General features: G+C 39.1%; 2 protein-coding genes across 3 annotated transcripts; both read right to left on the bottom strand.

Annotated features, from left to right (window-relative positions):
• Window positions 1-2,293: 2,293 nt before the first annotated feature.
• On the bottom strand, window positions 2,294-10,022 carry si:dkey-10c21.1. Its single transcript, XM_041806590.1, has 6 exons — window positions 9,884-10,022; window positions 6,431-6,467; window positions 4,448-4,570; window positions 4,191-4,325; window positions 4,069-4,103; window positions 2,294-2,728 (listed from the first exon to the last, which is right to left on the bottom strand). The coding sequence occupies exons 2-6, from the start codon at window positions 6,462-6,464 to the stop codon at window positions 2,447-2,449; spliced, it is 609 nt and encodes a 202-aa protein (XP_041662524.1). The 5' UTR covers window positions 6,465-6,467; window positions 9,884-10,022; the 3' UTR covers window positions 2,294-2,446.
• A 4,794-nt stretch (window positions 10,023-14,816) lies between these two features.
• LOC121522360 (protein FAM171B-like) lies at window positions 14,817-36,599 on the bottom strand. 2 transcript variants are annotated; one of them, XM_041806604.1, is made up of 8 exons: window positions 36,296-36,599; window positions 24,267-24,500; window positions 23,263-23,355; window positions 22,953-23,111; window positions 20,981-21,151; window positions 20,030-20,146; window positions 18,097-18,220; window positions 14,817-16,686 (listed from the first exon to the last, which is right to left on the bottom strand). In XM_041806604.1, the coding sequence occupies exons 1-8, from the start codon at window positions 36,474-36,476 to the stop codon at window positions 15,786-15,788; spliced, it is 1,980 nt and encodes a 659-aa protein (XP_041662538.1). In that variant the 5' UTR covers window positions 36,477-36,599; the 3' UTR covers window positions 14,817-15,785. The 2 variants fall into 2 exon arrangements, with proteins under 2 accessions (XP_041662538.1, XP_041662539.1); XM_041806605.1 differs by lacking the exon at window positions 23,263-23,355.
• Between the last annotated feature and the right edge of the window lie 24,349 nt (window positions 36,600-60,948).

Below are 60,948 nucleotides of genomic sequence, written 5' to 3'. Positions count from 1 at the left end.
AACAAGAGCAGAAGCAGCTGTGGTCAAGTGTTCATACATTAACACTGTGTGGTCTGGTTAGACTATTCCTGGATTGATTAAACCCACACTGACCTGGTGTCAGCTAAAGGTTAAGCCAGATTATTTCAGATTAAATCAAAGTTATGGTAATAATAATGCAACATAGTTTGATTACCATAGTGTTACAGCAACTATACTAATCAGTAGCATCTCTCTGCTCTCAAAGTGATGGAAAATAAACACACTACTCTGTTTTACAAGTATCATTTCACTCTAAAAGCCTGGCATAAAGAAAAATTAAAAGTAATACACACCCTCTGATATCATTATCATTATCAGATATACTTTTTGGGCTTCTTAGCAAGTCCTTTCTAAAGCAAGAAGCTTCTTTTTTTTGTTTTAAGATAAATTTGGGTTTCTATCAGAATAGGAAGTACGTACCCAGTACAAAGAGGAAGTAAAGGAATAAAGCAATGAACAGTTTCTGAATTGGTAGTCTTACATAAACAGAGAAAGCAATTAAATGTGAACTCTTGAAAAGTGCAGATGTCGTTGCATTAACCGGGGATCATTGGACTTCAGTGAGTCATTTTGTACATGCACTCCATCATAATTCATCTAACAGTATTTGGCATTGCATTTGACAGAATAAGCACTCTGAATCTGCCTCCTACCTCTGAGTTATTGGTTCCCAGCCTGAGTACAGGGTTTCCCTAGGGTGGGCTCCAACGATTTCCAGGAGGTGTGAGGTTATGTCTGCTCTAAGGTTGTCAAAAATAGATTTGCATATGACCTAAAACAATGAAGCACATCTGGATGATTTTGGATCATGTGGGTTGGAGCCTTCTGGCTGTCATTGGGAGAGAGGCAGAGTAAACTCTGGACTGGCTGCCAGTCCATGACAGGGCTGACATGTAGAGGCGATCACTCTGGCATGTTAACACTCACAACGATAGGTAATTTAGAGTAACCAATTAACCTAACAGGTATGTTATTGATCTGTTGTAAGCAGCCAAAGCACCCAGATGGAACTTGCAAACTCATCTGACCAAGATTTGAACCCTCTTGGGAGAGGCAGCGGGGCTAAGCCTGTACCACTGGCAGCCAAGGTGTGTACAGGCTTATTCAATAGGGATTTAATCACTGACAGCAATTAAAGTTTATGTTAAGTATTGTTGGAAATCCATCTTATTTCTCTGTATTCATCCCGGTTAGGCTCACCGTTTTTACAGATAAGGTAAGGAGGGCTCTAAAGAATAAGGTTGAGAACCACTGCACAAAGTCATGATTTCAGACCACATTGGTGTAGCAGTGCAGCTCTTATTTATGTTATAAATCTAAAAGTTAATATCATATAGTAAGATACACTACATTTTGATTAAGAGTAAGATTTACTTCCTACTGTTTAGACTGAATTTAATTTAGAAGTAATCATTTGAAAGCCCTTGTAATGATATTTGATATTTCATAGCATACCTAAAAAGCTGGTTTAATCAGACTATGTACAAATAATGAGACAAAAAAATCCCTAAAGCTTGGTTGGTAGGTATCATTGCTGTTGTTTTATAAATTTAACTCAAAGGGACTTTGGATTGTGTTTGTATGGACTTATAAAGCCTGTAAAAAATGTATAAACTTAACTTGTGCAATCGTGACCCCTGGTGGCTGAGATGTTAACAACTCACATTCCTGCACTTATTTATGTGGCTGGTCAAAAAAAGTTTAAATGGACAATTGTATTGCTCTTTTCTGTTTGACAATGGTTTCTGAAATTATTTGAAAATTACAAAAGTATTAAAGTTTTCAGGCTATTTTCATAATTTTTTTTTTATTGATTCTGTTGAACCACAGTTCAAAAGCAATGTCTGACTATCAACAGGTAATTTTCTAAAATTTGTTATTTATTGTTACTTTTGACAGTTTGAATTTATTCCTGTAACTACTGTGGGTTTTTCTATTTTTAATGGAAGGGTTCCAACAATTTTGTTCACGTGTAGCTTGTTTAGCAGTGGAAATCAGCCTCATGGGTCATTACTGATCAAATATTATAAAGATTTCTCTCATAAACTCAGGAGCCACATAGCTCAAATGAGTCATTTAAGGCCATGAATGCATTAAAACCAACTGAGAAATGTTGGCTATGAGTCTCGTCTCATTTTTAAATCGATTACTCTCCTTTTATAATAATAGGATCGGATTGGTTAGATACCCCCCACCCCCCCCAAAAAAAGGAAAACCATGTACGGTGTGGTGCTTTTAAGTGGATCTTAAAAAGAGAAAGGATAACAACAAATGATTTGAAATTTTTATTTATAAAATTTGGCTGTTACAAAAACATGAACACAGACAGGTTTTAATGTTTAAATTTGGCATAATGTTTAAATTTCATAAACTTGCACCATAGTTCAAATATAAAGCTGTCTACTGAAATTTGATTGAATTATTGCTAATCATACTTTATTTCTCTGAGTCGTGGATATGTGCTAAAAACATCAGGCTCTTTGAGAACCTGAAGAAAAAGAGAGCAAGATTCTTCACCTTTACCGATCACTGTATCAATGAGCTCAGTAACAGCTTTCTCTGGCTGGTAGATATGCTTAATGTTCTGGTATTGTCTGTCTGTGATGATGTGTTTGGCATGCACATGCTGCAGAATGAAGGAGTGGTCAGCCCTCAGGCAGTCGATGAGCTCCAACTTGTGTTCAAGGATGAATGCCACAGCAGTGCCCTGCAAGAGACAGCAGCTATTTTAATAAAGTATATTAGAAGCACATGGACCATGTTTCTCCTTGCTACTTATGACAAAGCCATGGTAACTGCAGATGTTTATACTTTAAAAACTGTTCTCTGGTTTTGGCCCATCAGAACGCCTCATCAGATAGAATTTAGTGTTCAAAGATATTTCTAAAAATGTTAGTTGAGCCATAAAAGATGCAGTAATTTAAAGGTTACTTTTATCAGCAGAGATTTAATGTCTTTCTGAAACGGACATATGCAGGGGCGAATTTGGCCCGAAAATCATTTGCATCGACAGAAATTTGGCACGGTGTCAGGAGTGATATACTAATCCTAATAATTTAAAAATAATTAAATGCATAGTTTATAGTTTTGGATGCTAACATGTGCAATTGGTGAAGAAAATAAGATTTTCATTGAGGGAGGCTTTATTTTATGTCACAAACTTACTTGTGCTTGATAATTTTGCTTAAATCTTTGAAAATTCTTACTTAAAGGTACAACATAGAGAATTTTTGACAGTTTTCATGGCCTGAGCAATCCTTAATTTCCATAGTTATAGTGAGGGCGGCCAATAAAGGGAAAATAGGTAAAGCTTTCTTGGGCCAAAGTGTTAAGAGGGGCCAGTAAAAACCTTACAAACCCTAAATATAGACAATGTGAAAGTGAAATTAATAAACTGGGTGTTATTTCAGGTCCTGTTTACACAACGTTTTCAAGTGGAAATGCAAAACTTTTTCAACACAGAGACTGAGACTGCCCCACCTCTGTCTGTGTGCAAAACGACACTTTCTGAAAACACACATGCGCACCACAGTTGCAGTCAATTGCAATAATAATTATTATTATTATCATTATTATTTTCTTAGCTTTACTCTGTCCTAAAGGTTTAGAGTTTTTTTTGTTTGTTTGTTTTTATTAAACAGATTATTTTCCTATGCCCCTGTGGATATGGAAAGACATCCAGAGCACTGCTGGGGTTGGGTCAGCCTTCATTCCTGGTCATTGGTGCCCTCAGGCAGCTTACCCCCCATGTCTACTCCTTACTTCAGACTCCATTTCTGGCCCAAACATGCCGTACAGTTCTGCACAGTGTTGTACATCAAGATATTTTTAATTAAATGTTCTATTTTAAGGTTTTGCAAAGTACTTCCTTAAACCCTCCAACTTTCAGCTAATAACAGTGTGCCCTGCGTCACATTAATGTACAGGCATTCATACTGTGTAATGTCACTAGATGGATCTGACATCCCAAACAGATCAGGTCCTTACACAACCCCTGGGCTCTTTTAACTGTGCATGTGTGCATATGTACATGTGTGCTTACTTTACCTGAGAAGAAGGAACCTTTGTCTCATCTACTTTTGCTGTGACATGAGGAGAATAAGAGTTAGCTTACATCTCTCTCATTTTTAGCACATAATTCTGTCTTACAAATGTCTAACTAGTATTACCTGGACTTACTTTTGGCTTTTTCACAGACACTGACAGATCAACTTCATCAATGGTCCCGGTTATTTTATCAGTGCAGATCACACTGCCGCCTTTAGCAGTGTAATCTGTTTGGTTGGTTGGTGCAGCTGTATTCCCTGAACAAGGAAAGAAGACAAGTTCAGATCATTACCATTAAAAATGCTCAAACGACTGAATCAAATAATGTTTTTGAAGTGAAAGCATCTATATTCCTCCAAAGCAAAGCACGACCTCTTACCAGGTTTTCGTACATCATCACTCTCTGTTTCAATCTTCATCTTGAGGCACTTGGAATTTATGTTAATGTCTCTGTTAGTGACAACACTGCCATCATCAGTGTCCACCGTTGGCTCAGATGATGCTGAAAATAAGGTTGAAAATCATTAAAAATAGCAGAAACCTCTTTTTTTCATCAATAGATAAACACAATATTCAACCTAACTAGTCTGATGCTGAAATGTTAATACATGCTTTTATTAACAACTGTCTGCATTGTTGAAACTCTTCATAAACCGTTCCTGAAAGTTGCTCAAAAAATTGCGGTTGACTCAGAATGCAACAGTCACAATTTTAACCAATACAAAGAAGAGATCAAATTACCCAACTGCACTGGCTGCCTGTTACCTTTAGAAGGGATTTTAAATATTTTCACCCATCTATAAAACCCAAATTCTTCATTTCCTTTATAGCTTGTTTGCAGTCACATGATCCAAATGTCTTTTTGGGTTCCAGAAGTGGGGGACAACCATAATGAACAGGAACAGAGGAAAGTGGTACTTTATAGCTCTAAATGGATTTCTACCCTGCGGATATCATCAGAAAATTTCTGCAGACATTGAATACGATCCCTACACTTTCCAAAAGTGATTTTTACCACCTTTCAACAAATTTGCCTGACTTGGTGGTGATCAATATCACAAATACTTAGTTCTGCAGACCTCCTCGGGTCTTGCTTGGTCTAGTCTGATGAGGAGAAACAAAAGCCTAGAAGACTCTTGAACTAAGCTTAGAGGATAGCTGAGCCCCTTTAATATCTAAAAAATCCTCAAATTGTCATCAAAATGCTTTTAATTGAAACAATGATGTACTTTCAACCAAACAAACTTTGTGGGACAAGTGACTGAGGGGTGCTGAGCCATTCACGAACAAGCTTGTGCTATGACACAACTCTTTGCTAGCACCTGTTAAAAAAGCAAAGCTGGTGTCACATGAAGAGTCATTGCACTAGAGCCCAGAAACTAGCTCTACTGAGCTGGGCCAAATGACCTGTATCTCTTACAAGGGCTGGCTTTCCTGTCACAACAAGTAAGGTTGAAACGGTCATCAGCTAGAGAAACACGGGTAAAATCAGAGTTTAATGTGCTAAACTGTGGCAAAACTGCACTGAACCAAACTGGATCGCTTTGTGGAAACAAGCAAAACACAAGCATGTGACCCAGCTTGTTCAGGCTTTAGACTGAGGCCTTTTTTAATTCCTGCCTGCTGCCATTTCTCTCTGAGTTTTTTCCACCCTTTTGCCTGACTATCTCACAACTTTTGGGACACAAAAGTAGCTTAAGGATTAAGAATGATTATATTTTTACACTTTGAACACTTAGCATAGTTATAAACAGATCAAAACATGGCCTTTATGAAGGGCCCCCAAGTTTGCAAAGAAACTATTCATTACCGCCTTATGTGCTATATACAAAACTGAATGCTCAGGGCTTACAAGTCCCACAGGGTCACAAGAATTCAGGTAAGAAAACTTTTAACTTTTATGGAAAAGCCCACCTTTTCGGCAGCAAAATCATTTGGACATTTTAAAAAACAAACAGACATTATATTTTAAAGTTGGCTTTTGGTAGAGCTTTTATTCTACTTTTATCTAAATATTATCCAGTACCTTGTGTCTATGAAACTCACTCTATTTGTCTTAATTAATCTATTCTTAGTTTCTTTTGATTGACTTTTTAGTCAGAACATTATTATTAATATTCTAAAGAACATTAACTCCTAAAACAAACTTTGGAATCTAAAAAGAATAGAAAGTGGACATCCTAGTGAAATTCAAAAGTATTCAGTCAAATTTTACTGAGCTAAACTTCCATGTCAAGGTTGAAACAATCTGGTTTGATGTAAAACATTCAAAGTCCTGAATTACTTCCCTGTCTCCAAAGCTTTACAATCTTTCATTAAAAAATCTCTCTGAATGTATTCATATCAAGTAAAAGCAACATACCAAGGTTTTTCACCAATGACATCACTTTATCCATGATCTGCAATGAGACAGTAATAGCACAATGTAAAACATAAAGATAAGTACAGTAGATAGAAAAGAAAGCTCTGTGTGGATCTGCTGGAGTTGTTACAAAAAATGCACCCCCTCCCACTGATTTGTTAACATTCACCACCACTGGTATGTCAACAGTTGTTCCCCCTCGGTTTCTGTTATTTTTTTCTTTTTTTTCTTTTGTTTTTTTTTTGGGGGGGGGGCACCACAGACACAAACGCTTCAAGTATGCATGCATGTATGTATGGCAGGGTTGGAAATGAACTTTTTTGCCTACCTGCCACATCAGGAGTAACTTAAGGAATGTATCTCATACCAATATTAAGTGTCAAGTTTACCTATGCTGTCAAAAACGCCTCCCCACATGCAAATGAGTCTGACATCTGAAAGATATGTAGTTAATGTATAAACTTAAGTTTGGGAGCAGGGCCACACCAAAAAAACCACACCGTCAATCACCTGACAAGCCTACTTAAACATCACCAACCCACATCCTGCCATCTGTCTGAGAGTCCACAGCCCACCGTCCCTCCCTTCTCTAACTCATTAATCTCCTCCTTCAACTATTTGCCTCACCCAAGTCTCAGCTAGATCAAGGATCAAGGATCAAGGATATCTTTATTATCCCCAAGGGGCAATTTGCTTCACAGCCAGCAGTACCATACAAGCAATTTCACTCACAACAGGAATAAAATAAAAGTTCATACACATAGGAAACATTCAAAGACACAGAAAACACTGGCAATGGCATCAAAATAAATGTCATGGGCAAATTTCACCTTGAACTATTTAAAAGACTAATGGCAGTCGGGATAAAAGAATTCTTCAGTCTGTTTGTCTTGCATGATGGAAGTACATATCTGCGTCTGGAAGGGAGCAGTGCGAACTCCTTAAAGAGTGGATGGTCTGGTTCACCAAGGATGGACTGGGCTTTTTTAAGAGTTCTGAGTTTGAATACGTCAGTCAGCCCACTCAGAGTAGTGCCTGCAATTTTAGAGCAGGTTTTAACTAAGCCTAGCAGCCGGTTTTTGTTTTTTAAATTAAGTGAACCATAAAAACAGATAAAAGAGAATGTAAGAACAGATTCAATAAAACAAGAATAAAACATTTCCAGAAAAACACTGTCCATGTTAAAATTCCTAAGCGTGCGATAAAAATACAATCTTTGCTTAATTTTCTTGTAGACAGCGTCTACCTGAGGCTCAGAGCTCAATCTGTCATCCACAACAGTCCCCAGGTATTTATACTGTCCATTAATCAACAAAGGAGAAATGGCAGTGGGATTCTTCCTAAAATCCATCCTGAGTCTCCCTCTGCCACCTTCATGCATCTGCCAGACTAGACTAAGACTACGTACCCACGTCCCTCATCTTTCATCACAACAGACAACAGTCTCACAGCAAAAACGTATAAATCTTCATTTAACCCTTTAAACGCATTCTGTTGTAGTGTGGTCCTTGTCAATGAATTAACAAATAAATAACCAAATACTTCTTTAGTAAACTGTTTATTGTAATTCATATAATAAGTAAGATTATGAATTTTGGTAAAGTGCTTTCTGATAAAACTTGTTTGTCCCAAACTGACTTTATCTACTCATTTTCTCTCTCTTCACTATTATCCACACACATTTCCGTCTCTTCCTGTTGTCTCTATGCCTGTGTTCTTTGGTCAATATCCTACCTTTATAAAGGTTGAAGAGGTTCTGTCGTAATCTGCACATGGATGAGGTTTATTTAAAAGTGTAAATAATGACCTTAAGTCGCCAATAGCATCAGGCCCTTTGAGAAACATGCACGCAAGGAATAAAAAGACAAAAGGGATGGTCCAGAAGTTTATTGATCCCGGATGAATGGATTTTAAAATGATAAAACAATCATCAGGTGACCTGCAAATGGGCCGCTGTTGTTGCGGACATGAGTCCAGCTGTCGCTAATTTTAACCATGTTTCCCACTGGTTTGTCAGTTTGCAGCGTTATATACGGGGGATTGCAGGATTTTCATGCATTCATGTAACCAACGTTAATAACATAAGGCTATTTAGTTTCTTTAATAATGGGACAAGGTGGAGACCTGCTCTATAGGAAAGGTATCCTTAAATGACTTCTATTGTGATCTGGCGCTATATAGAACATATAATTTAATAAAATTAACTCAGCGTTCAAGGGGGGAAGGGGAGCCGTAATGTAATGGTAGGGGCAACAGTACACCTTACACCATCACTGGTTGTTAACCTCGCAAAGACTGGTTCATTTATGTGCACTTACACTGGTTCAAGAGCATGCATTTACACTGGTTTGTTACCTGCACCATCACAGGCTGGTTAGCATGCACCACTACTTGTTTGTCAACATGCTCCATCACTTGATTGTTAACATGCCATATCACTGGTTTGTTGACATTCACCATCTTTGGTTTGTTAACATTCACTAAAAATGTTTTTTTTTTCACATGCACTTTACACTGGTTTGTTAAATGCACCACCGCTGTTTTTTTTACCATACATTGAAACTGTTTTATATCCTTCCACCAAACAGAACAAAAATATTCCAAAGGACAGTGAAGTCTGAAGAATGAATTATGGGGACCAACTATCCAGCATCAGGAAACAGGTGTGTAACATGGCTGCAGACCCCATACCCTACTTTGACAAAGAGACAGTTCTCTCCCCCCAGGTTGTCTCTCTGGTGAACTCTTAATTGCCAAAGCGTGTCATAAAGATATAACCCTTTTGACTGACCTTTAACTTATTTTCGATTAAAATACTGCCATAACGTCTTACCTTACATTGAGAGCAAAGCTTAAAATTCCTGTAGTGGTAAGACAGATGGACTGAAAAGCAGTGAAAGAAGTGCTAAATGGGACATAGGCTGTGATGACATATGTAAGTTATAGTTTAAACAGGATCCACCCAGTAAAGAAATACCTGTAATTATCCAGAAACGAAAGTGAAAGTGTTTTCAGCCGAGTCTGTGGAAATACTAACCTGACAGGCCACATGGATTTGTGAAAAACTAGGAAATGAGCGTATCCATCTGCTTTGCAAGATTATGGAAGTACTGGAAGTTTGCCACACAGGTTACCACAGGTTTAAATGTGGCCCTACTCATATAGTTATAATTAGATATTCATCTTTATCTGTATTATTTTTCTGTTTATAATTGGGATTCCCTTTTTATCTGTAGGCCTACCTCATTCTCCCAAAACAAAATGATCAAATTGTTTCTCTAAAAGACTAAAAATCTAGACACAAAACTGCACACTTCAGCCGACATATTTAATAGGCCTACATCCGCAAAAAAAACTTTAAGTAGGCGAATTAAAACTACAAGAAAAGTACTATTACTAGACCCATCTGAAGTGTTTATAAAAAAGTACATCAACCTCCACATAAAGACTTACCTTTTTAGCTGTGGGTTTTCGCTCGGCTGAAAAAAGTACAGATTCAAAGATGACGTGTTGAAAGGATACAAACTTTCTCCCCGCCAACTCTCAAGGCGCCGCGCGTGAAGACTAACGTGATTCTGCTCTTCCTGATCCAGTTTTTATCCACGGAGTGAGAAGGAGGCGGAGAGAGGTGGAGACAAAAGCATATGTTAGCTGATGTAAGCCTGCATTAAAACATAGCAAGAGTACGCAGACACGTCAGTCTGATTTTGTTTCAGTGTGACCTGTTCCTTGTTAAGTTTGCCTTCACCTCCTCAGAACTTTTTTTTTATGCATTTTTAGTTTCTCCAGCTTTTGCAGCCACTTAAACAGGACCTGATAAGTTCTACAGCTCAGCATTGTCTTTGAACAGGTTTAAGTTTTTACCAAAGTGATCTCTTTTAGACCCTCTTTTCTGTACTGGACAGTGGACAGGTTTTTGAGCCTAATTACTTGTGTGGCAGCTAGTTGGTGTGTTGTCAGGGGTCAGTCAGTAAGACAGAGAGAGAGACAGAGATGTATAGTGGAATGACTTTTCTTGTTATATTGATGATGGACAACAAGGACTTTCAAGTCTTGAATTTCCACTTGACTAACATGCTCCACTTGAAAAGGATGAGAAACATCCTAGTGGAAAACCTTCCATAACTCAGACCTGGAATCCTCTAATATCAGCTTGCTCCCAAGCAGCCATAATAATTCTGAAAACCACAATGACTGTGACACTGTGAAATAACTAAGAGTGAAAAGTGGTCCAGGGGTTGTGTTGAAGGGTAACTGGGAGGTTGGACAAATAAGGGGTTTATTTATTTGTTAATTATCACTGTAATAATAGTATGGTTCTATACAGTTCACAGTTCTGTATTTCAGTGCACAAGCCTATGTGAAAAAAAACATATGCATAAAAAAAGGTATTTAATATTTGATTGCTCTGCTGACTGGTGAGCAGCTTGAGTCCTAAATCAGACAAGAATGGAACAACATTCCTCTCCCAAAACTTGAACAACAGGTCTCCTCACTTCCCAGACATCTACAGACTGTCGTTAAAGACAGGGGGATGCTACACAATACTAAACATGGCATCTGATTTGTAGTTTATGTTTTATTGTGAGTAAAAATGGGTTTGCAAATTAATTCTGCTTTTATCAACATTTTAGTGCTCCAACTGTTTTGGAAGTGGGGTTGTAATTTAACATAGTGTAGGCAAAGGTTAATAATGACTAAAAATGCAACCAGGTCAGTTCTCTTTTATTAGAACAAAATGTCACTTCATGACAATGCACACAAAAAAAGGAACGCAAAGAAATCAAATGACATCATTAGAAGAACAAATATACAGTCATGTTAGGATCGCTAAAGCAGTCCTTCCTTTACACTTAGCTGAGCAGAGTAGCTAAACCCCAGACTTTCAGCTGAGCTGTGTCACCCCTCAAATTTAAAAACAGCTTTCAGAACATCATGGACAGAAATGGGGGGGGGGATAAACACACCCAGTCATGATACCATCTATGCTGCCTTTGTGGATTTGATAATTGGCTTGAATGTTAAACCATCCAGGTTCCAGAGACACTGAAGAGCAACGGGAGAAATGCTGTGGTCATAAAAGACATAATAATGACATGTACAAAAAGACACACTTGCCAGGATAAAGCATTATTTAAACAGGCTTCAACCAGTAAAAAAAAAAGTGAAAACATCTTCTACAGCTGTGAGTTTGAAAAAAACTGAATACCAGAGATTTCTCCCACAAATGTGTCATTAAAATGTGTTTAACCACAGAGGATTTCAATGAAGGTTCTTACACTGGAAACCACAGTTGCAGAAAAAGAGGCCAGTCACTGTTGAACTCTAGTGATGAAAGCTGTCCTGGGTTTTAGGAATAAAGGCAATAATGTGGTATGGTACTGGTTTCATTTCAGCAGTGTATGTGAGAGTGTTTGGGGGCGTTGGGTTTCCTGTTGTGCTTCTAACGCCCAGTTTCCTGTTTTCCGGTATATCTGCACAACCTTTCTCTGCAAATGCAGCAAAACCTTTGAGTTAACCATTTCCCCATGGCTGGAGTCATTTTGTCTGTAAATGTTCTCAGATAAAATAAATCTAGTGAGACTTAGACTACAGTCTGTATTTTTACAAGAAGGTAGTGTGTTCCAACTTAAAAGAGAAGTAGACTTCATGGACTGCTCCAGCTAACAGTCTGTTCACGGGTTAGCGCCATGTTGGAATTAGCTGAGCTGCTTGGGAGAGTTAACAAGAAGAAAAAAGAACTTGTAATTAAAATGTAGGCAGTGCACAGAGTGCCCGAGTGACATGTGGAGCATAACATCAATGAGCAGGCTCACAGCTTACATGAGCAGATCAGTGTTCATCAAAAATACAGTTGCATCTCTAAAATAAGGTTATCGTAAAAAAAAAAAAAAAATGTTCCCCATATTGTAATCCAGAGAGTTAAACTTCAATATATTATGGATTCATCACACATGGAGAGAAATATCTTCTTTTAACCTTGATGATTATACCTTACAACTCACTAATAAAAGAACAGTATCTCAAAATATCAGAACACCGTGGGGAGTCAAATTTCTTCAGTTATTTCAGTCCTGAAAATAGCTCTAATCAACATATAAACTCCAGACAATCACTGACATCCCCCACAAGTAGGATAAGCCACAGAAGGTCACTGCTGAAAGTTCAGGCTGTTCTCAGAGTGCTATATCAAAGCATACAGGTGCATGTAAATAAATCAGAATATCATCAGAAGTTGATTTCAGTAATTCAATTCAAAAAGTTAAACTCATATATGGATTCATTACAAATAGACTGGTACATTTCAAGTGTTTATTTCTTTTAACTTGGATGATTATGGCTTACAGCTAATAAAATCCCAAATTCCCTATCTCAGAAAATTACAATGTTTTGAAGAAGTTCACTCTTGAAGTCACACTCTAATCAATTATTTAACTCAAACACCTGCAAAGGTTTCCTGAGCCTTTAAATGGTCTGTCAGTGTGGATCAATAGCCTACACAATCATGGGGAAGACTGCTGACTCGACAGATGTCCAGAAGGTGATCATTGCATCCTACACAAGGCGGGTAAGAGACAAAACATCATTGCTAAAGAAGCTGGTTGTTCACAGAGTGCTGTATCCAAGCACATTAATGGAGAAACTTAGAAAAAAGGTGGGCGAGTGCTACATGGGGTCAAAGGTATCCAAAACTATGCTGTCACAATCAGGTGTTCTTCTATAGGAGAACAAGGATATCTACGCGTTTTGAGTCTTCAACAGGACATAATGAGCAGATAAAAAACACATGTTTAAGTACAAAAGGAGCATCATTTGACACAAATACATGACCAAGGTCACCACAACATTAAAAATACAACAAATCATTGACAACACATGTCATGAAGCACGGAACTCACATACCAGTAGTACTATAACTAGCTCATGATAAACACCGCATTAAAGGACTAGTGAGAAAGGTCAGAGGTCACCACAAAAACATTAAGATATATCAAATATGGCCTAAAAACATGACAAGGTCACTAAGGTCACATGATTGCATCACATGATGCTCCTTTTGCACTTAAACGTGTTTTTTATCTGCTCATTATGTGTAGATATCCCTGTTTAATAAAGGATTTTTATTACATCAGAGTGCCTCGGATTCTCAGTTCTGACTCTCCGTAGAGAATCTATAGGTGTGTGAAGAGTAAGATGAGATACACCAGACTCAGCAATACTCAATAATATCAGAGAAACCCGGGCTTCATAACACCCCGGCAGTGCCACAGACTGATGAGCTCAATGCCACGTCACATAGATGCAGTAATTTGTGCAAAAGAAGATCCAACCAACTACTGACTGCATAAATGAGCATGATTTTCCAAAATGTCTGCCTTTTTGGGTTCAAAATAGTTTTATTGGTATTTTGTAATATACAAATATATGTATGTGTATGTGTGTATATATATATATACTGTATATTCTCATAGGTTCTTGTAGGTGTTCTGTGGTATGGGTCATCTGCGGCGACCCAGATGATGTCTTGAAGCCCCTTGTCGTCACGATGTCTATGGTCTGCAGTCTCTGGCGACACATTAGCTTAGATGTTGTCATTTGGGGGACAAATCCAGGTCTGTTGGACTGTGCCGGTGTAGCTTGACTTTATGGCTTGACCCTGTGTTGTTGTTAGCGTCTTTGCTAACATTAGCAACATTAGCTATCATGGCTTGATCCTGTGTTGTTGTTAGCATCTTTGCTCACGTTAGCAAAGATGCATTTTGCCCGGAGGTCGTACTTCAGACTCGTTGTGCTCCAATTTAAAGAGAGTTCATGATCGCAGTATGTACACACTTTTGTTTTATCCAGACTTCCATAAGGCAGCTTTTTAAATCGAAATTCATCGTGAAGCAGACCTGGGTCCGTCTCCTCACTCACCACTGCTGGCTGCATTTGAACCGCCTTTAACCTTTTCACCCCAGGGACATAAACATCTGCGCAGGAGGACTACGGGAGGAAGTTGTGGTCAATATTATACTTAGTCATGTGATTAAATTGTGTGTCAATATGTTTATATTAACAGGCCTCATATATATATATATATATATATATGCATGTAGATAGAAAGCTAGATAGATTTTATTTCAGATTCAGGGTCCACACAAACATGATCATATTTTTGGGGATTCTAACCTTTTAAAGGCCAGTATGTTTACATAACCACTGTTTTTTATCAAGAAAAAAGTGAAAATAATTTCAATAAAATACATTTCAAGGATTATTTGATTATCATTTCCTATCAGGCCCTGAGATGGGTCAATGATTGGTAGCAACAACGATTTTAATGCATTTTTATTTATTTATTTATTTTTTGCAGTGCCATATTTAAAAAACCTCACACTTGTGGTCCTAACAGCAAAATTGCCAGCCTCCTAAAATCAGCTCTAAAAATATAAATATATATATGTTTTTTGTGCCGTGAACGAGTCAGTCTTTTAAAACGACTTTAGCCTGAAATATACAGATCAAGTATCAATTATATTTTTGGGATTTTAACCCTTTAAAGGCCAGTATGTTTACACAACTCCTCTGTTTTTTAATAGAACAAAATTGCAAAAACTCAAATAAAACACAAACACACATTATTAACCAAAGTCAAAAGCAACACATACTTATTTTAGGCACCCCTGCAGAAAACAGTAAAAAGTGTGAAATTTTGTAGCATGCTTTGAGTGTGGAAAAGTAGTGCCATCTGATGGACAGAAATAACATTAAAAATTGAAAGGTAGTAATCCAAAAAAAAATCTTAACATACAGGAATGCATGAGTGTATGTTCAGATGTGGAATTTTTTCTTTAAAAAATGACATTTTCAATGGTTTTCAATGGGACATTTTTTTGTCAGAAGAATAAATGTGTCGATAATTGTGTATCTAAGCCATTTTAGGCTAATTTAAGGAACTGAGATGACAATTCTATATTTTTTTAATCAAAAAATGAATGTCCTCGGGCAAATTTGAGCTTCATTCAACTCAGCCAGAATGGCTTAAAAATGAAAAGACTGAACGGCATATAATGTCTGTATCTCTTAAGGGTTAATAGAACAAAGAATCAGTACATTTATCCTTTCGGAGTACAACAAAAAAGGGTAATAGAAACAACAGACATTAAAACCAAAACTGACCTACTTTTGATTAGAACTGAATTTTTAGGAAAGACTACTAAAATGTAGAAAGGTTCTGAGAATTATATAAGGATGTTAGTCCATTAACTGTTGACATTCTGGTAAAAGTCCAATAGTGACATCCCGACACATACAGAATAATCTGATGCATGGTAGAGAAGGGACTGTCCTAATAAAGGGTGAAAGTTTATTTTTATTGTGATGGTGTGTTTTTACTGCTGCTTGTGCTTTTGACAAAAGTATTATTCCGCTCCAGAGTGACAGCCCTCCTTCCAGACGTCTGGTTCAGTTCACTCATGTCCACTCCTGAGTCCAAGCTGGTTTCTCTGCTCTCCGCTGGCCTTCGCCTCCTCTGCTGCTCTGACACCGCGTAATGGATCTCAGCTGCAGGTTTTCCTTCCAGAGAGACAAACCAGGCCCTTGGAGGCTGAAGAGAGGGGATTTTAGAGAGCTCTGCAAAGGCATGCACTGAGTGTCTACTGCCAACCATTTTAGTTAATGTTCCAGGGACTGATGCTGACTCAGGGAGGCTGACATGACTCCTGGACGGGCTGCTGGAGGTTTCAGGCTGAGAGTTCTCTGAAGCCCCGAGCTGGTCGTCATTTTCTGCAGTTTGGCTCTGAGTGTTAGAGGGGCCTTTAGGCTGAGTCTGTGTGAAGCTGTCTTTCCTGGGTGGCTCAGCTGCAGCACCGTTGGATGCCCCTGCGCGGGGAAGAGTGGCCGACTTGCACCACTGGGGCCGCTCTGGCTGCTCCTCCAAGTGGAAAAATGCCGGAGCGTGAAGAATGGCGACAGGCTGGTTGTAGAAAAACAAATTCTCTGTGAGGGATGCTGTGTTCAGATCCAGTTCATTGCACTCCACAGCAATGGACACAGCACCAGGGTTGGCTATTATGCTGCCATTGTGCATAGAAATAACAGAGGCATTGTGCAGATTATCTCCCTTCTCTGTAAAGGATTGGTTTAGTCCACTCTGTGGATGAGAGGGATCACCTGAAGATACTTCAAAGACGTCATCCTCACAGGTGGAGGTGGTTTGGTCTTTCACTGACACTGGGAGGATCTTCTTTGCCATATTTTCCCTGGATGAACTTCTGTGGATGACACAAAACATTTGTTTAAACAATGACAGTCTAATAACACTGTCTTACTGTTAGTTAGTCTATCTTAAACTTAAACTAAATATTTTTACAATAATATATAAAATGCATGATTTTAAATCATTTTAAACTTCTATTTGTTTTTTGGAAGCATCTCTGTCTTACAACCCCCCTGGGAACCACTGCTTTATGCTATAAAGGAGGAGGCTGGGTGGAGGAGGTCAAGCTTTCCCAGCAGAAGTAACAGCAGCATGGTGCATCAGCATTGACGCAAACAGGGATAAGTAAGAAGTACATCATATTTAGATACACCGCTGTGTTGAGTGGGAGAGAAGAGAAGGTGCTGGGCTTAGCTGTGGGAGCTGAGAGGTGATAACTAGGATCAGCTGGCCGTCAGCTCATCACGACTGAGCATATGACTACCATGTCCTTCAAAAACTAACGCTGAGCTTCATTTTGTATTCACACGTTATCTTAGACTAATATTAAACATAGTGCTGTCAAAATAACGCATTGATCTCCTACGTCACTCTTTTCAACAACAATCCACCATAGCATTTTAAACTTTAAACTGGATCTTTTGATTTTTTTCATTTTATTCATCCAAAAGATACACACCAGCAATGATTAATAGGACAGCCTGTCTATCTCTCCTTCCTGTGTGTTAGCGTGTGAGTCTCCAGAGCACACACGCCCTTTTTCCACCAAGCCAGTGCTGGTTCAAGTTCACCAACACACAGAGACATGCTGCAGTACTACATCCATAAACGCTAGACTCATACTTATGGGCAGACTTTCCTGTTTCAAAGTTTACTCTTGTCATCTCTACTCAAAAGCACGCTCTTTCCTTATGAGCCTTCATGACATCACAAACATGAGGCTTCCTACGCGTGCTGATGTGTCATAAAATCTTGTTAATGAGGAATAACAAAAAAATGTTAGAGTTACAAAACCCCAACAAAGACAGAGAGCCTGTGCAGACTGAGAGCAGAGGTAGGCCTACAGCCAGTGTATACTGGAGGATGTCCAGTGTTAACAGATTAACAGATCAGATACAGTAAACTGTGAATTAACTCTTGATAATGTGAAAAGCAGAGTCAAATATGGAAAACAGTGTCTCAAATAAACATACATTTATACATATAACCAATTACAATCAGGCTTATACAGTAATGCTACCTGTTATACAGCCCGACTCATATTATCTGTATATGCAATTAATCACAAAACCTGCATTTAATTAGATTATTTTTTATTGCTTGACAGCACTGGTTAAAGTGTTAAAAACTCAGACCATAAAGTGTGACAAATATGCAAAAATTAAGGAACCAGGAAGGGGTATTTTTCACAGCACTGTATAAAATCTTCTGAATGTAAGTCTAATCCAATGAAAGCCTCTGTTACCTGCGACAAAACAGCAACCCAACCAGAAGGCAGATTACAAAGAGAAGAACTCCTCCAAGAATAAGCATCAGGACATATGAGTGACGCACAATAAAGTCAAGAGGAACGGCGAATCCAAAGAAACCTAAAACAAAAAAGAGAAACAGGAAGAAAAAAAAACATGCCATTGAATTTACTGTTGATACTAGGGATGTACTGATGCATCAGTTAACCCTCTGAGCCCTAAGCTGTGTTTTATTCACTGTGTCTGGTCTGGACTTTTTGTATTAAAAAGCTTCTGAAACATCAACTCTGTGGTACACAGTCAAGCTCTAAATATCATTTTCCTCAGGAAAACCTGGGCTTTAAGAGGATGTGTGTTGCAATAATTTCACTGGAATAAACATTAATAACAAAGGGGTTTCTTTGTACAAACTTTTCCTCCCATCTCTTTCGGGCCAAATAATTAAATAATCATCATTCTGTGACAAAAAATCAAAATATTCACACTTGCACTAAAAAGTTCTTGCACTTTTGGGAATTGGAGTTGTTATGTAAAGTGCAGTCACTCTGATGGGCAAATCACAGCCTCTCTGTGTCATTTTCTCTCTATTATGAGTCAGTCAGGCCGTCTTCTGCAGTTTCTAAGTCTGTGCATATGCACTGTTCAGCAAAGCATGATGTTATAATGGAACAGCCTGCCATTGGTTGTCACAGCCAAGTCCCAATGCATTCTCGGATACAAACAGACAAAACTGCAGCGGGCTAGCTGCAGGAACGATGGAAAAATTGATTATCAATGGATAAAATGATGTCCAGTATCGGATTCACTGGGGTGGATTTAATCTTTAAGACCCAGAAAGTCAGCTAAGTGCCAGGCTTGCTAGAAAACATTCCATAAAAGCTATGAAGACCGCATAAGAATGGCACAACGGAGGGCTTTCAGTGGAAAAAACAAGTGCCTACAATTTATGGTTCAAAAGTGGGGGTGTTGTGCCTTTTTTCATAGCTTTACACCATCTCGCTGATACCCACATAGTAGCTTCACATGGTTTACAGCTCAAAAAACTCCTCATGTTTCTCACGCTGGCATCCAGAAAAACCCTTATTTTAACCTCCGTCTGAAACGCTTTGTTTTCGCTGCTGTCTCTTTCAACCCCCCCACCAACCTGTTTTCCTCCGATTGGCCGATTTTCCGGAGGCTGACTGGCTGCAGGACTCAATGTTTTGTGCCCGCCCCCTTCAATGTGGCTATATTGCTATACTAGTACTTGTAAACTTTGAATGAACCGGTCCGACTGAGTAAAATATGGCGAATTTTGATAGCCGTCTGTACGTGTTAGACCCGGAGTCTGACCCTGATAGTTTGGAGAGAGAGGGGGAAGAAAACCAGCAGCAGCGAAGGATGGAGCAGGACGTATCTGTTTGGTAAGTGTTTAATTACTGTGTTACTCCATGGCTAAATGGCTGAAAGGCCTTGTGGGGGCGGTCTGTTCCGCTTTGCCGGCAGCACGAAAATCGTCCATCAGCAATAATGTGGGCATGAAAAGGTGTCAGTCGCAGATGCTAATGCGATTTGTCAGATCAATTTAATGCTGGCATTTAACACACCAAATACATGATTCAGAGAAGAGATTTATTTTGGGGTAGAGGACGTGACCTATTGGACAAAGTCTGATCTGTTTATGGCCAAACATGAAAGAAAATGATGGTCAGAGTGTTAGACCAAAAGAAGTAAAGCAAAAATCATCCTCACCAGTATCGGTCAGTGGCCAGTTTGATATTTTGGACGTCTGTATCAGCCTCATCAATCCCTGCATCTCTAGTTGATACTAAATAATCAGGGTTCATTTTGCCATTCAAGTAATCTTTCTGTTCTTTTTCCTTGGGCCTAATCCTCTCCAAAATCTGTCATATCATTAAAGTAAAAAGCCAAAGATGGCTGACCACTTGCCTCGGCTGGGTGACAAAGGTGCTGCTATCCAATATCCAAGGTGAGGAGCAGTGAAGTTCCACATGAGTTTTCCTTCCACTGACACCACTGTCCCCAGGCCTTTTCTCATCCATCCTCCTGTATGTCACAAACAAAACACATCACTGATGATCATGTGTTTCTCCCCAACTACGTCATACCTGTCAGATTTGTCAATAAATGCTGATAACTCATGAGCCTCTGTATTATTTAAAAACCACTGAGGCACAGGAACTATTATGTTTAAGCCCTAAAAGTACAAAGAGGCCTGGTTTAAGCAAGCTAGTCAGCTAATTTTAAAGATACTATGCAACATTTTAAACATTAATATAACAGACACTAAAATTGTCTGTGAGAAAGGACTACCAAAACAAGAGTGAAATCTATCTGCTTGTTGGTTTGTTGTTCTCGGCTCTGTGTTTACACTTGTGAGACAATGCTTCCTTAACTTATGTTTAACTCGGAGGCCATAATGTGTTTCATACATGTTTTTCCTCATGAATACTTCCCTCTTTAACACTTTGCTCTGCCAACAAATGGGGGAAAGAAGGACAGCCCTGGCTTTCCAAACGAAAGACTTTTGGCTTTATTTATGGTTCTTCGGGAGACATTTGTTGTTGAATCCCATTTGCATTGTTTTTAAGTAAGTAGATAATGGCATTCATCAGCTGGGATTTATTATATTTCTAGGACCAAAATCTTAGTCTACTCAAGATCCTGCATGCATGTTTGGGGGCTGAAATGGTGAAAAACACAAGATTCAACGACTGCAGTGAGACTTTTGTTACTTTACCAGCTAAATAAACTGTTGAAAAGTTTCAACATGTACAGCACAGCCCCCTTGACCAAGCTATATTTAAAAATGAGGCCTTAAAATAATCCTTACAGTCTCTTAAAGATAAAATCTCGGTCCTTGGTGTGACTTTCACTCACCAGTGGTGCTGTTAAAGAACCATGCAGGAACAGTGTTTGAACTCTGGAGCCCACAGCTGTCAGGGAGGCTGAGTCTGATCTGTATGGGCCCGCTCAGATGTAACTCTGTGTCTCCTGAGAAAAGCTGCACACTGACGGCCGCCACCGGACTCAGGTCCACACTGATGTAACCTGAAAAAATATGGGAGGAAATGCTTCAGAGAGTAACAACTGGACAAATCCAACCGTTTGTTTGACTGTTGAATTAAATTGTCACAAATACATTTTTGTAAACTAACATGTAAAAACTGTATGCTTTGGTATTTTTAAAGATCAATATTGGGGCTGGTTTGAAAAAGAGTTATCAACCTTCACTTTCTAAATTTACTACATAATTTTTTGACCAAATGTGCTGAGTTTACCCACAGACTATTAAAAAAGAAGTATCCAAACCTCCTACATGGTAAAATCAACTGCTGTCAACCTGATCAACAGCATACTGCCTCCCTTACTGTAAAAAAATCACTGAATAATGAACCAAAATACCCTAAGTGCTTTTATTTTGAAATTCTGCATGACATACATTTAGTTACACTACACTTAAGACATGTAATATATATATATATAAAGTTTTAAATTTAAAGCAAATAACTGTTAAGCTGCCTTAAATGCAGCATGTATAGCATTGCTACAGTTTGAATCAGTTTATTGCAGACTTCACTGAGATTATTCAACATAGAAGAGAAATTAAACATTCCCAGAAATAATTGCTCAAGTTATTGCACATATAAATTCAATTTCCACCAGTTTCCTGTACTTCTTTTTTTTGTAAAAATCAGATCACAGTATATTGGCATCAAACACAGCGCTGGACGAGACAGCCCCAGATACATACAGCCAAAACATCCCAATCACCCCATGTGACATTTGAGGTATAGGCAATCAGGACTGGTCTCACTGCTACATGCTAAAAATCATTCACATTCTAGACCAAGTACTGAGTCTGTGTGGATAGGTCTCAATCAGGTTTGCACATCAGACACTGCAATTTTACTTCATTCTTCTTTGTAAAACTGCTCAAGCTCTGTCAGGTTGCACAGGAATCCGGCGTGAAACAGCCTTTTTCAAGTCCAGCCACAAATTCCCTAGATGTCTGAACTTTAACTTGGCCACTCCAGATCATTCACCTTGTTGACTCTAAACCATTTCTGTGAAGCTTTTGCTGTATACTTTGGGTCGTTGTCTTGCTGGAAGATAAATCTCTCCCCAAGCGGTAGTTCTCTTACCAACTGAATAAGACTGTCCTCCAGGATTTTCTTATATTTTGCAGCATTCATTTAACCCTCTACCTTTACAAGCCTTCCAGGGCCGGCTCCTGAGAAGCATCCCCACAACATGATGCTGCCACCACTGTGCTTCACAGTGGGGATGGTGTGTTTGTGGTGATGTATTGTTTGGTATCTGCCAAACAGACAAATTCTGTCTGATGACCAAAAAGCCCCGCTTTGGTCTCATCAGACCAAAGAACTTTTCTTCCACTTGACCATCTCCCACATACCTTTTGGCAAACTCAATGGTGTAATGGTAGCCAGGAATACTGATTAATCAGTGACCAGGCCTTCCAGACACATGTCTTTATACTACAATCACTTAAGACACATTCACTGCACTCAGGTGATTCCCATTTCACTAATCGTGAGACTACTAGCACCAATTAGCTGGACCTCTGTTAAATTTGGTCAGCCACTTTAAAGGGGGCAAATGTTTATGCAGTGACGTATTTTACCATGCACATTTTTGTTTAATTGGCATAACCTTTTAGAAATCTGTTATCACTTTGACATTAGAGAGGTTTTTGTGTCAAAAAAGCCAAACTATATTCGCCATGATTGATTTATAAAATCAATAAAAGAGTAAAAAAAAAATGAGAGGGGGTGAATACATTTTATAGGCACTACAAGTGTCTGAAAATGTCTGATAGCGATTACTTTACCTGTTTTACTGCTCATGATGCCAGGAGTAATCAGCACTGTGTCATCTTGTGACGGCAGCTTGGGGACAGTCAGGTAGGCTCTAACAGCTGTGATGTTTCTGCTGTCTGTCAGATTCAGGAGGCTCTTGGGAAACTGGACAACAGGCTGTGATGAAGCATCTACAAAAACAGTCATTAGAATAAAAAATGAATTTATAAAACAACTGTATTTCTTCTTTAGTTCAGATCTTTTTGGCTAATACATTGTAATTCCTGGCATCAGTGTTTTGGTGATTAAATGAGAGCTGGACAAAAAGAGCAAAGAAGGTACCAGAAGTTTCTCCAGTGATGAGGACTGAATCATCGAAGAGCCAGATGTTTCCCTGGTTCAGCCTCAGCAGATAGAGCGTCACAGATGAAAACACTGGAGCAATAAAAGAGAGGGGAAGTAGTAATAAAACCAGACGATTATAAAAATCCCTTTGTTTGCCCACTAGAGGGCAGCGTCAGAACATGTTTAATCAGGTCTAGTTTTCACACAGAGGTGAAACGAGGGAACATTTCAAGCTTTTACAAAAAAAACTCAAGATTTGCTGATATCACATTGGAATTTTTTGGTGACAGCTGAACAACACGGGGGAAGAAGACCCGGTCTCGAGATGTCTCAAAATTATCCTTAAAACTTTCTCTTCATTGCGGCAACAATTAAGGCGAAGAATGCAGGGATGTGAAGCAAAGTTTGTCAATGTGATTCAGGAAGCTCAGAAAAGCACTTAACTTAAAAATGATTGTTACATTCTCTGACTGGAATAAGACGATGTTTGGGTTTATTGTGCTACAGAATGTGCAGACTGTGAAAGATTTGAGTTTGCAGATAAAAGAAAACACTTTGTGTCCAACTAACACACAAACAAGCACATGATATGCAGCCGACTTTTCAGAGGACTTCCTATCAGAGCTCAAACAAACTACCAGTTGAGAGATATATTTGGTTATACAGACTGACTGCAGACAGGCATGATAAATTTGGTTTTTCAAAATGTGCATCATGAAAGTCTACAACTTATGATGCAGAAAAAAATACTTGGGTTCATCCCAAAATTGTACGTAAATTAAAGTTAATCCAGCAGAGCACATTTTGTCTCAATATTTTCTGTAGACAGCACAGACGATGGAGCATCACAGCAATGATTTAACACTTTTAATAGTCACAGCTGCACAAAAAGTAGCAGAAAAGGCTCCATATTCACTCCAGGACAAGATCTCTCATTATTAACTGTAATAGCTTGGGTTGAGAGACAGCATATATGAAAACAGCCCCACTTAATATCTTACATGGCATTCTGCTGGCTTTATATGGCAGCAGTGTGTGAGTGTAGCCATCTTTTCTGGCCACGATCGTCATAGGCATCCCATCCTGATATGGTATATCAAGCAAAACACTGCCATCCTGCCCTGTCAGAGCCTCAGTGGTCCTTGTGTAGTTGATGTAGATCTCCACGACTGCCTGGTTCAATACCTGACGGCTCAGCGCGCTGTTGACCTGGACCTTCAGCTTAAAGGCAGAACCTGGAGAGAAAATAAAGACAGGGTTAAGAAATAGTCTGAAAAGCTGCTTTTAGATGCCTTGCATCTAAGGTCAATTAAGTTCAGACCTACAAGAGAGGCTTAATTAACTAAAAATAATCCTTCCAATACAATAATCTACAACAGGGGTCATCAAGCACATTTGCACAAGGGCCAGATTTAGTCTTGACAGAGTGTCTGGGGGTTGGACTTCCAAATCAAGAAAAAATAAATCAATATTTTGTTCTGAATAACATATTATTTTATTAGTATTTGTATTTTCTTTCAAAACGCAGGACATTTTTAGGCATTACCAGGAGATCTATACTGATCTAAAATGCCGTAGAGCACAAGGAGACAGGCATGCCAACAGAACTGGCTGGGCTCCTGAAAATCCCTGAGAATGGGCCTTCAACAATTGTGACTTAGCACCAATATGAACTCATGTTTCACACTTCTCACTACTTCACTGCTTCATTCTGCCATTTCTGCAACATTTTGTGCCACTTTTTACCCATTTTTGACACTTTTTGCTATTTTATCACTCTTTAACCAACTTTCCTGCCTTTTCACTACTTTGCCATTGGCTATTTTTGTACCATTTTGCCACTTTTAACCCATTTTTTATTTTTTTTGCCCTTGTTTTGCCTCTTTGACCCAATTTTTTGCCATTTTCTTGCCTGTCTTATCCCATTTATCCATTTTGCTAAATTTTGTCTATTTTTGCAACTTTCATTATTTTTTTCACAATTTTTGCCACTTTTAACTCATTTTTGATATACTTTTTGCCCTTTTTTCCTTTTCTACAAATATTTTGCCACATTTTAACCTCTTTTAACCAAGTTTTTGTCCTTTTTTGCCACTCCACAACCCATTTAGACTATTATCACCCATTTTTGCCACTATCTAACCCCGTTTCACCACTTTATCTGGCCATTTTTGCCAGTTTTTAATATTAATTGCTTTTGGGGTGGGTTTAACAGCTGCAGACATTTAAAGCCAAAAGAAACTCTTAAAACCACAGCATTTTCTTTTCCTGCTTTTCTGAATTTAATGATCTTCTAGGGGCCAGACAGTAAGCTTTGGGGGGCCTAATTTGGCCGACAGTTGACGATCACTGATCTACAACCACACAGTAATTCTGACCTCTTAGACACACTTAGAACAAAATGCATCATTTTAAGCTCCATAGAGGCTGTATTTCTTTCTGTTTAGACTGCATTCAAAAGAATTACACAGTTTACCAGTTATCATTCTCACTCATTAATGCAGTAACCTTAAATGCCTGAACAGAATGAAGTTTAATACATTTCCAATTAACCTCGATGTGACCTTATTGACAACGAAGGAGAAGTAATTTGCAGGATCCCTCCAGGATTTCAACCGATTAATCCCAGCAGATTTAACAGAGGTGCACACAAATATTAACGGTTCATTTGGTCAATTTATGAAGCAAAAGCCTGCATTCAAGGCAGAATAATGCTACATTTGTATGCAGACAGCTAACAGGACGCATTCCCAACGATGTGACTCATAAAATCATTTCTTGTTCTAAGGTAGCTCAGAGAGAATCCCATTTAGTGCCAAATGTGACACCTTATCCACAAATCCAATTAGCCACTTGACGATGTGCAACAACAACCAACAAGCTCATGACAAACCAGCTTTTTTCTCAGAGGCAGGGCAGCATAGCAATGTGAGGAACACGCTGCATTTGAGCTGCACTTTACAAGACTTTTGTTCAACAATTTATCAAAAGGCATTTTTAATGCAATAAATGGCACACACGATTAAGAGCATTACATTTCTGTTTCATTGCAACAGAGCATATTTTGCTCTTTTATGTGATGTTTTATCGATACAGATTAAACATTTCATTCTGTTCAGTCCATTTTTCACCTGACAAAAAAAAAACTATCAGTAAGTAGACTTACAGTCTTAACCAGCTAAATTAAGCAAGTAAAAAGTAGTTACATAAATTCAAGCTAACACAGGTACCACCTTAATTCCAAAAAAGTTGGAATGCTGTGTAAAAAAAAAAAAAAGAGCATAATGATTTGTAAATCTCATTCACAAAAGAACATGAAAAACATATCAGATGTTGACATTTTACCATTTCATAAAAAAACACTGGCTCATTTACATTTGATGACAGCACCACATCTCAAAAAGCTGAAACAGGGCAACAAAAGGCTGGAAAGAAAGCAGTACTAATGAAATCCACCAGAGGACAATTTTGAAACAGATTAAAGTTATTGGCGACAGGTCATTATTATGACTGGATATTAAAGGAGCATTACAGAAAAGCGGAGGCTCTCAGAAGTAAAAATAGGCTGAGGTTCAGAAATCTGTAAAAAGCTGTGTCTAATAATCGTGGAAAATTTTCAGAAAATGTAAAAGACTTTGAATATCCTACCATTTACAGTCCATAATATCATCAAACATTAATAACAGATGGAATTCTGTTCTGAAAATCACTGCATGGGCTCAGGAACACTTCCAGGAATCACTGTCTGTCAACATAGTTCGCTGAACCATCCACAAACACAAGTTAAAGCTGTATCAAGAGACATATATGTGAACACGCGACAGAAAACCAGCCATCTCCTCTGGGATTATTTAAAATGGACTGAGGCAAAATGGAAAACTGTTCTGTGTTCAGCTGAATCAAAAATTGTAATTCTTTTTGGAAATAACGGATGTCGTGCCCTGTGAACTGAAGAGGAAAGGGGCAGCCCATCTTGTTATCAGTACACAGTTGAAAGGCCTGCATTTCTGATGGTACATGGTTGCATTAGTGTGGACAGCTTCCACATCTAGAAAGGCACTATCAATGCTGAAAAGTATGTATGTCCACTTTTGGTTGGCCCACAACAAATTCTTTAAATTCAATTAAATATGGCCCACATTAGAGCACAAAGCTTATGCTAGACTGAATTGGTCTTAATAGTTTCAGCATAAGGCAGTGCTACCATGCTTATTCTGTATACACTCATTTTGACAAGAAGAATATATTGATGTTTTTGTGACTAAATTGAGACAGCACTGTAAATGGTTAACACATTGGCTACCAAAATCATAAAAATATCTTGATTTAAAATGCCCTGATGCATTACGGCAGCTAATAGTAGCACCAATGACATTCCAGGGGCGGAGCCAGTGGTATCCAGGGCCCCCCTGAAATCTGAGTGGCCACCCCAAAACCCTTAAAATGATTTACTTTTGCATTGTAAGCCATCAACTAGCCATTTTCACATACCAAATCAACAAGCATATCTCAACCTGCATTAGATTGTTTTTACTAACTTAAGTACTGTCAAGGTGAGGTATAAACGTGGCCCCACGACCTTATGTATTTCTGTATGTGGCCCCCAGTGGAAAAAGGTGGAAGCGAGGTGGATAAGAGGACAATAAAATGAACTTTTAATACAATTTTAAGAGCTTTAATGGTCTTATTAGGTAATTACATTCAGCATTGGTGAGTGCACAAATGTAAGCACTTGAACTTGATCTGAAAAAAGTGGTATTGGTGCATCCCCAGTATTTATGTGATCTTTTATTGTACAGAACTAGTGACAAGCCACTGAACTGAGCACTCTACAGACACTGCCAAGTACAAAGAGTTCGTGTTGTGTGCATGCTCAATACTCTGCTAGCACTGGACAGTGCTGAGGTATTTTCCCTCTAATGAATGTCCCACTGAACGGTTCTGCTCCTGTGCAGTCTGGGCCAAAAAGTGACTTTTGGGAGGCATAAATCTCAGCAGCACATCATCAAGCTTTAAAGTTAAAGTGTGGTGTAGATATTTCCCAACAGGGGGGCAGTAAAAAGTCTTTATGCTTAACTAAAAGCAGCTAAAGCAGTAATCTTCCCGGTGAGCATCTTTAATGTTGACAAATAAACACTGACTGTAGTGGCGGCTAAATTTGTTGTTAGTCTCACTGCTCTAATCCTGCTGCTGTAAGATCTGCCAAAGCTTTACTGAATCATACGAAGCCGTGCCTTATGCCTGCGGCTTTCACAACATTAAAACAAGTGCCAACACCAGATCATCCCATAATATTGGTCCTTACAATTCACACTGATCACACATCTGCAGCTTCCACAGATAACTTACAATTCAAGCCACAATATAAACACTTGTCAGAGTTGGAATTGACCCAAAGGGACCTTTTAAACCAGTGCTGATGGAAAAGAGGATGTTTAGGGAGCAGTAGTCTCCAATTTACGAGTGTTCTGCCTCAGTGGCCGGACATAAGAGAAGGGGGTCACTACATCTGAAGTGGAGGTGTTTTGTGAGAGATTACTATAATCTCCCCATTTGGCCGACTGAACCTTGCCACAAAGAGGTTTATGAAGTGGATTGAAATGGGCCGTCTGAGCCTCTGAGGCAGATGAGAAATAGATCCCATGTTGTACGTGATGTGGATGGAATATGGTGCCCAATACTGAGATTTCAGTTCTACTGAGGGCAGCATTTTTAAAGCTTTTTTACAATTTATTCTGCACTTTCTTTGAACAGAATTCATTTAGAGCATTCTAGGGATCTTTGTTAAGATTTATTTTTGGGGTTTGTTTCCTTCTATGGCAGGTACGAGGCAGCAAATGGGTAGGGATGTAACGTTTCAGAGGTCACAGTTTGGTTCTGTTAGGTTCAGTTTTGTTCCGACAAGGAAAAGCATCAAGAACTCTAGACTTCCATAATTTCTAGGTTTCTCGTAGTTATTATTTTGAACTGACAGTCGTGACACTTACAGTTCATTCCCTCTTCTGTTAACTACCAGTGATAGTAAATATTAAACAAAATAAGAGAAAAGTAAAATGTTTCAAATAAAAAGCATCACAGAAATAAATCACATCTCCTGATGAGAAATCACAAAATCGATAAAATGGAGAAAAAAAAGCTAAATACAATATATTCATCATGGAACGATGTGTCATACTTATAGTTAATACAGTGTGCTGTTGGATGGATTGTTGACCGGCTTGTGAAAGCATGGGAAGGGACATTGTGACGAGGCTTGAGCACTTTTAATACAGAATTGAATTAATACACAATTATTACGGTATATCTGCATGTAAACCATGAAATGAATTAGTATTGGTAATGTCTTCAATCCTCTCTGATTTCAAATCCAGAGACTTTTAAAAGCAGTGTAGAGACGTTGAGGTTAAGAAGCGATCCTCTGAGCTCCAGTTCTAGTCGTCTTGTTAGTTGTAACTAACCTGACACGCCAGCGTCTGCGCCCCTACCGAAGGAGTAAACTCTATAGATAAATGCATAACACGAATCATGGCGACTGTAGACATGTCAGTACATGACTTTTATTTTTGTAAAGAAAACAACTCACTGCTGTTCTTTGTTCTTCTTCAACAAAGAAATGTCATCAAGTTCTGATAAAACTGGCACTTTAGCAGCATCCACGCTAATGTCTTACGCCATATCTGCATCAGCCTATTGCTGCTGCTTTCTTACGTCACGACTCCGCCGCGACCGAAATGACTGCCCCTCGTCACTGATTGGTCCTGTCACTTTCTAACCGGGCCCAAACAATTCAGATGGGAGCTTTGCAAGATGGATTCGCCAGTAAGAAACATGGAAACGGGCGTATCCATCTGCTTTGCAAGCTTATGTTGTTACTGCACGAAGCTTTTCTTTTAGTTTAACTGTGCTTGAGTCTTTTTTTGTCATTCAGTAGCAGTTTAGAAAAAGTTACCGTCACGTGGATTGGCATGAGGGTACTGTGTAGAGGCCGTGTGACTCAACGATCACACGCACCGAACAGCAACCTCTGAATAGTTTTGGACAAATACAAATATCATTACCACCCTGGTAGTTACAGTTTGGGTATAAATGAACCCTGGCCATCTGCTGTTAAAGGGAAGGTTAGTAAAGTAAATAATAAATGTTGCTTGGTGCTGAGCTCACGGTGGACTAATGTTGGGTCTTCATAAATAACATAGCGAAGAGTAAAATCTAGAGCCTCCATTTTTGTGCAGTGTTTTGAGATGGCTTGTGTTATGTATTGGCACCATTCAAATAAAGATGGAGGTTGAGAAACTGAATCGGCAAACGTCTATACTCCATAGATAGAGTATTTGAATGCCTGACCATTACACCAACAGGGACTGTTAGGACATTGCATTCAAATACATGTATGGTTGGCCCCTTTTAGCAGCTATAACAGCCACCACTCTTCTTCTATGGTTTTCTACAAGATATTAGAGTGTTTCTATGGGAATTTGTGCACATGCATCCTGTAGAGCAGTGGTTTTCAAAGTGTGAGGCGGGCCTCCCCTGGGGGGCGCCACAGAGCTTCAGGGGAGGTGCGGAACCATAAACGTGAAAAAGGGGATTTGCTTTGCTAACCTCTGCTGTGCATGAGCAAAATGGATAGACTTACAGTTACTATAGGGACTGTGCTATAGAGCAGTGTTTCTCAACCCTCAACCAAAGAGCAGAATTGTTGAATACTTTTCACCTCTTAGATTGTGGCAAAAGCCACAATCTAAGAGATGAAAAGTGGCAAAAACAGCTTGAAGTAGCAATAAAAATAGGTTGCAGGTGGCAAAATGGTCAAAAAGCAGCAAAAAATGGGTAAAAAGCAGTGAAAATGGGGAGAAAAAGTGGAAAAATGGTTAGAAAGTAGCAGAAATGGGTGAGAAGTGACAAAAAAATGAATGGAAAGTGACTAAAATGGGCAAAAAGCAGTCAAGAGTGGCAAAAATGGGCATAAAAAGAGGAAACAAGTGGTATGTAATGGCAAAAGGTAGTAAAAATGGGCAAAAAGTGGCAAAAAATATGTGAAAAACGGCAAAATGGCAAAAAGAAGAGGCAAAAATTGGGAAAAAAGGAAACAAGTGGCATTTAATGACAAAAGGTAACTTAAATGGACAAGAAGTTGCATAAAATGGTTTAAAAAAAGGGGGGCAAAAAATGGCATGAAAAGTGGCAAAAATTAGGAAAAAGTGTCAAAAAGACGTCGCAAATTGAACTCAAAAATTGGGGGGAAAAGGGGCTATTTAACAAAGAAAGGTAGCTTAAATGGGCAAAAAGGTGAAAAAGGGCAAAAATGAGATAAAAGTGGAAAAAATGGCCAAAAGAAAATATGAAAAAGGGGTATTTAATGGCATTATAACTGAATAAGAGGGAAAGGCAGATGTTTAAGGACATTTGCAAACCAAAATATCCAAAATATATTAATGTCAAAAATGTTTAAAGATTAGACATAAATGTTTGAAATGTTTTTTTTTTTTTTCCAATTTCTATCCTTTTTGTGGGTGGGGGTCCACCGAATGAATAATTTCTTCCTAGGGGAGGCTCTCCCTCCCACACTTTGAAAACCCCTGCTGTAGAGCATTTATGAGCACAGCCACTGATGTTGGACGAGAAGGCCTGACTCGCAATCTCTGTTCCAGTTCATCCCAGACGTGTTCAATGGGGTTGAGGTCAGGGCTCTGTGTGGGCCGGTCAAGTACTTCCATACCAAACTCAAACCATGTCTTTATCGCCCTTGCTTTATGCACAGTCATGTTGGAATAGAAAAGGGCCTTACCCAAACTGTTGCCACACAGTTGGAAGCACGGCATTGTCCAAAATGTCTTAGTATGCTGAAGCTTTAAGATCGGCTTTCACTGGAGAAAAAGGGGCCTAGCTCAAACCCTGAAAAACATCCCTATACCATTATCCCCCCTCCACCAAACTCCACATTTGACACAATGCAGTCAGACAGGTAATGTTGTCCCCGCAACCACCAAACCTAGACTCGCCCATCTGACTGCCAGACAGAGAAGCTTGATTCGTCACTCCACAGAACACGTTTCCACAGCTCCACAGTCCAATGTTTGTGTGCTGCAGCATATTTCAACAATAACTACATTTAGTTCCACCTCTTCCTTTCTAAATCTGAACCATTGCCAGATGAAAGATCCAGCGCTGTTTCTCTAAACGCCGCTGACTCGCCTTGCAACTCTGTTTACTTCTTTCACTCCCCCATTATTCTCTCTCCTCTGCTGATACAAAAACACACATGCACAGAGGAGTTTTCGGGATGGGCGAGGGTGAGCGTTCTGCTGTAAGAAAGATGCATTAAGGGACAATGGGAGAAACAAAACTCCAGCGAGAAATGCATGCTGACGGCTAAAAGCTCCCACATACTTTTTACTCGATGTTAGTGTCATTTTATACATTGAGCGTAGCAGTACTCAAAATATCGCCCAGCCCTACGTCACAGGGATGATAAACGCAGCATGATTTCTAAAAAGACATTGAGCATATTTGTACAAAATTATTTAATTCTTCATTTTTCCTGGCTCACTTTCACTAATCAATGAATCAAATCGCAAGTATGGAGATTTATGGAGTTAAACTTATGATGAAAGACAGGGCTGTGCAGGCAACACAGATTACATTGACATGCCATTATTAGGATGTTTATCATATTGTCAGATGAATTTATCAACATATCTATACTAAAACACAGTTTTTCTGTGTGTTTACCAACATGTAAATCAGATTCAGTGTCACATTAAGCAGCATTTCAGCTTAGATTTTCATAAAAACCCACATTCCATGGGCGGAGCATAAACATGTTGACTGGTCAGTTTTTCGAGACCCCCGGGCGGCACAAACAGATGGTCCAACAGAGACTTATCTCTACTGCCCCCACTCACCCTGCATCCCTACAAATATGTGTGTTTGTGTGCGCATGCTGGAATTAGGCCACAAATTCTTCTGATGGAGGAAAAACACAAGTGCACCCTTTGATATGTGGGCCAAATCGGCCCCTTAAGCACAAGCCGGCAGTATCACATTTGAAATGAGACAAACGATGCTCAAGACAGGGATGAGGGGGAGACTTTAGGGACACTGGGGCTTAAGAGCCCAAAGACAAATCGTCTATTTGTAGTCAAATTAGAAGAGCAGATTTAGAGATTTAATCATTTTGGTTGGGCAGGATTGAACTTTGCTCATTATTAGGGAACAACAAGGCAGTGGCTCTCAGCACAGGAGAAATGGCCATCTGGTCTTTTCATTTAAACATTAAATTTTCTACCCCTGTTATCCAGAATAAGCAGAAATGATGACGTAATTCCTCTGAGTGTTTCACTGTTCACCAAAGCGACAAAGAGGCTAAAAATGGGGGAGGTTTGGCACGACACGCAGGCTGTGAGAGTCTGAGGGACAACAGCATGCCTGGGCGCATTTCTAAGTTTTCCAGCCGACTACTGGATCACATGATGACGGATGGTAATGCACTCCTACAGCAGTATGAATTAGTCATGAATCAGTTGATGAGCGAACAGGGTCACAAATCCCTCATTCAGCTCCTCTTCATCGCTCTGCTGCAAACAAGGAGGCTGTGATGGAGAGAGAGAGAGCCTCTCTGAGAGTGTCTGTGTGATATGACAAAATTAGCCATGTGAGATTACATTGGTGAAGATTGCAATAGTGATATTAAAATCTGACTTAGGATTCACGAAGTGAAACTTGTGGCTTCAGGCCACAGTGTAGTTCAAGCTATACTATGTAGGTATATCCCAGCATCAAATCCCAATGGCAAAGTACACCTTCTCCGAGTACACTAGGGTATTGCTTTAACACATTAACCCAAACACTACTGAGGAAATGACAGAGCTAACTCAAAAAGCGTGATCATGTAGTTGTGACAGCGTATTGTCCAGGACTTCCTAAACTTTACCGTACAAAGGGACCCCCTTCTTGAAAAGTCCTTCAATTCCTCTGCGCATTATCCTGGCAAACATCAAAATTCTAACATGCAACTTTTTTGCAAACGTGGTTTTATCTTTGTCTTCCAGAAATCAAGGCAGTGCCAGTAAACTTTATTTTTTATTTCCCTGTCTTTATATCCACTCACTACATGTAATGCATTGTTTTGTGTGGCATTATTTTCATCTTAAAGAATGGCATTGACAGAGGAGACAGATTTTATTCAACGTTAAAAGACTTCTAGTATAATGCTATTACCAAAAACAGTGTTATTTTGTTAATTTATTATTGTTATTATCATTATATAATTGTTCCTAAAATATTTGGGAATAACAGGAACTCAGCCACAAAGCAGAAGACTGCATGAAATCACAGAGCAGAGTCAACGGCTGAAACGTTGCATGGTGCCTCAAAGTCACCAATACTCTGCTGATTTCATAGCTGAAGTATTCTGAACTTCCATCTTCCCTTTTCTATTCCAACATGACTGTGCCCCAGTGTTTAAAGCGAGGACTTTAAAGACATGGTTTTGATGTGTTAAGTGCCCCCATCTCACAAAAACACTTTAAATCTAGTGGAAAGCCTTCCAAGAAGAGTGGAGGCAGTTACAACTGCAAAAAGGGGACCAGCTCCATATTAAAGTACATGTATATGAAAACAATGTCATTGCAGTCCTTGTTGGTGTGATGGTCGGGCGGCCACATACTTTTGTCCCTATAGTGTATGTCTAGTAGAGACTAGCACTGTGTGTATCTGCCCTTCTCAATTGAAATCTTGTTTTGAGTTCAGGACTCTGTTCATTAAAAACAGCACTGCATATTTACTAAACCGACGATCAACGTGTTGGTTTCATGGAGGCATTCTACATAATGAGGGAGAAAAGTGGTTAAAAGTGTCCTTCCTGGTTCATGCAGTAAGCTAAATTACCAGGCATCCTGGGATCGCCCACGGCAAGAACATAAAAGGACACCTTCGACAGCTTTTTATCCCTCATTATATCACAATGGAAGAGTTGCTTCATACACATATATGTTAGGACAGGTGCATAGGACGGCAAGGTATCCAGCGAACAGTTCAAAGAAAACTCCTGCACACCACCAACTTGCAATAAAGAGGGGCCTAGATCAAGCCTAGTGAAGGGTAGTACAGAAACGTTGCTAATAAATACCTCCAGAGCATAACCTGGGTTCTGTCAGTCCTCCTTCCCACCTGATGGTGCCCTCAAGTAGCTTACTCATCACATCTGCGCCTTACTTCAGCCTCAGGTTTTGGCCCAAACATGCCTAAAAGTTCTGCATGGTACTGTACATAACATAGGAATAGTCTTTTTTAGCTGATATAGACAAGTGAGTGAACATCTGTGGAAATACGAAAGTAGAATGTTGATTATTCTTAATAGGTATTGCAATAAGTTCAGACCTTTGCACAGTTCATTGTGAATGCTCATATTACATTAATGAGAAATTATGGTTAAATGCAAAGCCATGGTGCCAAAAAATGCAGAACTTGAGGAGCATATTTTCATTTTAACACAGCCAACAGGAGTCAAATTGGATAAGTAGTAGTTTGCTATTATTTGATTAATGACTGATATACCTGGCCTCATGTGGAGGAATAATTTCTGCTGAATCAGGCCAACATTTAGTTAATTTAAGATAGAAACGGATGGTAAAGTCTCCTAGAAAGTGCTCCAACATGCTGATTAATTGCTACCTTGTTGTGTATTGATGCAGTAGAAAGGGGACAGATGGAGAAACCGTTACTCATAAAGTGACAGCAGAGCTCCCACACCACTCATGACTCATGAACACATCAGTAGATCTGTGTGCAAATCCTCATACAGATGGTCTGTGCAGACTAAATGAGGCCAGCTCTAATCTGTTATAGAGGAGGGGGGACTGAAAATGAAGGGTGAAAAATGTAGAAAGTCAACATTAATCCTGATTCTTCAGCTACAAAAGCATTTAGTTTTCTGCTGAAATTTCACTCCCCTGGCTCATTAGCGACAACTCAAGTTTCGCCAGAGTTTAACTCCTTCCACATATAAAGTAGACCTGTATTTACAGACCTGGACGGCGCTCGAGCACTTGTTGTTGGATGTGAATGGACTCTTGTTTCATGTGATCCCGGTCTGAAAAGTTGCCGTCATTGATATGCACGGAGTGTCCGGTGGTCGGGGGCAACTCTGCAGACTCTGTCCCATCCTCGAAGAAAAACAGCGAAAATAACCAACACGTCAACAAGCGCATGACGCACAGAAAAGGCTGATCGATTACTTTAGTCTGACTGGTTGAATGTCTGATATTTCTCTAAAAGTTGCATAAAATCAGAGATATCCACAGCACAGCCATGCATCCCAACTCCTCTGCTGTCAGCAGCTCCCCAAACAGCGCTCTGAAGCTCCGCCCACTCTGTTCTTAATCTGGCTCGTGCGGCGCAGGCGTCCCTCTTTAAGCCTAAACCAATCCATCCTGATAATGAAAATAAATTACGTTTTTAAAAGATCTCACCCAACATGGAATTGCCATAGGAAAAGTGAAAATATTGCAACATTTAAAATGTTTTATTTTGATCCAAATATACTTAGCATCCCCTGCTGAAGCAATGGAAGATCTCTATCTGATGGTTTAAGACACTTTTTTAATTTCATTGGCAGTGCACAACAGATATTTAAAAGATAAAATGATTTACCAAAATACATTTTAACAAAATTATCTGCTAGCAACAATGAGAAATACTTTAAGCCAGTCTACAGTGGTGTGAAAAAGTATTTGCCCCCTGTCTGATTCCTGATGCTTTTGCATATTTATCACACTTAAATGTTTCAGATCATCAAACCAATTTTTAGATTTCACAAACACAACTCAAGTAATTAAGAAATGCAGTCTGAATGATTATTTAATTTTTTAAAGGGGGAAAAAAATCCAAATCTATCTGGCCCTGTGTGAAAAAGTAATTTCCCCCCTGAAACTAATAACTGGTTGTGCCAACACTGGCAGCAATAACTGATATCAAACGTTTGCGATTACTGCTGATGAGTCTTTCTCTTGCTGTGGATGAATTTTGACCCACTCTTCTTCTCAGAATTTTTTTAACCCAGCCATATTGGAGGGTTTTCCAGCATGAACTGCCTGTTTTAGGTCACACCACAGCATCTCAATTGGATTTAAGTCTGGACTCAGACTGGGCCACTCCAAAACCTTTATTTTGTTTTTCTTGAGCCATTTAGAAAAAAACTTGTTGGTATATTTTGGGTAGTTATTCTGCTGCATAACCCAAGAGTGCTTGAGCTTGAGGGCACAAACTGATGGCCAGAGGTTCACCTTCAGGATTTTCTGGTAGACAGCAGAATTCATTGTTCCATCAATCACAGCAAGTGGTCCAGGTCCTGAAGCAGCAAAGCAGCTGCCACCACCATATTTGACTGTTGGCATGATGTTCTTTTCATGCTGTTATTTTTAGTCCAGATGTAACAGGCCGCACACTTTCCAGAAAGTTCAGCTTTCGCCTTCAGTCCACAGAATATTTCTCCAAAAGTCTTGCACGAGCTTTTGTGTTGTTTTTTGTCAGCAGTGGTTTTGGCCTTGGAACTCTCCCATGGGTGCCATTTTTGCCCCGTGTCTTTGTTATGGTTGAGTCATGAACTCTGAACTTAACCGAGGCCATTGAGGCCTGCAGGTCTTTGGCTGTCGTTCTGGGTTCTCTTGTGACCTCCTGGATGAGTTGTCGTTGCACTCTTGGAGTCATTTTGGTTGGCTGACCACTCTGGGAAGGTTCACCACTGTTCCCAGTTTTCTCAGTTTGTGGATAATGGCTCTGACTGTGGTTTGCTGGAGTCCCACAGCCTTGGAAATGGCTTTGTAACCTTTTCCAGACAGATAGATTTCAATCACTTTGTTTTTCATTTGTTCATAAATTTCTTTGGCTTGTGGCATGATGTGTTTCTTTTTGAGATCTTGTAGCTTCTTCACTTTGTCTGACAGCTTCTATTAAGTGGTTTCTTGATTTAACAAATCTGGCGGTAATCAGACCTGGGTGTGGCCAGTGAACTGAACTCAGCTTTACAAAAACAGTGGTTAATCACAGTTAACTCATGATTTAACAAGGGGGGCAATTACTTTTTTCACACAGGGTCAGATAGTTTGGGATTTTTTTTTTTTCTAACCTTACAAAATTAATTAATCATTCAGACCCCCTCCCCATTTCTTTAATCTTATACGTGCATTGTCTGCACACTGTAATGATAACTGCAATGATAAATGCAGTGGGCATAGCCACCCAGGGCTTCTAACAAGTAAGGATGAACGCATTGCTGTCAAGGGCGGTTTTAGTCATCTGAGGGCCTCAGGCAAAAACAGAGATGATGTCCTCTCCTATTTAGTTCAAAGCAATCCTGGCAAGTGAACAAATTATTTGAAGCTCTTTTCAGCCAGAGAACTACAGGATGTACCCAAATCTAGTGCTGGGTGAATGGACCACATATATAATCTCAACATTTTTTTAGTCTTAAATACTATAAACTTCAACATAAAAAAAATAAAATATGGTTCTAGTTAAAATCATACCACACTGAAACCTGTTTGATACCATGGTGACAAAAAAAAAACAGAAGTCCTACACAACCAATGTGTTCATTTTTTAAATTTTCAAAATTGTAGACTAAGTTCTTCACATGGTCTAAATTACAAAAATGCACTGGTAACATTTGGAAAAGGAGCTGGAGCCCTCACTCCTTACCACTTCCACCCACTTTGCCAAATGGAGACGGTGCATTTGTGCAACTTAGAGCGTGGCAATGGCATTTAAGAGGATGAGCCAATTAGATAACCTTCATGTATGGAAATGTTTTCAGTTAAAACAACTAAACCCCACCCATAGTTATTCTTGTAGAATAAAGCAGTATTAAAACAGATTAGTTAAATGATGGGTGTCTAGGATTCAATGGTATCAAAAGCACTGACATAGTGATCTTCAGTCACCAAAGAGAGAGAAAGCGCTGTCTTAAAACAAATATTTTGGCAACATTTGGAGAAGAAGAAAGAACTGAAAAGATGTCAGGCTTTCTCCCAGGAGTTTGACTATAATACAATTAATAAACTCTTAGTTTTTTTATATCTTCTTTGAAAATGTAAAAACTTAATGAGGGCTGGTCATAGAAACTCGAAGGCCCCAGGCAAAAACAATATAAGGCCCTTGCTATAACTTTCTTGATATTGAGGCATTTTAGAGCCTTTTGGAGGGCCTGAACTCAGTACGGGGCCAGGGGTCCACAGGAACATTATGGTATAATCAAAATCTTTTTATTATTATTGTTCTAATTCACTCTTGGACCTTATTTACAATTAATCTAACCCTTGAAAGTCATTTAAAGGCACAGTCAGTGTGTCTAAAATACTTCTATTAGTATACTGTATTAAATGCAGCACAGAGCACTTAGTCAGTATGGGTTACTATTGTTTAAATTGCAGTCTGCCATGTTCATGGGTGTAGCTTAAGATTTTGGGCCCCCAGAGAGAATTTGACACAGGACCCCTCCTTAACCAGCCAGCCAAGCAACAAATTTTGGATCATCTTTACAAAAATGTATGCATTTTAATTTGTTTTTGAAAGATAATTTCCCAGTTTATGAGCAGTATTTTTACTATCATTAAATTAACATTACTTGCGTTATTTCGCAGCCTTGGACTATACCATTTGAACATTTCTAAGGGAGGAGCAGGGGCCCCCCAGTATTTGATTTTTTTTTCTAATCACTTCAGTCTGCTGACTGATTCATTTTGTTGCTTTTGATTCTCCAATAACTAAGAATAAATAAATAAAAACACATTTTTCTTCACAGGCATCTCTAGGACCCTTCCTTCCTTAGTAATCAGTGCACTGATTACTGGGTAATCAGTATACAAATTTGGGCAAATTTTCCTCTTTCTCTGCTCACCATTTTGACTGTGTTAGTGGATATTGTCTAATTTTTTGCAACAAAGTTTCTTTCTAGGCAAATTTTTTAATTCAAATTTCAATTGCTCTAATAGGTCAGAGGAACACTGTGAAACAAATTTACTACCCCTTAAAGCCATTAAGGACAAAAAGGTCCACTTCCAAAAAACTGCTATAAAAACTTAACAGATTAATATGTTTTCTGCTTTTTTTGCATAAATCTCTTAAACAACTTCAGCTGTGCTCAAAACTACCAAACATTCATTTATTTTGAGAATTTTAACCCTTTTAAATGCAAGTTTGATTACTTAAAGTCAATGTTTTTTTAATGAAAAATTGTGATATCTTCTTTAAACCAAATGTTGGAATGCTGGGGCATTATTTCTAAATCCAGCATGGACATGTGCATGATTAGCCAAAATGTTGATTTTGATGTGTTATTAGTTTTTGTGTAGCATCCAATTTAAAATTTACTACCCTTTAGAGTCATTAAGGACAAAAACGTCCACTTCCAAAAATAGCAATGAAAATAGTATAAATTTAAAAAAAAAATCTGCTTTTTGGGTCAAATCTTTTGATCAACTTCAGTTCTAATTAAAAAAATCAATTATTGAATAATTTTCAGGGTTTTAACCCTTTAAATGCCAGTTTGATTACAGGATTGCCATATTTTTAAAAAAAACACAAAACAGTGATTATTTTCCACATAACTAATGTTGGGGGAGTGGGTTTTTTAAAATCAGTCCTGGGTATGTCTAACATTAGCCAAAATATTGACTTTGATGCATCATTATTTTTTGTATTGCATCCAATTTAAAATCTACAATCCGTTCGAGTCACTTGTGAACAAAAACGTCCCATTGACTCCAATTCAAACCACAGTTTTTGATCTTTAAGTAATCAAACTTGCATTTAAAGGCTTAAAATTCTCAAAAATAAATGAATGTTTGGTAGTTTTGAGCCCAGCTGAAGTTGTTTAAGAGATCTGTGCAAAAAAAAAAAAAAGCAGAAAAAAATATTATTCTGTTGAGTTTTACCAGTTTTTTGGAAGTGGACATTTTTGTCCTTAATGGTTTTATTTATTTTATTTAACCTAAAGGGCAGTAAATTAAAGTGATGCCTGAGGGTTAAAACAGTGGATTATATGAAATAGATCAGTTATCTGTATAAGTAAAATCACATTTGTAAATCAGATTCAAGAAGACATGTTTACCTTCATGGCCCCAAAAGGAGAAATTTACAGTGCATCCAAGAAATGCCTTTAAAAAATAGAAAGAACTAACCCACATTAAAACACACTGGTGACAACTTCAGGTAAAATGCTTTTGGGTCATTATTCTAGCAGAGTTTTATGATGGTATGAGTAATGAAGAGTATTTCACCCTGCAGGAGTTTAGTCTGAAGTAATCTGCAGGAGAGCTGGAGCTCTGGTGTGGAGAAAATTGTCAGACATCTTCAGCCTTGGATGTTATTCTTGTATTAAAGATGTGAGGCAGACAAAGTATACTCATTATTTCCTAGTCTGATGTCACTTGTCAACAAACCTCTTGTTCTTGCCATGCAACAAACTATGTAGTTACTTACTTTAACCACTAGATGGAAATAATGCAGCATTAGATGACAAACATAGATGCGCTGATTTGTTCCGTTTATTCTGTGTATGTGATCACTAGAGGTGGTTAATGTGGATCTGTGGGTCCCTGCAGCAGTCATTAGAAATAGTGGAGTTAATACAGCAGGGGAAAAAAGGTTGTCTTTACTCTGCTTTTCTGACATTTGTGAGACATTCAGTCTTAAACATTAATCTAAGACAAATAAAAAAGCTGTTCACCTTCATTTTCACAATCCTACTAATGGTTAAAACTCATATCCTCTTAAAGTTTAAACCCCTGTATCCAAGGACGGAGCAGAGAAAATTCTCATTCAGGACTTGCCTCTTTCTTGTTTTGTCTGAAGGTTTCCTCATCATCAAGAAAAGAGCCAAAAATTAAAACCACCTTTTTCAACACTTAGGGCAGAGGCACAGTCATTACCTGAGGGATGAATAATATTTCCATAAGCTGCAAGTTTTCTGATGAGAGTTCAGTTGATTTTCAATTTGATGATTCAAATTATTTTCACACTAATCAAACTAATGATTGACCTCCAATGCCCCTCAGGCCTGAATCTGCATTCATTATAGCTTTAATCGTTTATTATTCTAGAGTGAATGATGCAAATGCCGACATATCTAACACATCTGGTTGAACTTTTGGTAACTTTAAAATGAGATCTTCACTTTAATCTGGAAATGTTGTATTATTGTGTATTTACCTCCAGCAGATGGCGTTGTTTCTGTCTACAATCAAAAAATATAGCATCAAAAATGTACACTGATTAGCACAGGGTGCTCCCTATGGTTTGGTAGATATGGTAGAATAAAACAGCAACAGTAAAAATTCAAGATGCCCTGATTGATCAGGAACTGATCATTTCTGTAAATCTTGGTTGAAAATACGTGATTGTGCAGCTATCATCTAACTCATTGGTTCCCCGGGGTTAGGGCGGCAAGATCTCATGGAGGAACGGGGCCTTTCTGCTCTGATATTGTCAAAATTAGATGTACATTTTGTTAAAAATGACCAAAGTAAACAAAAAAGTATCTGCATCATAGGGCTAGCCTAAAAGATGAAAATAAAGAGTATCTGCTTATTTTTGAGGAAAAAAAAAAACTAAATCTTTTTGAGAGAAGAACCCAATATCTTTTAGATTATAAAGTCGTTTATTTACAAGAAACCAAACTCAAGATTTCTAAGTTTAAAACATTTTTAAAGTCAAAAAATAACAACACTATAATGTCATACATTTAAAAGAAACTAGAGTTAAAACAGTGGTTGGAATATCCCAGTTTAGAGAAACCTCTCCTTAAAGTCCAGATGATACTGTTAATGGGATTATTATGGGCTGAAAACATGTTTTTCCTTATTGTTCAAGGTGATTTAATTTGGCTCTCAACTGTGGAACATGTGCAAGGAAAACACTTTAATCTGGTTTGATTTTCTTCCACATAATCAAGTATTTTTTACTTTATAATGTAACAAACTCAAAGTTTTGGTTCATGCCAATTTATGACTTTTAAAGTAAAACATGCTGCGTTATTTTCACAACAATTTGAACCTGAAACTGATGAGCTTTCTCTTGAAAATGTACTGATCTTATTTCTTTATTTACTCATTTATGTACATATTCATTGGAGGGGCCCTAATATGTCGTTGTAATAATAATAATGGATAGTTTTAACATAGATCCTTTGGCAAAAACCTTTTAAGTAGGCCTATTATGTCAATGAAAACAATTAAAATTTATTTAATATTTCTAAAAGGGTCTTGGGGGAGTGGGGGGGGGAGGGGTTTCATAGATATGAGTGTTGGGGATGGGTTTGCAAAGGAAAAAAGACTGGGAATTACTGACCTATCTGATCATCTGTTGTTAATCAGCTGTTTGGGTCTGAGACAACCCTGCTGCCAAGTACCACATTCAAAAATGCCCAAATGTCCCTTTAATGTCCTGAGACTTTTAAGCTTTTTATTAGACTATTGGCCCTGTATGCTTTAAATGCTTACAGTCTGTTGATAATTGTGTAAATTAATTCATATTGATGGGCGTAATGAATAAATCATCTCATTGTATATTTCAGTTGTCCTGTTGCATTGCTCCTTGGGAGTTTTTTGTACCGCTCTGCTGAACGAATCACAAACATGTTGACTGAGTAAGGATGATGTTTATGCTCCTTTTATCAGGTTACACTGCCACCTGTTGGAGGTCTCAGGACATGACAAGGCTGAGGAGGTAGACAGACTGCTAAATCAGTTCATATTAACCCAAACAGCTCTCAGCATTTCCTAAACCATTGTGTCTCGTCTGAACTTTTTGTCTTAAAAAGCTTGAAAAACATCAACCCTGTGGTGAACGGTCAAACTCTAAACATCCTTTTCTTCAGAACAGTCTGGGCTTTGAGAATATGTGTGCTGCAGTAATGTCACTTGAATTTTGAAAAAAGTCCTGGGACTATAAAGACAAGAGAAAAAACAAATCAGACATGAAAACTCAAAGATGTGTATGTTTTAAACACAGTAAATATTGAGTCCTCTGTTTGTTTGTCCTGTTTGCTTGTGAGTGAGTGTGTTGTCTGTTGTGTGTGTGGATCTCTGCTTGTCTTCCCAGGTGATGCTTGGTGCTGTTTAAGCTATTTAACCCTTAGGCATCCCTTTAAACGATTACACACAAACATAGGGGACATTTTCTGCACCTACTTTAAATGCTAAAATTCATGATTTATATTAGCTTTCAAAATGTTTTGTTGTTTTTTTTTATCTGTTATCAACTCTAGCTCTGATCAGGGCATAGCAAATCTTTGGTCATTGTCATGATTTTATGTGTTTTTAACCCTTTAAATGCCAGTTTGTTCATTTTTAAATTCAGCAGAATGACATATTTTCCATATTAAAAAATGTAAAGTGGATTTTTTAAAAATTATCATCAAAGATGGTCATAAGCCGTCAGTTACCAACAACATCAAGTTTGGTGCCAGTGTTAATTTTGACAGCTATTTTTAATTTTAGTCTTTAGATGGAATGTCTTTAGTCACATTTTAGTAATTTGCCCTTTTTAGTTATAGTCTAGTTTTAGTCGATGAAAACTCAAGACATTTTAGTCTTTACTTTTAGTCCAATCATGTATTTTCTTGCCTAAATCTGGTACAAAATCATGGTGGTGTGTTCTGCACTCTGCTAAACTGGGGTCCCTGCTTTCTACAGCTGGGAGACAGAATAGTTCCAGCTGTACTGTTTTTAGACAGATTTACTCACAGTGGAGAAATATCATGGATTTAGAATGTCCAACGAAAACTACATTACATTTTAGTCTAGTTTAAGTCATCTTGTCTTACTTTTTTTCAGTGTTAGTCATCACAGATCTATTTTTCTCAGTCTTAGTCTAGTTTTGTCATGGAAAAAAAAGGTTGTCAACGAATAGTTTTAGTCATAGTTTAAGGCCGGCCACACACTAGAAGATATTTTAATCTGAAACGATTTTAACACCGTGAGAGACCACAGACTTCAGGACAATTTCCAAAGATTTTTCATCTTTAATCCTCTGAACGCACACACTAGACGACTCAGCCAGACTGTCAGATCACTGGAGACCACACACCTGCCGATCTGCCTACGACCTTGTGTGATCAAGTGACTTCAGAAAAAAAACAAAACAAAACACAGATGTCTGTCGATACCATCTTGCTGTCTCTCCACAACAGGCTGTCCTGGCATGCTTTACAGGTGCAGCAACAATCATAAAATAATCGTTTGCGACGAGGCTCCAGTTGGTATACGCCCCCACGATCGTCGGAGGAGTCAGATCTTGGCTAAAATCGGGCTTAAAATCCTGTAGTGTGTGGCCGGCCTTAGTCGATGAAACTAACACTGTTTGGTGCTTTGTTATTTTTTGTGCAGTGTGTCCGATGCTCATAGCGACTCTGCACCTACTTTAAATGCATGTTTTAAATTTGTATAGATGTTTTTTAAATGTTTTGTTTTGTTTTTTCTTATCACCTCCAGGTCTGATCATGACATCATCATGATTTTTTTGGTTTTTAACCCTTTAAATGCCAGTTTATTCAACTTTCAATTCAGCAGAATGAGATATTTTCCATATAAAAAGACCTTAGTTGATTTTTTAAAATTATTATCAAAGACAATCATAGTCATCAATTACCACCAACATCAAGTTTTATGCATTTTCATTATTTGTGCAGTGCCCAGAAATCGGTGGAAATTATGCAAAAGATGGACGCCTAGGAAACATTTTGACCCCTACTTTATATGGCTATATTCACAACCAAGGGGGACCGACTGCACCTACTGAGCCACACCTGACCCCCATTTAGTGACTTCCACTACATGTGCAGAATGCAAAGTCCAGTTTTGGTCTGATTGATGTTTCTGCATTCAAGAGTCAGTTGATCTCCATCAGTTCAGGTCAACTTTGAGAAACTTTTACATGCAAATACAGTCAGACTAACCTGTTTACATCCATTTTAAAAGTCCAGTTTAAGTCAAACTAACATAATATTATCACTTTTTCTACCTTCAGGTAAACACACTGATAGTTGACCTTTTGTTAAGGACATAGTCCTGGTCTGCTTCATGTTTTTCTTCCCTTTTTTGTGTGCATGAAATAAAAATGCCTGTCATAACTCCACATTTCTTGTCATTTCTTAAACCCTCTTTAGTATTTTTACACCCATGGTCAGCCAACCACCTTCCCCTAAAAAATTACCCATCTATACTTGTATCATTCATATCCTGCTTCACTTTATTTCCTTCACGTTACACCTGAAGGTTGGCGTCTTCACCGATGTCCGCCCGCGGAGCTTCCTGTCGCCAGAACCGTGAGTGAATCCTTCCCCGGCTGGCTTCCTCCCCATCATAGCTCTTCTGTGACAGCGGCCTCAGAGAGGCACTGGGCTGACACATTTGTCCTCCCAGCTCTATTCCCCTCTGACAAAGTATAAATCGGAGACTAAACACACAAGCAGGAGGATGGATGACAGCCCCAGTCTCCTGGATCAATTTGCCACAAATTAGATACAGTAATGGTTCATTTCTCCACATAAATAGCTGCATCTACGGGGACTATTTTGGAAATCTGTTCGCTTTCACCCAGGAAATCTGTGCCTGCTCTGAGCTCCATCCCTGGCTGCTTTCTTCTATTAATCCAATCTGAGCACGCATTGACTTCCTTCCCGTTTCCTTTTACATAATGCTGCCTGTTTATTAGATTCTGTTAATAAAGAGAGGGCATTTTCTGTTCCACTGAGTGGAAATGCCCTTTTTTACCCTCTTTTGGCCATAATTTACTTGGACCCTTTTCTATACAAACATAAAGAAAGATGTTTACCCAGATAATCTTGAAAGTGAAGCACCCACTGCTTGTGAAATATGAGTTTATTTCTCTTTCTTCAAGTCGCTGAATGCTTACTAAAACTAGTAATAGATATCTACTTCAAAACATTTACTATAAACTTTTTTTTCATGTTTTTGGTGTCTTTAAACCAAAGAAGAAGACCCTTGAAAGAGGATGGAGGTCTTCTTTGTCCACTCTAATGCTGTCTTTCAATGGTAAGGGTCATTAGGTTGCAAAAATCTATATTTCCATTACCTGTATTTATGGGTGCAGCATTACCTGCAGGTTGGGCCATTACTGATACAAGCTAGAGGGTAAAACTTTTTATGAATAAAAGGAGAGATGCAGGATAAGAGATGGTGCTTTTCAGAAAAAGTATCAGTAGAAAGTATAAAAACATGAGAAAACATTTAAAAAGTTTACTTTGAAAAAGTTCCGCAGATGTCTTATTCTGTGTATAAATTTAAAATCTCATATAAATTCATTATGTAGCTGCAAACAATGTCAAAATTGTATCTTAGAAGTAAGGCTGTTAGTATCATCCTGTCCTTTATTGTAAGATAAAGGTCTGATAAGAATTCAACACCTCGTAGAGTGTACTTGGGAACACGAGACCCTTTCAAAACCAAAAGCTCACAACCTAGCCTCATTAGGCAGCTGTTGTCAGCCACTATCAGTGGAGCCAGTCGGTGAAACAAAATTTTGCTGAAGCAAAAACATCTCCCACCAGGAAATGTTCCCAGTGCTCGTCTGTCAGTAAAGAAATGTCCACTTCTGATAAGACTGCCGCTATAGCTACATCAGAGCTAGTCTCTTCTGTGTCTGTGAAGGGGTCATCTATAGCCGGATCAACCCACCTAGGATCTGCTTGGCATAACTCAATGTCTGCCTGAAGCTTCATACCTGTGAATGCTGGCAGCAGCAGCAGCATCTGCTGCCCAATGTAAGAATGAGACTTTGAGGTTGTTTCCATGGCATGCATTTTTTGTTGTTGTTTTTTTTTATTTTTGTTGTTGTCTCCAATGCTGTTTGTGATTTTCATGGACAGCATCTCAAGGCCCAGTCTGGAGGAGGAGGGTTTCTAGTTTGGGGAGCTCAAAGTTTGCAGATGATGTGGTTCTGTTGGCTTCCTCAACTGGGGACCTCCAGCAGGCTCTGGAGTACTTTTTGGCAGAGTGTGAAGCAGCTGGTATGAGAATAAGAACCTACAAGTCCTCTGCCATGGTCCTCTGCCAGGAAAACAGTGGATTGCTCCTCCTGGTGGGGAGTGAGTCTTTGCCCCAAGTGAAAGAGTTCAAGTATCTCGGGGTCTTGTTCACAGAAGGTAGAATGAACTGTGAAATTGACAGATGGAGTGGTGCAGCGTCGGCAGTCTTGCAGGCGCTGTACCGTACCGTCATGGTGAAGAGGGAGCTAAGGTGAAAGGCAAAGCTTTCAAGTTACCAATCAGTCTATGTCCCAACCTTATGGTCATGTACTCTGGGCAATGACCGAAAGAATGGAAATGCGGATACAAGCATTTGAAATGAGATTCCTTAGGGTGTCTGGGCTCAGCCTTAGGGATAGGGTGAGGATCTTGAAGTAGAACCGCTGCTCATTAACGTCGAAAGAAGTCAGTTGAGGTGGTTTGGGCATATGATCAGGATGCCTCTGGGGCTCCTGTGGAGGTCTTCCGAACATGTCTTACTGGGAGGAGACCCCAAGGCAGACCCAGAACTCGCTGGAGGGGTTATATATCCTATCTGGCCTAGGAGCACCTTGGAATCCCTCAGGAGGAACTGGAAACTGTTGTGGGGGAGAGGGTCATCTGGGTTGACTTGCTTCACCTGCTGCTGGTTGACCAGACCCTGGATAAGTGGAAGAAGATGGATCGATGTATAGATGGATGGATGGATGGATGGATGGAAGGGTGGTTGGATGGATGGGTGGGTGGTTGGTTGGATGGATGGATGGATGGATGGATGGATGGATGGATGGATATATCAAAAGTTGAAAAAGGTCCCAAAAATACAACCCATACGTCCCACTTATTGGCACCCTTCTGTAGGGGTACCAATCTTACCTATCCTACCTATCCTAAGGTGGAGCTACTCTCACAACAGGGGTTTGCACTGACATCACTTTCAGCACACATTTTAACATACATTTGTCATGGAAACAAGAGAAAAAGTGCAACTTTGGCTAAAAAGCACTAAAGAGGCAGCGTGATGTGCACCAGTCACCTGAATATCGTACACCCATGTGAGGTGACTAACACACATGTGCACATCGGCATCACAATAGCAATACAACATGCAGACCTACTGGTAAGTATTGTGTCACATTGGTAATATGGACTTTAACATGCTTTGAAATGCAAAATAATCAAGTTTGTAACATGCAATTAATATAGAAATTACCGTGACCCACAATCAAAAGCAGATACTTATAATTGAAATTTTGGTCACCTGACGGGCCTAGTTGGAAGGTAATATGACAAATTTTGTGGTAATTAGTTAAAGCCATGTTAAAAATGAAGGACAATCTGCCAGGTGAAGTCTGCAGCCCGTGGAGCAGATTAGCGTTAGCCTGTGCAGCTGTGCTCTCTTTAAAATACCAAAGACGGACCAGAGGCTACAAAGTGATGTGAGGGTGTAAGACAGGAATCATGACAAAGTGATAGACAAAGTCACACGGTGAATAAGCCCTTGCCCGGAGAGACAGGTGCATGACTTGCCATTAATAATGATAACATCAGCAAGGCTTTTTGAGGTGCACTGACATGCCGTTGAATATTACTGGAAGATAATAAAGACTGGAGGAAAAGTTTAGAAAGTCAGTAGAAAGCCGCTGTAAATCTCTTTAAAGAGGAGACCTTGCAGCAGGACAATGCAGCAGAACTCTCTTTGACTGCAGCAATGTTCAACCAGAATGTAGAGGCTTTCACAATCATCTTTTTAAACGTTTGGCCTGAAGGGTCATCAAGGCCTCATGTTTGGATGTTACTATGACAACACGATTGAGTTGAAAATAAGGCTGCTGGAAGACGTGTAAAATTTTAGGTGGACATAAAGGCAAGTGTGTTTTAGTTTATTCAATATTTAAACAAACCATGCCTTTAGGACATATTTTTAATATTTCCAACTTTTAATAGAGGTCAACTTGATTCATGTTTACAGGTCAAATGTTTACAGTATTTTAAAAACAATAATAGAAATTTGTGTCATTTTCCATGCACAACAGGTGAATCCAAAAAGGCTTGCAACCTGTTTAGTTGAAAGTGTCACAGCACCAGGAGAGTTGTTATATTTTATTTCTTCATGTGTTTTGTCTTGTGTTTCCTGTTTTATTTTGGTGACTTACCTTTCGTCTTTTTGTTTCAGGTCTGTTTCCTGTCCTTCCCCCGTGTGTGAGTTTCCCACCTCTGTGATTACCCAATGTTTCATCTGCATCTCATTGTCTCCTCCTCCCTAGTGTATTTAAACTCCCCTGTGCCAGTTTGTCTTCAACCCTGTGTTAAGTGTTCCAGCATTTTTTCCTTGTGTTTCCTGGTAGTTTTCTGCCCAGTTGAGTTTAGACCTTGTTTTCAGCCTCACGTTTTTGGAGACCTCTGCCTGATTTTTGATTGCCTCCTGTGTACCGACCTTTGCTTATTAAACGGTATTTGATTCAGCCTTTTGAGACTCTGTCGTGCTTTTGGGTCCTTTTTCTTGGTTCAGTTTGGGATAGAAAGATGTTGTTCAGATACCAATGTTCTGGATTTGGTCTTCCACTGTTTTTCTACCAGGGGTCACATAGGCTCACTTTCATCCCTTCAATTCAAAATGAACTGCGCTGGATTACCCTGATCCAGATGTAGACATTTAAGGATCACCAAATCTTTAGAGACTGTGTTGTAGGTGAAGCCTGATGAAGCCTCTGCATTGAATCCACACCACCACACACACCACAGGTCTGCAATGCCCTGAACCCTATACAAAGGCCTGCACACATCGAACTACACGTAGAAACAATACAGTCGGTCTACAGGAATACTGTGTTTACCTCAGAGTGAGATAATGGCTAAAACTAGTCAAATCTGAAACCCCAATTCCAAAAAAATTTAATTAAAAACAGACTGCAATGATTTGCACATCGAATAAACCTATATTTTTTCACAGTAGAACATAAACAACATTATCAGATGTTGGAATTTTACAATTTGATCAAAAATATTAGCTTTTTAAAATCTGATGACAGCAAAACATCTCAAAAAAGTAGGGACAGGGCAACAAAAAGGCTGGAAAAGTAAGAGGTACTAATGAAAAACAGCTGATGGAGCATTTTGGAACTAATAGGTCAGTTGGCAACAAGTATAAAAGGAGAAGATGAGTGGGGCCTGACTGTGGATAGTAGCTTTCAGACACCCCTCTTGCCAACCACCGTCAGGACGATGTGATGTTATTTGCTGGTGCAACATATTTCCCATTTTAAAAGTTGCACAACAGTGACCTCATTGAGGGAAGTCAGGGTAGCTACGTTAGCCATGCAGTTAAAGTTTCTGTGTTAGTCAAGGTAGCAACGATGGCTTAGTAACATAAGCTTAAGCAACCGTAGCTACAGCTAACATAGTTACGAAAGCCTTTGCAAAGCTAGCTTTTGCTATGTGTTTATGTAGCTCCGTTAGCTTTAGCTACACTATGCTAACTGCGCTACAGTGTTTTCATGGGGGATCAGCATTCTTCAGTATGCAGACTCTTTAATCAGCTTTGTTAAATGTTTAGTTATTTGGTTTTGCAGGTCAGGCGTTTTTTATTTTGGTGTCCTCATCCTTACCCTAATCAGAAGTTTAATCTGATTTTATTTTGAAAGTTTTTGTGTGTATTTCCACCCTGACAGTGGTGGTGTCTAACAGCAGTGGTCTGCAGAGCAGGCATCTGAAAGCCAGACTGTCTTGCAGAAAACGGGCAGAGGATCACATTAATAGGGTCACATTAATAAAAAAAATTAAAAATTCTTTTTGGAAATCACAGATGTCTTGTGGACCAAACAGGACCATCCAACTTGTTATTAGAGCACAGTTCAAAAGCCTGCACCTATGGGGTTGCATTAGTACCTATGGCGTGGGTAGCTTACACATCTGGAAAGGCACTATCCATGCTGAAAAGCAGATGGAGGTTTTAGAGCAACATATGCTCCCATCCAGACAATGTCACTTTCAGGGCAGGCCTTGCATATTTCAGCAGAGTCTGGGTGTTGAACTGACCTGCCTTCAGTCCAGACCTTTCACCAACGGAAAACATTTGGAGCATGACAAACAAAAAATCTGAGAAAGAAGAGCCAGGACTGTTGAGCAGCTATAATCCTACATCAGGCATGAATGGGACAACATTCCTCTCCCAAAACTCAAGCAGCTGGTCTCCTAACTCATGTTTTTAAATGAAGAGAGGATGCTACACAGTGATTAACACGACCCTGTCCCTATTTTTTTCAGATGTGTTGCTGCCATCTGTTCATGAGATATGCAAATGATCGCATTCTGATTGAATTACACTTTACACAGCGCACCAACTTTTTTGGAATTGATGTTAAAAGTAATGCTGTTACACAGTGAAAGTTGAAAGTGTCTCCAGTGTGAGTATAAGTGCATGCTGTCAGCCACAAAAACAGCAATAAACTCTCATCTTTATTCATAATGCTGGTGTCAGTAGCACATTTCAATTTTCTATCAAGTAACTGATCATTAACCTGTTTCTTCAGCAGAGCTGATTCTCTATCTGACTCTTTGGCTGCCAACTTCTAGACGTGAAATATTTCTCTGAGAAGTGGGCCTGCAGAATCGTCTGTTAGCTGTCCTTAGCTGGACTTCCTGAACTCCATCTCTGACCGTGGACGTGCATGAAGGAACGTTTCTCTCTGCAATTACACTGCCAAGAAAGCGGTGTTTCCCAAAGTAAGACGCAGCGCTCCTCCGTCAATAACCAGAATCATCTCTGGAGGACGTGACACGACTGAAAACTGCAGCACGCTGACGTCAAGGTAGTGAGCTTCAGGGAGCAAAGGGAGGATTTCCTCTTCTGATTTATTATTTATCAACTTAGTGCTGCTTTTTATTAAGCATTTTTGTTTCAGAAAGTTAAATTCTGCATGCTGAGCGGACTGCGACAAAGTTCAGGATAAGTAAGCGTAAGCTGGCTGAGGGAATTTAACAAGCACAGCACAAATGATGCGATGTCTATTGCCTGCAGAATATCACAAAGTCAGTGCAAAGACTTCATTACAGACACTCGGCATCCCTCCTTACATTAACTAATAATCTCCCTGCCGGCTCCATGAGATGGTAAATTTGCACCGGCTCCCAGTAGAGACGTATGTATTACAATTCTCCCAGCATGAGAAATGAAAGCTTCCCCCCAGAGGCCTCTGCTGATTAAAACGCCTGTTGATTGTTTGTTAAACAGCTTCCTTTTGTTCTGAGAGAAACAAACACTAAATCTTTTCCCAAATTGTATTTGTTCACTGAAATGAACTGGATTGGAAGATAAGCAGAGACGAAGACAAGCAGAGTGTGACGTTAATTGTTGTTTTTTTTTTCCTTGCATTGTCAATGCCCCTGCTCCGGTAGTCCATTTATATCAGCGCTAATGCTAACCCCCTGCTCAGAAACCCAAATAACAGGCTGCAGAGCTGGTATGCTCTCGGAATGATTGATGGAGTCTGTGTGGAGAGTCTCAGCTAAAGATTGGTATGGATGCAGAAGGAAACTAGTGGAGCTGACTTCCCAAGAGCAGCGTGCAGAATCTCATCCAACTGCATTATCGAGGACAGCTGCTTCATTTCCATAAAGCCTTTGAGAAGGAGTCAGTGGCCCCCATGTGTTTGATTTAATCTATAACCGGCCAAGACCTGAACCAGTTTCTTAAAGCTTATTACTTCTGCCACAGCGATTAAACTCCACTTTAGTCTGTCTGAATGGTCACTGACCCATTTAAAACTGTTGTATGAAGGAGACGTCAGGCTTATTGCAATGGAAATTAGAAGATGTTTTTAAATGAAGTTGGTCTAATTTCTAATGTTGCAAACCCCAAATCCAAAAAAGTTGAGACATTGAGTAAAATGTTAATATAAACAGAATACAATGATTTGCAAGTCATTTTAAACCCATATTCAATTGAATTCAGCACAAAGATGAGATATATATAAACATATATACATACAAACATATAAACTTATAAACAAACACATAAACTTTATTTTCTAATAAACATCCTCTGAATTTATGATCCAAAAAAGTTGGAACAGGAGTGTTTTTACCGCTGTGTTACATCACCCTTTCTTCTCTGGGGACTAAAGAAAGCGATTGTTGAAGTACTGAAAGTTGACATTTTCCCATTCTTGCTTGATATAAAGTGCAGTCATGCGCATACGTTTTAGGCCTGAAAGGGTGCTTAGGGTTTATCATGGGGCCCGATGTGCCACAACCAGGGGCCAGGGAGGGTGCCACCAGTCACGCTAGACACATATCACTCAGCAGCCAAGGTCAAGCTCGACGGCATCTCTTTTGTCCAAGAGACTGCTGACAGTTTCGTGCCTTTGGGACAGCCGCAACACAACCAGGACAGTACCCCAGGCCATTGGTTCCCAACCTGGGACCCATGGGGGAGGTATGGGGGCAACAGGACGCTGTCTGATCCGAGTTTGACAGAATTAGATGTTAAAGAAACATTATTTATTAGAGCCATCCTAAAAGATTTCAAAAATGAAGGGAATCAGTTCATATTTAAACAAAAACTTTACATTTTTAGGGGGAGGAACAAAAAAATGAGATCATAAAGTTATTTATTTACAAGAAAAGAAAACTCAGAATTTCAGAGTTTAAAAAGTCTTACATTTTGATAATAGAAACTCAAAAATTAAAAGTTTTAAAAATACTACATTTACAACAGTGTTAGGCCAAAAATCTACAAGAATCCAAACTGAAAATAATGGTTGGATTTTTTTACTTTTTGACTTCTTAATTTAAAGAAATAATAAGTTTTATTTTGCTTACATTCACAACTTTTAAAGTCAAACATGTAATGTAATGTAAAATGATTTTTTCTCTTGTATTTTTTTTGCAATGTCACATTCTCCTTCTTAAGCTGCTATGTGCAAAAAATGTGCTTTTCTTATGGTAGCTATGAAAATATTATACATCAATATTTTTTCTACTTTCATTGAGCTATTTATTTCATCTTCAACTGACCTTATTTTTCACATCAAATATTCATTCATTTTTAAAGATTTTAACCCGTTGAATGCCATTTTTGTAATGATGACACCATGTTTTTCAATTAAAAAGGAAAAGAACAGAAAAATAAATTATTGTCAATATTGTTAGCCTCTTTCTGCAGAGTCAATCGCTACAGACCTCCAAACTTCATGTGGCCTTCAGATTAGCTCAAGAACAGTGCATAGAGAGCTTCATGGAATGGGTTTCCATGGCCGAGCAGCTGCATCCAAGACATACATCACCAAGTGCAATGCAAAGCATTGGATGCAAAGTAAATTAGTAAATGAATTATTACAGCCTGGGATATTCCAGTGATCACCAGCACCACTGATTTGATGCATTGTTATTTTTTGCATGTTAAGCATGTTTTTCTCTATATGCCAATATGGTCAAAATGACGCCATCTGGTGGAAAGCAGTAAAACTGATCAATTCCAGGGTAAAAGCGAGAAGGTAATGGCTGCACACCGCGGGAAGGCGGAGTCGGATCATCCAACTCCGCCCCAAAGATCCAGCCCCATCCACAATACATCCTTGGGCATCACGTGATGTCCTCCCATGTCGTCATGCAGTGGAGAGGGGTCCAGCTGCAGACCTCAGGTGTCATTCTGCTTAACGGCTCCTCCAGCGTGAAGCAGAAGCCACCTCCACTCAGGTTTTAATAGTGTTGACCCATACTGAAGCCCCAGCGTATGGATCGGGGTGTGCTGCTGCACGCCGCAGCATGGCAAATATACATCTACCCCAATGAGCTACCTGTAAACCTAACCAGTTGAGATGAAAATGCTAAACCTAACCAGTTGAGATTTAAATGCTAAACCTAAGCTAAAGCTAAGCAAATGATGTGGGCAGAGTTGGATCATCCAATGGACGTCATCGTGGACGGAGTTGGATGATCCGACTCCGCCTTCCCTCAGTGTGCAGCCGTTAATAGTTGGTGAAAGCCCAGGTTGGCACCGAGATATAATAAAAATGCGAAGTGGGATCAAAATTGCAGTTTGAATGGGTTTCAGTGGGACAATTTTTGTGCTCAACAGCTCAAGTGTAACTCTTGCTTGTGTACGGCGTACTTTAGATTTACTGTCAGAGCAGAGCTGGAAATAGCAAGATCAAATAAAGATAATCTTTCCAAAATTCATGCCACATACATGAATAAAGCCAAAATTATCAAAAAATTAAGAATGAAAAGTGCACAAAGAAGGCCATCGGCATTCAATGTTGATTTTCAAACCTGCAGAAATGTTATGATTTAATGGACTGTTGATGAGAAAATCACTCAATTCAATTGCACATTGAGAAATGTTTTCTTTTTTAAGAAACTTCTGGACCATTCAGGGTACTATAGCCTGATCTGCCTATACGATAGTTTGTACATTAAATCTATGAGTAGTTGAACCATTTTTTGGGGGATCAGTCAGTAAAAAAGTGAGTTATAGTGGGTTAGCCCAATCAGAGAGCATCAAAGCTCCAGCTCCCTTTGACCCAGAGCAGAGAAGTGATTTAGAAAATGGATGGCAGCAGTATTTGGGAATTCTTTAAAAGCCCAGCTTATCTTAACCCTCTTTACAAAATAGCCCCTTACTCTTCACTGCTGCTCAGCAGTTTCTTAGGGCACTTAGCAGTGTATGAAAACCTGTGAGAGTTTCCAGGGAAGCTGCTCTGCTCTCTGTGGGCACCCTGATCATCCAGAGGAGGGTGTGAGTGCAGCAGCTTGGCCAGTGGACCTCAGCTCAAGATATGGCTCCGAGTACGGTGATCTTAAAACCTCCTAATTTTGCCACAAACCTAAATGATCTTATAGTGAACTGAATTTTTTAACATTGCACTCTTCAACATTATAAGTTCTATGACATATGGAGAGTGCACATCTACAAGCTGTAATGAATGAAAATGTAAATAAATAATTTTACATAATTAAGTTATGAGCTGTGCTGTCGACTAACGTACAGGGTTGATACATCAGTTGTAGGGAGACGTTTTGGGCTTGCAGCTGAAAAGCTCAGTCAGCACTGACTTTCTGCTGAGCCCCAGAGACGACAAGAAGAGACCATTCAGAGGACCTGAGTGATTAGCTGGGCTATAACGGATTAAAGGGTCTGATAAAATCAAGGAGCTGAACCATGAAGATGTTTTATTAAAAGGTGATCAAATTTAAAAATGGACTGTAAAAGCAACAAGTAGTATGAGGAAGGAGGCGGAGGGATGTGGCCCATGTTAGAGGGAGGACTGGCTGACTTTAATGAAGGAGTTCAAAAGACGGGAGACGTTATAAAGTACGGATGACTTTTTACCATCATGGAGAGATAAATACGGCTTCACTTTGTTCAAGGCTTGCAGTCAGAGAAAGCAGTTTCATTGTTGATTTCAGGGCATATCATGAAAACCCCACTTTTTAAAATAATTTTGCACAGATTTTGGTATCCAGAATGAGAACTGACTCATCGAATCTGAAAAAAAAGCCAAACTGGTCCTTTGTTGGTGGTCCTTTTATGTCTGAAAACACAAAAACTGAAAACCTCTTCAAAATCTGTGCCCACTGTGGCACCAAACTGAGTCATGGTTATACCTGCCCCCCCCCACATACACACACACACAGCTGTGGAAGCACACAGTGCTCATGTTGGCAGATGCCACAGAGAAGGGTGGTGAGGTGAGATGGAACTCACTTGTATATAACCTCCTCAAGAGCTTGAGCCATATCATGTTTTGACCAAAGATCGGCACGGTAACTTTATATCGTCCAAAGAGGACTACATAGGCAATGATAGACCCTTCTCAAGGGAATGAAAGCACCACTAAATTTAATCCCAGCACCCGTGAAAACAGCAAGGGCATTTACCAAACCAAATGATCAAAATAAGATGAATATTTGATACAAGTTTACTATTTCAGTTTGGGCATGTTAGGCCCCAGTCGATAGGACAGCTGAAGAGGGACAGGAAAGGCGGGACGAAAGAATGGGGGAAGACATGCACCAAACATGCATCCAGACCAGAAACCAATCCTGCAACCAAGGGCTGTTTCTTTGTGGGGTCCCTATGCCAGCTGTTTGGGGGGCCCTAGTTTGCCAAACTATGATGGAGAGACTCCTGGAGTTCAATGATTTTGACTGAATTATGACCCAGAAACCCCTGCCACAGCTAAGTATTGCATCTTATTTTATTCTTGTTTCCAACATTTATTTACAGTTTTTTTTCGACTACATAAACACTAAAATCAAAAGTATTACAGAGTTATCAAAACCTTACACTTAAGGAGCAAAACATTGGCTCAGATTTGCACCGCTATGAGCACAATTTCAGCCTCACACTTTTTGCAAAAAAAAAAAACAATACAGAGTGCAAAACACTAAACACACTTGTATACATTAGACACAGAAGTATATCATGATGTCACTTCTTTGCAATTTCAAAGCACTGACTGTCAAATTACCACACATATGAGTCATTGGTTAAACACAGCCATCAGGTGCGCAAACACGATTGCTTAATTGTAGACACACCAATCAGGTTTAAGCACTATAAAAATGCAGCAGGTGAGTTCACCTGTCTTCAACCAAAATGGAAGGAGTCAGAAGAAGAAGAGTGAGGGTGAGAGGGGGAATCCACGGAGGAGGAGAAGGAGGAAGAGGAAAAGGAAGACCTGAAGCAAAAAGAGAACATGTTCAAAGAAGAAGAGGACCCAATTCATCAAAAATATCTAAACCCAATCGAAGAGTTTTTCTAGGCATTGTAGTGGAGGTTTTACGTTCTCTGTCCCCTGGCTCAGGTACCCCTCATTCAGGCCATGGAGGAGGCCTGTGGACCAAATCAGCGCAGCAGCTGTGCAAGGATGGATTCGACATTCAAGACGTTTTTTTCCAAATTGTCTTGCCAATGAGGATATCACCTGTCATGTTGATGAAATTTTCTGGCCAGATCCAGCTAGGTAAAGAGATAATGTCTAGTATTTTCTGTTCTGTATTTTCATTTTTTTCAGATTTTTTTTCTTTTCACTGTAATTGTAACCCGTGCTGGATACAGTATTTTATGTTTGTCTGATATTTACTGAGCTTACAGTGTTATGCACACTACTGTAGTAGCATGAAATTGGGACATGTTTTGTTGTGATTCTCCATGCTGACATGTTGACTGATTTGGGTATATGGAGAGAAATAAATGATATTTTCATCAGTCTGCAGCATTGGTCTTGTGTCGTGTTTGGTGAATTTACTGTATATTTGCACTTTCTCTGTGCACTTCACTTACAGTACTCCAATCACTGAGAGGTAGAATTGCTAAGTGTTTTAGGTTAGCAACAGCAGTGTGTAACTGGTTCAAACAGAATTAAGTCATATGAAAGGTGTGTGTTACATATGTGTTTTTTAAATTAGTGTATAGTTTTTACATAAGTGTTTCATTTTGCAACGGATCTGAGGTGTTCTGCTACTTGTGTGTGTGGTTGTGTGAATTGTGTGTAGTGTTTTGACAAAATGAGCCCTGTTTTCAAAATCGTGTTAAAATATCGAAAAAACTGTAAAGCATATAAGGCATAGCGGTATGGAGCTATTATTGTTTCAAAAGTATTTCCAAATGCGTACAAATATCTGTGCACAGATCCACAAATGCGTGCACAGATCCACAGATGTGTGTACAGATCTGCAAATCCGTGTAAAGACTTGCAAATGGGTGCTAAGTTTTGCAAATTTGTACAAAGATCCAAAAATGTGTGCAGTAATCTGCAAATATGTAGACCAATTTGTAATTGTGGACTGAGTTCATTTTGGTTCAGACTCTGCCTCTCAGTTGGCTGTCATACACACGTGACTTTTGCAACACTTGTACCGCACACGATTTGTACTCAGATCCGTAAGCATGTACTTAGATCTGTAAGCGTAAAGGCTGGGTCTGTTGCCCTCAGCGCAGGCTCGAAGGCAAGGCTGCCTTTCTCATCACATAGGCCTGAGGCAGTAGTTAAGACTTAGTAGCGGCTCTATATAACGTCAGTGTGGAAGGAGAAATGTTATTGTATTATACTGCTATTGTTATGGATTGTCATCCAATCGCACTCCAAGTTTTTTTCAAATCCTCTGCCTTTTTTCAAATGTTTCCTATTAAAGCTTTCCCAGATGGATGTGTGAAACACATCCATCTGGCATTATCAGGTTTCTATTTCTCAATTTCCCCACATGATTAGACCTATTCTGTTCTGAATTAGATACACCTGTCTAATATTTCTAGAACTTGTTCTGCAGACCTGAATTTGTAAAGAAAGTTGCCTCGTTTTATCAGATTAATGCTGACTAAAAATAAAACCAGATCCGTTTTAGGTTGTAGTTGAGCACAATGATAAAAAAGTGGCAAAAAATCTGCACTAATGTGATGAAAGAAATCATTTTTATCTCAAATTTGTCAGTAATAATGTAGGAATGGGTATGTTTATTCACTTTATTGAAATAAGCTGTAGTGGTGATGTTATCCAGCAGGTAAAGGTGCTGACCTTTGGCAAGTAAGCATGTCAAACAATGATAATGGCAGCTAAATATAAAGATAAACAGAACATTCTGTTAGAATTATTCACATTTAGTGAGTGAAACCCATGTTGTTGTCAATTTAATAAATGATGCACAAGAGAAAA

This window comes from Cheilinus undulatus, linkage group 15, assembly GCF_018320785.1.
Source record: "Cheilinus undulatus linkage group 15, ASM1832078v1, whole genome shotgun sequence".
Taxonomy (NCBI): Eukaryota; Metazoa; Chordata; class Actinopteri; order Labriformes; family Labridae; genus Cheilinus; species Cheilinus undulatus.
Note: the sequence above shows the minus strand (reverse complement) of the source record. Positions and strands in the feature narration are given on the sequence as shown.

What these genes read in the sequence shown, in the direction of transcription:
- si:dkey-10c21.1 (XM_041806590.1), bottom strand. Translation starts at nt 6,464, where the DNA reads ATGGATAAAGTGATGTCATTGGTGAAAAACCTTG. An exon ending in TGATGATGTACGAAAACCTG is followed by an intron (nt 4,326 to 4,447) that starts GTAAGAGGTCGT and finishes TTCCTTGTTCAG; the next exon opens with GGAATACAGCTGCACCAACC. An exon ending in CAAAGGTTCCTTCTTCTCAG is followed by an intron (nt 2,729 to 4,068) that starts GTAAAGTAAGCA and finishes TGTCTCTTGCAG; the next exon opens with GGCACTGCTGTGGCATTCAT.
- LOC121522360 (XM_041806604.1), bottom strand. Translation starts at nt 36,476, where the DNA reads ATGCGCTTGTTGACGTGTTGGTTATTTTCGCTGTTTTTCTTCGAGGAT. An exon ending in CATCATGAGCAGTAAAACAG is followed by an intron (nt 21,152 to 22,952) that starts GTAAAGTAATCG and finishes ATATTTTTTCAG; the next exon opens with GTTACATCAGTGTGGACCTG. An exon ending in ACCTTTGTCACCCAGCCGAG is followed by an intron (nt 18,221 to 20,029) that starts GCAAGTGGTCAG and finishes TTTTTGTTTTAG; the next exon opens with GTTTCTTTGGATTCGCCGTT.